The sequence below is a fragment of the Spermophilus citellus genome, assembly GCF_964194105.1.
Source record: "Spermophilus citellus genome assembly, chromosome: 3".
NCBI classification, from domain to species: domain Eukaryota; kingdom Metazoa; phylum Chordata; class Mammalia; order Rodentia; family Sciuridae; genus Spermophilus; species Spermophilus citellus.
The window spans coordinates 151,640,267-151,709,172 of NC_138184.1; the positions used below are offsets into that span (position 1 = coordinate 151,640,267).

Below are 68,906 nucleotides of genomic sequence, written 5' to 3' on the forward strand. Positions count from 1 at the left end.
CCTCGGATATGGAACTTGACAGGTCCTGATAGCCTGGAGTGGACGTTCTTTATAAGCAGGCTTGAGTCTAGCCCATCTGGACAGAGGAGTTCCTCCGTAAGGGTCCTTCGGAGTCTAGTGAAATTAGTGTTGGCTTTTCTCCAGCCCCTGCTCTCTCTGCCTTTCCTGGCTCACTGCTCCCCCGCCCCTTCCCCCGCCACCACCACCCCGCGTATACGCAGAAGAAGAAAGTTTTACACCGAATGAGCCCCGCGTTGACGTAGGCATCGCCTCTTCTCCCTGCTGGATGGAAGCCCAGAAGGGAGTGAATGGGGGAGATGCGGAGGTCGGCATCTCTTGGATTCCTGTGGTTAGGGTCCCCGGGCGGGGCAGATCAAGGGCTAGCCAAGAGAACTGGTCCTAGACCCACAAATACATCAGGCTTTTCCCTCCTCCGTCAACCTCGTAAATTCCTATGAGGTCATAGCAATGAGAGAGAATCGGATCAAGAGAGAGGGGGAGGAAGAGGACGACGACGAGGGAGAAGAAACCCAGATGGAAAGAGGCCATCAGACAAGGTCGCATTTTCTGGCGACACGGAGACTGCGAGGAGCGTGGTGCTGAATCCCATTCGCCGACTCCGCCGGGGGACCTAGAGACTTGCAGAAGCACTTTGCGTTACCACGAAAACAAAGGAGAGGAGGCAAGAGGCAGAGGCAGAGAGAAGCTCTGAGCAGTCCCCCTTGGCTCTCCGGGAAGCTAAGCTCATTCTCCTCCGCAAGGAAAGAAAAGGGACCCTGAAAGGTCCTGGAGGCTGAGGAAGGAATAGGGTTTCCCTGCGGAGATTGGAACACGGCAGAACTCTGGACAGCGCCTCTTGAGCACGGCTCTGGCTCCCAGGTCTCCCCCGTCTCAGGCTCTTTGAAAGCCCTGCTACCGCTGTGATCTCTTCTGGACTCTTATCAAGCCCAGGAAGATCTGTCCAGGATCCCTGTCTGAGCGTGCCAGTGGGTGGAGCAGCTCTTTGCCTCTGACCGGGCCAGGGAGGAGGGTCTCCAGTTCTGGAAATCCAGTCCTTGTGGATAATGTTTCGCTGCTGAAGAAAGAAAAGTTTTAGGATCTGGTAGGGGGTGGAAGGGGTGAGGAGAATCGTGGAAGAAAGAAGGTGGATGGTTGGTTTTCCTCTGTGATCTGAAAGGAATGATGACCCAGGAAGGATGTGCACCAGCGGCCAGATTATTGGGAGCCTCTTGGTGCTTTCCGTGCTGGAGATAGGGTTGGGGGTATCCAGCGTGGCCGTGGGGGCGGTCAGCTTCAGCCTGGCCCTCCGAGAGCACAAGCCGCAGCTCGGAGACTCGTCCCCGGTATGGAGCGGGGTGTGTGTACGTTGAGCCATTTCACTCTCTCTTTACCTCTTTACGGTGATGGTCAGTGTGCGTGCGTTAGTCACCCCCTCCCCGGGAAACAAAATCATAAATCTCCTCTGGCTTGCATGTAGGTTCGAATCGGCAAACTATGCTTCTTTATGTTGTCCTTTTATTTATTTGGGCTTTTTTTTTCTTTTGCCAAGACCAAATTAAATGGATTTGTTTAAAGTTGGGGGGACTGTGTTCAATTCCACTGGCTGATTCTACAAAAGGGCTGGCCAGTGTTAATGATTTGGGAGTCACATCTGTCAAGGGTAGACTCAGTCTTTTGTTCCTTTTATAAGGAAGATCAAAATGAGAGTGTTACATCATTTTCTTGTGTCAGAAAAAAGCAGGGATTGTTATGCATTTATCTCTAGGCAACATTGCCCAGGGTATACAAAAGTCAACAATAATAAGACAATGACAAAAAGAAAGAAAAAAAAAAAAACAATTGTGGTGTGCTTGTGAAAGGAGCATATGAGTGCATTTCATCCCAGAAAACACCACTCTCAATTTTTCTTTGCTATCTTTCTGATACTTTACCTTTGAAAACTCTTTTGTAAGTTGGAGGCAATAAGTTTAGTAAGAATGGTAAGTTTATCAATAGTGGTAAGGAATGCAACAGCATTCTAATTGGAGAATAACCCATCTCTCATAGAAAATGTCATAATTTTTCTAGGTAAGGTGGCAGACCCTACAAGCTTCTTGGTTAGTTACTTGGGTGAATCTTAAAGACAGCTTTAGAGGCCCATTTCTTCCAACAAGAATAAATAAAATAATTTAGCACTATTCTTAGTGTGGACCTAATTGTTTAAAAAAAAAAAAAAACTCTGTTGTCAGGACCTCTGAGTCCCCAGCTTGTTCCCACTAATCTATATAATCTATTAAATAAGTATTCTGTCACTGATAATCCATAATGTATTTAACAACCATGGCTTCATTATTTGAGCTTTAAGACACTAGGAGAAAATGACCAGTTAGGAGTCCATGAAAAATCATTCCAAAGTAATTCATTTTTTAAAAATGCTCTGGCATGCTTAAAACTGATAAAATTGTGCTTTGGGTAATTAGTTTTTGTATTTTAATTTTTTCCAGGTGAGATAAATATACTTATATTACAGAACTTGAAAGAAAAATGGTATTGAAATCTCCTAAGAATACTTGTTCTGAAATCAATAATTAGCTACTATTAACCTCCAAATAGCTATCTTGTTCTTAATTATGTAATTTTTGTGAAGGTATATATTAAATTTGAGTTTGAACAGATAAAAGGAACATCTTAAATCTGATAATTCTACATCTTATATGTGGTTATAAATATTTTGAGAGTTGTGGTTATTATTGTTATTATATAAACAGAAATAAGACTTTAAAACTTCTATTGTACAACTGTCAAAGTGTAATGCCAACATGTAGAGAAAGGGGGAGAAAATGCCGTCTTTTTATGGCTTAAGAATGATAAGACTCAAATACTCTTCAAGTCATTTCCTACCCCCCTAAAATTCAAGAAATTGAATGAATAAGCATAAGTGTCTCTAAATATTAACATATCCACTTTATATTCAAAAATTTTAAATGACTACATTAGCTTGGTATCATGTAAAATATAATACTCATATCCATAAAGTCACTATTACAAAGAATTTCTTCCACTTTTAATTTGTTGTTCAGAGTGAGCCAAATTCACCTAGATTCCGGGAACAATAATTTTTAATAATATAATAATAATTATATAGTCTAGTTCAGTAAAATCAAATAATACATTTGACTGAATTAATGTGTCTGAAACTAAAGAGCCCAATACCATTGCTCACTGCCATAAACCCAACTTAGAAAATTCAAATTTGTGTAGAAGTAAATACTCAATTAGGATCTTTATGCTTATCATTTTATTGGCTGGCTATGTAGACTATTTAAATTATTTGTGGTAAGTCATTTGTGAAACAGTCTGAACTACCTCTTAATTCCTTCACTGGTGAATTCATATAACAAGTAAGAATACAGAGTTGAGCGTGTGAAAACCACTTTACTATTTACTACAGAGGGTAGCAAAATGAATCAGAGCATCATCCTCAAAAGGCTACTGCTGGCAAAGAAAACAATATGTGCACATCACCAACTTGGTTAGTGGTAAAAAGTTAGTGTGACCTCAGAGAGGTACAAAGACAAACAGGGAGAGAAAGGTTGGCATGGTCAATGAAATATCCATGGAAGAAATATTATTTTATTCTTGAACTTGAAAATTTATTGAGACATGGAATCAAGTTATCACAGTGTTCATGTATCACTGTGTAAGGATCTGCAGTCAGACTACTTGGTTAAAAAATCTCAGATCTGTCACTTCTAGATGGGTGACGAGGCAAAGTTTCCTCATGTGTAAAACAGGACTGGTACAAGGCACAGATTAAATAATGCTCTAAGTAAAGAGCCTGGCATGCAGTGAGCATTGAGTTAATAGAAACAGCAAACAATGGACACACAAACTTGCAGTATAGGGGGTGAGAAGTGAGATCCTTTCAGGAAGCATGGATGAAGGCAAAGAACAGGGATAGGGAAGGTTATGTTCCAGGAATTGGCTCTTCATATTTTTCTAGGGTTTAGTTGTGGGAGAGGAAGATAAGGATAGACAGAGGGTTTGTGGCCAGATCATAAGAGGCTGTGTGCCCATTTGAGGCAATAGATTTATTCCCTTATACTTTTAATAATATTAACACCAATTCTTAATTCCCAAAGAGATTTGAAGAAGGTGCAAAGAGAAACTAGATTTAAAAAACTATTCATCTCTTTGGTAATTTATGAATTAAAAACTGTATCATTTATGAATACCAAATGAGATCTTTCAATAATTAACCTGTCAGAATATACACAGTATAAAGCTGACTGTGTTTTGATTGATGTCATGAAGCTTTTTTCAAAACATTAACATCATTATTACAAGGTTTCTGAATTAAATTTAAAGTTAGTGGAAATAAAAGCTACACTATAAAGGATTACTGAAATCATAATCTTTAGTCTAGGACAAGGTTATTAAGGTTTTAGGCAGTTAGTTTGGTTATTTGACCCCAAACGTGAATATTTTTTAAAATGGCTTAAAAATAAAGTAGTATCTAGATAAAGGATCTAAAATAAATGAGAGGGATGCTTACAAAGATAGTTACAGTCACTGTTTCACAATCAGACAAGGTAATTCCTGTGATTAGCCTAAAAAAATGTGGGTAGTTGGAAGGAAAACAAATCATCTAACTATAATTTTATAGATGCCTTTATAGCATTTTTGTTTTTTCTTGATTCTTTGTTATGGTCACTTAAAATGAAACTATAAAATCAGAAAGTATATTCTTTAAGTGACAGTGAATGGACCATTGAGTTGACTGCTTTGGAAAAGATAAAGTCATAGGATATAGAATTGATATGCAAAATTTGACAAGGAGTTAAGTAGACAGAGTTGTGTTTCCAAGTTGCTGTGCAAAAGTCACCCTTAGTGCATCATCTATAATGCAGATGGATGAGGTTTAGTGATATTCATGGATATCCATGAATCCCAAAGAACTTTATATTGTTGCCTTAGGTTGGCAGTTGAAATCCAAAGATTCAGATGTTGATGTCCAGAATAGAGTCTGTTGCTGATTTGTATTTGATAAACATCATAACTATAATCCCACCCATCTATATCTGATAATCTTCTATAAATTTTAATTTATTAAAATAATTTTTCTAAACTTAGGTTTCCCACATGTAAACCAAAATTGCAGTCTTTTAAAATATTCAGAAGTTCCCTTATCCAAATCATTAAAAAATTTGAGTGATTTTATTACTTATTTTTTAGGATTATACTTGATTTATACATCATAATTTTCTGTTTAATAAATATGATGTTTTGGTTGGATGAAATTTATAGCATAATCAGTGCAAATATACCTATTCTGTAGACTCCTGGTTCACCATGGCAACGATTCAGCCAAATTGAAGACTTAGTTAAGATGTTCATCTAAACATTCTGATAACATAGCATCACAAATGAGGTACTATATACAAATGATATGTGTTCAAAAATATTATTTTATATTCAGAGCTTTTAATTTAAATTTTAATTAAAACCAAAACATGAAAGAAGGCCCCCAGTTACTTCAAATGCATACAATCTGAAGCTAGCATATCTCTGTCTAGAGAATATGCCACTTTTCTACACTGTCAGAACACATAAAATAGGAGATTCATTCTCTTTATAATGAGATGTAAACACTGCCTATATCCTCAGGGAAAAAAAATTACAAATGTATGTTTATCTCTCATTCTAAAAGTAATTTAAATTTTATAAGTAATTTATGAAGACATTTCAAAACATTTTTATAAAAATAATTAAAGCTGGCATTCTCTTCCTTACCAGTTTATCAAAAGCAGTCAAAATTATCTTAAAATCTTCAATATTTCTCCGTGCATAAATAGTTTTCTCTGGGATATGAAGCCCAATGTGTGATCAAGATTTTAGATAGAAGAAAAGTCATTCATGAATCCTTTGGAGCCCAAGTGAAGAATCTCATGTATGACTCATCCTCTCATTCTCAAATTTAGATAAGTAGAGCAAACCAAACTACTCAGAAGTGTAATTATTATTGAAGGGACCATATCATATATCTAAGAAGGCATAAATACATGTCCATTTCTGGTGTTGACCAATAATGATGTTATGGAGAAGGTAATGGTTTTGTCATTAGCTGATGAAATTTTCTTGTCTAAATTTTAATCACACTAAAATAGTATGTTTTGAAATTTCTATTCAGTCCAAGACAAAATCGACTTTTTAATTATGGCCCTGACTGGGGAACATAGCTTACCTTGAAGTCTTTGCCCTGGGATCTTTAGGGCATAATTGATAATATATATAACAGTCACCTACTTGTTGACGTTTTACTTGATATAATTATGTTTTGAACCAAATCAAATCTCTGAATTTGGATCCTTTTGCCTAAAATGTTTGAGTTGGCTCTTTGTATGGGCTTAATTATTAGCTAGACTATTCAATTATACTTCCAATGTAACCAAACTATTGTTTTTATATATTCACTTAGTCTTGGATAACAATAAATTCTTTCAATAGACAGAAAGTGTGCCCCAATTATCCAAAGCAAAATGCCCATCTTTCATCTCAGTAAAAACTATAGTGGTTTTTGTTGTGTATGCTCACGCATGTGCATGCATACTCCCACACTCATACACTCCCCATACACATATACAGGCAAAAGGGAAGGAGTCACAACAGCTTCATGTTCAAGGTCACAATCATTTCACCTGTGAAGTACCAAATTTAATTGCGCTGTTGAATAAAATGAATTATCAACACCCCACTGCCCCCACACATATATACATGCACATACAGATAGAAACAGTTGAGTAATCCTTCCCTGAAATGCTTGGAACAACATATGTATCAAATTTCATGATTTCTGGATTTTGAAATAGTTGCATCTAAATAATAAGATGATCTTCCATCAGACCCATATTTAAACATAAAGTTAATTGATGTTTCAAATACACCTTATATATACACGGAGGCTGAAGGTAATTTTATACAATATGCTTAATGTACTTTAATGTACCTGTCATTTAGCTCCAGCCTATTATGTGGGATCAGATGTGAAATTTTCTTTTTGCAGCGATATGTCAGCACTCAAAAATTTGGGGAGTTTGGAGCATTTTAGATTTCAGACTTTCAGATTACAAATGCTAAGGAACTAGACCCAGGGTTGGTGAAAATATTTGATTTTATTGTTTTGGGGGTTTAGTGAAATTACTCTACATTTAGGTGTTTCAAAATGCCAAATGGACAATATGCAGATAAGTAGATGGCAGCATATAAACTCTTATTGAGCATATTTCTAAGAAAGAGAGAAAGAAATTGTGCAATTACTTCCCTCTGTGATGTACCAAGCAATGCAGCCCTTCTCCTTGTATGCAAGTTGAAAGTTATTCAAGTTGAATGACAGACTGAATTTATACAACTCTCTCAATAGAACTACGGCAGTAGATGAGTTATGCTTCTCCACTAATTCATGGTTTCTGAATTTGTAAAAGCAGGAACATCCTAGTTTCACGGAGCTGTTGTGGAACTCAGAAGACAATGTTTATTAACTGTTAATACTGAGCCGGTACAAAGCAGGTGTTCAGTGACAATCAGTGCCTTCCCTCTGCTATCCTTCTGCTGTTTCATGACTGCCTGAACCTAAGGTCCACTGGGGTGTACTGGTTTTCAACATTTCACCAGCATCCCTAATCAACTCTAGTTTGACTCTTTCTTCTTGTTGTTATTCACATATAGTATGTGTCTAGCTAGCTTTTGGTTTAATTCAGGTATATAGACTTTAGCAACTTCGAAAATGTACCAAATATCTGCAATTTAGAGATTATGAAAATGTTTACCTTTTAACTGAATGAGGAAACAGTGGTATCTACAAAGCACCTCTCCCTTTGTTTTCCTTTTTGTTGTTGTTGGTGGTGGTGATGGTGATGCTTCCTTTTTGGAGACAGATTTTCATTATTGTTTCCAAGGCTGGACTCAAATTTCCATGCTCAAGTGAATCCTCCTGCCTCAGCCTCCTGAGTAGCTGAAACTATAGGCACACACCACCATTGCCAAGCTCCTTTGTTTTCCTGTTGGAGTGAGAGATGGCAGCAAAAACTCTATCATAAGATATTAATTAAACAATTATATAAATTATGCTACACAAATGGAGAGATGGTGACTACTATTTATGCTATAAAACAGCCCTCAAAAATACATTTAGAACTATTTCAAGTATTTCTCAGAAAGTCGAAAGAAAAGTACTAGTTACTATCTCCGACAAAAATACTTAATATCTTGGACAATTGTAGTTTTCCTTGGACTGCCCAAGTAGCTCTTGAAGCAATGCTTATTACTCTTTGTATAATTCACAGAAGCATCAATTAAATATCTAGATTTTACATATAACCATTATAATCTTAATTAATGCCCCTGATGTTTTAGCACCAGCATTATGACTCCTGAGAAGCTGAGAAGCAGTTCTAAGTTCCATTAGTTTATGATCCATTGTTAAATAAAGGACAAAATTTTGTGGTCCATGCAAAATAAAAATATTAACAGTTAAATAAATAACCTTAGCAGTCACAGTGCCTTGATCTTTTCATCTTGTAGAAATAATACTATTATTGATTTATTGTTATTAATTATCAACTAATTCCAAGATGCCATCATGTACTTTATTATTTCTAATATTAATCGCTTTGTAAAGAATGTGTTATTTTATAAAGTTTAAGTGAAAATGTAACTTACCTAGAGTCTGTAATTATTTAATCAGAGAGGCAGTAGATGAGTTAGGCAGTATTTAAAGCCAGAGCAGTCAGTCTTATTTCAAAATCTGTACTTTTTCCATCACATTGTGTGGAACATTGGAAATTTTCATTAAAAAATGTTATTGAGGCTTGACCTCATTATTTGCTCCTCAGCACCTGAATATATATGAGTCAGGGAGGATGGCTTAAGGCCAGGTTCTGATCTTTCTCTCTTTCTAACTTTCCAGAAGATACTGGCAGAGTCAATCAATCAACAAGCACAACCCACATGTTATCAGAATTGATATTGGCTTAAGTTTTTCCTGCTCTTCAAGCTTAAACCTTAGCTTTGAATAAAAGCTAAACCAAATTATTCATTTCAAATGATTCTTAAATATTATGAGGGAAAGTCAGAAAGATGAAAGACCACAAATTTAAAGTGTTCAAAGTAAGAAACAACAGTGAAGCGTCAAAATGGTTTTCTCATGCAAGAGGAACTTATCTGGGTTTGGAAGTGAAGCAGATTTCCCATGGGCTAAGGAGAGATTTGCTAAGCAAAGCTGTGCATGTTTAAATTCATGGAGGTGTGGAATGCAATGGAGTGTTCTGGGGGTATTGAGGAGACTAGTCTAGCATGTTCATGGTCTGAACTGCTAAATGAAGATATACCTCATCTAATTAAGATGGGAGTAGCTTTAAAAAGAGTTCTGAAAGAACGACAAGACTACTTGGCAGTAGTCTTGGTTCCCAGCTAGGCTTGAGGAGCTAGAACTTGATTATCACAAGACCAAGTTAGTGTGTTCAGGAATTACTGCCTACTTTCAAGTCAAACAGGAAACCCAGGTCCCAAGATGTGCATCTTGGTTTGAAGGAAAATTTGAGGGAAGTGTAAATTCATCTCCACAAATCTAATCACATATTTTAGTATATTTCTTTTAATGGTGGGTTTGTAAGCACATAAGTACCTTGTATTCAATATTCTCATAGCTGCCTGACATACAAAAATAGGAATTTGTACATTTGAGGATATCAGTATAATACTAAGAAAGGATAAAAGACCTGGAAGTTATTAAGTTTGAGTTCAAATTCTAGCTTATCATTTTCTGATTCAACTTTAAGTGAGTTATATTATCTTGCTGATCAATCAGCTAACTGATCTCAAAAATAGCAATACAGCTTATTGCAAACTTATCCTGAAAATTGAATGTAATATTTATATAAAAGCATTCCATATACCTGTTAGATATTCAATAACCAATGTAAACCCACAACAATGACTGCATGTTTTGCCATTTTTCTGCAAAAATACATATTCTCTATGAGTTTCTGTGTATTACAGAGACATTTTATCATTTTACATTTCTGAAAATGATCTTATTGTAAGACGATTGATGAAGTTGATCTTGGTTGGACTTTAGGTTTTCTAACATTTAAGTTGCATAGCCCCTCTTAGATAAATGTGTTATCTTTATAACCAATTTTAGACATCGGTAAAAATTAGTTGTGATTTAGTGAGCATATTCCAGGTTCCCAGAAATAATTATGTTAGGTAAATGTTGGGCAAAGTGGGCATGCATTTACTTATTTTACCAAATAGTGATGTTTTTATTTTCTCATTATTTTTGACAAGGTTGTTGGAATTCGTTTTATTCTCAACTTGTTTTTTGCCAATTATTTTCCTATTTGGATTATTCAGAGGCATTAAAATAAAGATGACATTAATGACATTTTCAATGGCAGTCTATGCTTGTAATACATTACATAGTCTAAGAATTCCAATGGCTTCATTATGCTTTAAAAAAAATATTTTTAGTTGAAGTTGTCAATCAACCTTTATTTTGTTTATTTATTTTTTAATGCAGTGCTGAGGATTGAACCCAGTACCTCACACATGCTAGACAAGTGCTTTACCACTAAACTATATCTCTGACCCTTCATTATCTTTTATCTCAACAAATTCTTTAACTTAAGGGATGAGAAATTAAAGGATTTAGAATTTAGTGATTAATACCAAAAAGTGAAATCAGTAACAAGAGTAAGATAAAATCTAAAATTTAAGTCACATAAAGAAAAAAATAATGTGTAGATGTAGATGTGCACACTCTGGTACAGGGCAGGTGGAAAGATGAACGATTATAGGAAAAAATTGATAACTGTCACTGATATGCAGTATATTCTGCTTTTATGCCTTTAATGCCTCTGATTTGGGGACAAATTCATAATGTTGGGACCCTCTTTGAAGCTGAAGTTAATTTCTATAACTAACTGGCTTTCAGAAACTGCCACACATATTGCATGGCTGTTGTGTTGAAGATTCTTGGGAAGAGCAAAATTTCAATGCTTTAATCCCCTAGAGTCCCTGGCTATTTTCAACTGTAAGAACAGATCATAAATCAGACTCAAAGCTGGCACATCCCCAGGGGAGTAATTTTTATTCTCTCTCCATCAATAAATCTATCATTTTAACATTTTAAGCTGTTATAGTTTCCATATGTATCAAGTTGTGAGCATTATATATGTATGTTCTTCTACTATATTAAAAAAATCTAAGCTCATCTTACATTCAATAAAATAAATCTTAAATATAGAAATATAGGCAAAAATCATCCAAATTAGGATAGCCTACATGACTAATTAAATTACATGTAAATATAATAATTAAAGTATTATGAATTACATAATACAAGTTTATGTGATTACATATACAAGCTCTATATAATATATATCTAAATTTTAAATTACCTTAGTAAAAAGAATGTTATTGGTAACAATACCTATCCCCAATATTTAATATTGACCATTTTCCCCTTTAATTCCCTCCAGAAATATTCATTATCTTAAATATTTATGTAGATTTAATTTTAAAGTTTATATTATATTTGACTAACATAAAAAAATTTGAATTCAGGAGATAAATTCCTCTGGTTTTGTTTTTACTATCTATGAGATTGGTTTTATATTGTTCTGTTATCAGGACTAATGTGAATAGTGACCATAAAGATTTATTTGAACAATTGATATTTAAGATACTGCAAAATTTAAATTCCCTCTCACACAAAATTCATAAATTTATAACTAATTTTCTGAATATAGTTATAATTTTCCTTGCTACAGCTACAGAAGAAACAGCTCAAAAACCTCATTTATTTAGAATGATCAAAATATTCAATAGATTACTTTTTAAATGAGAAAAGCCACCCCAAAACAGAATTAGAACATAACAATGTATAGTGCATTAAAATCAAGAAAGATCACATTACATGAGCACTGAGGGGGAGATGTGGAAAATGACATTCTGAGAATCAAGCCTGATTTGTTCTTTGCACTGAAAGATTTTTTAAAATATATTTTTTAGATGCTGATGAACCTTTAGTTTATTCATTTATTTATATGTGGTGCTGAGAATCCAACCTATTGCCTCTCACATGCCAGGCAAGTTTCCCACCACTGAGCCACAACTCCCTGCAATGAAAGATTTGAATCCCAGGCCAGTGGGAAGTTTCTGAGATAGTTTTTGGACTTGGATTTATTTAGAATTGTTTGGCATGCCTATTAGCTATATGCTATGTCTGATGATTTCTTTGGAACTTCATTCTTGTGTTCACTATTCACTCAGTTACTCTGTAGTCTCTGAAGAGGTTTTCCCCACTACCTGCTGTGCATCTTCATGTACCGCTGAGAGGTCATTCTTTCCATTTCTCCCTTGAGTGGTTTGTGTTTTCTTTTTCTTTTTAAAATTTCTCCATTTGCTATAATTGCCTCCTATCTCACCTGGTCTGCCAAATCACCAAGATGGCTTGGCAGTACTTGAAGACAGCTTATCACATGAATATATTTGTTGTACATTTTGTCCTCTAGGTATTTTATTATTCTGCATAGTTAATTATATTTATGAGAGGTCATGTCTTTGTTGATAAAGATGTTCATTCACCTTTTTCTGGTAAAACTGTTTGTGCATGTCAGTGGTTAGCAGAAGAAAACTGATATATGCAACTGTCAGCACATCATTCAGTGATGGAAAATAAGAAATTAGTTTAAGCTTTAGGGGGAGAAAGAACACTGCATAATTAGCAAGGTTTTCCATGGACTAAGAAAAGAAAGGAATATAAATAGGAAAGAAGAAAAGTGGCTTCTTTTGAAGATGAACAATATGTTTAAAATGTTGAAGAACTGGAAGAGGGGAAGGCCAAGGCCATCTAAGACAGGCAGAGAAACCCCAGAAACTGGATTGTGAGATAGCATGACTCAGGGCCTGGCACCTTCCAGGGTTAGGCTTACAGAGATGGGGCCAAATCAGTGCTGAGTTTGGTGGCAAGGAGACTCAGTGGGCTTGCACTCCATGATCTGCACTGGGTTGGAATGAGTCATGAAGAGAAATAACAGTGATGTGTGGAAGAAGAGCTCTGTTGGGAGCCAGGAAGGGTGGGCTACTGTTCTGACTCTCACAATACAGCTGCTCCCTCTATCAGTTCCTTCTCCTATTAGATTTAGTCAACAAATATTGATGCCAGAGCTACAAAATTCAATATTTTGAATTAGGTCATCAGGATCTAGCAGTGAATAAAATAAGCATGATCCCTGAACTTCTGAAGCATAATTTAAAAATGAAGGTAGACAATGAATAAATAATGCACAAATTAAAATTATAGATTGTACTTTGTGGACAGGAAAAGATACAGCTTTCTGGAAAATACAAATGAACTTTCTTAGCAATGGAGGAACCAGTAAAAGCATCTCTAAAGAATCAGTATTTTGTGTGTGTGTGTGTGTGTGTGTGTGTGTGTGAATGACTCTATTCATATTTTTCTAATTCTGAAATCTGCTGTCTAGAATGTAACTACTATAACTTTCTATTGATTAGTTTTACCATAATGTAACTTTCTTCTGAAGGATAATAAGGCATTACTCAGAGAAGATGGTGATTAACATTTTTTTAAGTTGACAACAGTGTGGGTAAAGACCCTTACATAAAAAACGTTGGTCTCTTTCAGAAATTGAATAAAGACCTGGGTGACTGGATTGTGGCAATTGAGAATGAGGAGGTAGAAGGCACTGAGTGAGGTAGAGAGGCAAACAGAGGTGAAAATCATTTAAGGCTTCTTTATTCATTTATTCATGTGTGTGTGGCGGTGGGAATTGAACCCAGGGCCTTGTGCATGCTGTGCTCTACCACTGAGCCACATCCCCAGCCCATTTTTTGAAACTTTGTCAAAATGATACAGATTTGGTTTCCTACTAATTTTTAAGAGGAACCAACAAAAAACTTTTAAGCAGAAAAAGGACAAATTTATACTTGTATTGAAAGAAGCTCATTCTGGGCTATAGTTTAGAAAACATTATTGGAATCAAATAAATACTAGGATGTATAATATGATTACTAGGATCATAGTGGAGGTGGTAAAAATAGAGGAAACATATTTAAGGTATAGAATGCCAAGATGTGTTTAATTATATACCATCATAGAGAAAAATATTAAGAATGTTTCCCAGATGTTGAGATCAAACAACTAATTAGATAGAGTTTCCATTTAGTGTTCTGAGAAGTAGATGATTAGAAGAGGGAAATACTCTGTGTCAGGGGGAGGTAAGTGGGGAGAGATCAAGAATCTATTTGAAGAAAGGAGATAATGGAGCAAGTGGATTGGGAGAGAGAGGAAGGTAGGGAAAGGGAAGGTTCTGGGAAATGAAATTAATCCAATTGTGTGCATATATGAATATGGCATAATGAATTCAACTATTAGGTATAATTATAATGCACAAATAAAAAAAGAATTTATTTACTGCCTGTTATATTAGAGTTATATGTGACATATCAAAATGGAGAGAGCCTGTAAATTGTTAAATGGGGAATTAATCTGAAAATACAAGGTATTCAAAGCCATGTAATTTGTTGCAAGCACTCAAACAAAGTCTTCTTTACTATAAAATTCAGTGGTGTGATAGTTGGGAGGAGCAAGGAAAAAAGAGACTGAGAGTCGTGGCCAGACAATATGCTGAAGACCAGAACAGTGTGGTGTCATAAAATCCCCAAAGGAGAGGCCTTCCTTGGGAAAGGAGGACTGAGATGTGGTGGTCATTGTTTACAAAAGTAGTTGAAGTAAAGTAATAGGAATATAAGTCAGTGCAAAGTGTGCAGAAGGGAGAATATGGAAATAGTAAGTATGGAACCCTAGGAAGGGAGATGGGCTGTGTGTAGAGAGGGAGAGAAATAGTTATAAAGGATCTGGAGTCAAGGACTTTTTTATTTTTAATTTATTTTTAAAGGAGATTTTGGAAGACCTTTGCATGCCAATGTGAATAATGAAATAGAAAAGAAAAATATAAGTATATAGAAAAAGTATTTGAGTAAGTAAAGGATGATTGGGTTTAGAGCTGAAGTGGGAAGGTTTTTATTAAGTTTTATTTTTGTATATTACAAAAACAGAGAAAACAACATGAGTCTGAGTGAAGATACAGAGAGTTTGGTACATTTAATGGCCAATAGCGAAGGAAGTCTCAGATGCCTTCTGTTGTGTTGTCGTTGTTGTTGTTTTAATCTAGTCTGAGACTTAAACATTTAATAACTGAGGGTAAAGAAAGGATAGGATTATAGTTTGAAGTAGACTAAAAATATCATAAATGTTTTCTATCCCTGATGGTGAGATTTATAATTAAGTCACACAATGTAAACTGCATAGAGACTTAGAAATAAATTATTCTAAAATCATCATATTACACATAAGTAAACTAGTGCCCAGAAAATTAGTATAGCTGGCTAGCTACAGAACTTGGAAAAGAATGCAAGACACCTAATTCTTAGTCTAACATTATTTCCACAGTTGCCTCAGTATATTAAGAATCCTTAAAATATGTTCTCTACCAAAAGGAAAATGTTGGCTGAACAGGAATGATCTCAAATTATTGCAACAGCTAAACTATCATGAAAATATGATAAGTATTTCAACAGATTTCAGGGGCTTCCATTCACTTCAGGCTCCAAAGAAACAGCTTTCTGCAGAATCTTTGGCAAGTACTCCATGGTGGTTTTCCACACCAACTGGAATGGAAGCTAATTTTTAGAACTTAGCTAATAATTTCAAACCCACAAGAGCTATAGATCAGTTTAGATAAGTAAAATGAATTGCTTTCAAGAGGCTTTAAAAGCAGATTCCAAAGTTCATTTATCAAACTCTGGACATTCAAAGAAGTTGGACTGGAAGTCAAAGTCCTATAGCTATGAATACTGGAAGTCAAAGTATAGCAATGAATATTTGCTGTGTGTTTTCTTTTTAATTCAAATATATAGAAATCAAGATGAAAAAATCTATATGATTCACCTGAGGCATTTAGGGGCAAATATGTGTATTAATATTATGTCTTTACATAGTTTTAAAAATATTTTATACAAACAAATGTCTTACTTTTAATAGTAACACATTAAGAAAGGTGTCCTTTTATTAAATTTATTTTTCATAGCTTTTTTTCTGGTACTGGGGGTAAAACCCAGGGGTACTCTATCATCCATTGACTAAACCCCAGTCTCCTTTTTTATTTTATTTTATTTTATTTTTTTGAGACAGGTCTCTTGCTAAGTTGCTGAGGCTGCTGTTGAACTTGTGATCCTTCTGCCTCAGCCTCCCAAGTAGCTTACATTACTAATTTGCATACAGTATGTATGGCTTAATTAAATTTATTTTTGATCATGGCCATAGTAGTATAGTAGCATACTTACTATTGACATGGTCAGCTGAGTTTTCTTGTATAAAGCTAAGGAATTAAAGTATCATTATGAAAAGCATTTTACACCAACTTGACATGCCAATTACTTATAATTAGAGCAAAAAATAATTTCTCCAAGAAATAGTTACGTTGTAGAAAGAATGATCTTCTCAAGTCTAGACAAAATCCATCAACCATCTTGGGTTCTCAGACCTTCAGAACGTTTATTAAATAGTAAGATGAAAGTATCTTCTCTGTTAAAATATGCAAGTTTGGAGACATTATATTAACAAGTTATCAGGAAACTTGGCAGAAAGAGAGCATGGCCTCTAAAACTCTCACATAAAAATTATATTAGGGAAAGCACTATATCTCCTTGGGTGATAAGATATTTGGAGAAAACATGTTCTCCTTTGACTTGTGATCATTAATAGAAGTTGATGTCATCCATATTTTCATAGTCGAAGAGAGCTGCTACTAGCCACATGTGGCTATTAAGCACTTTAAATGTGGCTAGTCTAAATTAAGATGTGCTATAAATATAATTAATACACACTGGATTTCAAAGGTTAAGTATAAAAAATGTAAAATGTCCCATGTTTTTATGTTGATTTCATAAATTTTTATGTTATTCTATATTATTATATATTATATTATATATTGTATATATTCTATATTATTAGAATTAATTCCACCTTTTTCTTTTAATGTGAGTATGAGAAAATATGTCATTTGTATTTATGGGGTTATATTCTATTTCTATTGCACAGCTTTTGTCTGGATACATTTTTGATGAAAAGAAGTGATTATCTTGTCAGAAAACTTTTCTGTATTGCTTTGCTAAGATATGAACAAAGATGAGGAAATCCTTGAAGACAATTTGAGGTATTAATTAGTTCACTGGGAACGCAAAATTAGTTGGTTGGTATAGACACCAGAGACAGCTGAATGTTACAGCATACAATTCCCCAAAATGGGCACCTAAGTTGCTTACTCCCATGATGCAGGCCTTTCAACCTTTACTTTGATGTTGCAATCAAAGTTTCTGTGTGTCATTTTATTAAAGGGATTTCAAATATTATCTGGCAAGTATCAAAAGTGTGAGGTAAGAAGAGATTATTTTCCACTTCTCCCACAAACCTGAAATCCATTTACTTACCATTTACCAACAAATATCCATTGAAATTTTTGTGTGCCAAATCTTATGATAAAGTTAAAGTTTTAAAGATTAAAAAACACTACTTGATTATAAAGCATTTCAAACCTTTTAGAATGACATATATAGAAAGATGATATATCATGAGCTATGTAATGCTTTAAATAATCAATAAAAAAAGAAAAAAAAAGAATGACATATATAATAAATAATTTTCATAAAATGTGATCTGCACATCAGTGTTATCATCGACATCAATATAATACATTTTATTAGGTTTTGATTAGGACTGTCTATAGGGGTAGAAGACTTGACAAATACATTTAATATTTATACTGATTCTGATATTTAAGAAGGAATTTACCATATAGAGAAAATAAACCTTTATTGACATCTGCCGTGTCCCATACACAAGGTTAAGTGCTCTCACAAGAATTTTCCTTTTAAACTCTATAATCATATGTTATTATAACAGCAGTCTCCTCATTCTTATTAAAAGAATGGAGAATATAATTTCATTATAAATAATATGTTTAATTTCAGAGAGCTATGACTTATGTCATGGTGGATACTAGACAAATATCTACTAAAAATAAGGCAACATAGATGACACATATACTGGCCCCTGGATTCAAGTTGGTGGGAGAAATAAACCTGAAAACACTAAGATATTGAGCAGTTGAATTCTTCTAAGTGATTTAGATTCATGATTTTATTTAATATTTTCATTTTTCCATGAGGTATGCATGATTACACATCTAGCTAAAGAAGAAACTGAAAAAAAAATAATTTAAGTAGTTTTTGCAATGCCACATTACTGGAAAATGGCAGAGCCAGGATTCAACACATTGAATTTTACTCAAAAGCATTCACTCTTAATCACTAAGCTTGATTGCTTTCTATTAAATCCAATAACTATACTTCAGTAAAGAATGAGGTGCATGCAATTCCTGTGGATGCACAAAGGAAGGTGAAGAAGGAGACATATAACTTCATGAAGGATATGCCTTTGGTGGCAAGTAGGGAGAGGTGGAGGAGAAGGAAGAGAGGACACATCAGGCTGGTGAAGCCTGGCCTGTGAAAGCTTAAAAATTGCTTAAGAAAAGGTTGATTTCAGAGCACAGAAAGGAGAGGTCTCCAAAGAAGTAGGCTTGGCCTAGCTGTAAGAAACTAGAGTACCATACAATGGGATTTTAATTATATATTTTGTTGGAAATGAACATGTACCAAAAATGTTTTAAAGGTCTTGAGATTAAGAATGACAGTAGTCAGTCAGAATAATCATCCAGGAAGCAATGTGAAGAATTAGAGTCAAAGAGATTATGCACATCTTTAACATTAAAATTGTCAGAATAAAGGGCTTACCAGTGGAAAGGGTAAAACAACAACAACAAAATTCATGTGAGAAACCTTAGGGAGGCAGATTCAATAAGAAATAAAGGGACACAGGCTATGAAAAACGCAGCTAACAAAAATAGAGCCATGTTGGGGGAAGCAAAAAAATGAATTAATTTTAAACAACTTGTGCCTCTTTTTTTTTTTCCATAAAATATCCATGCATTAGCCGGGTGCTGTGGTGCATACCTGTAATCCCAGCAGCTCAGGAGGCTGAGATGATAGGACCACAAGTTCAAAGCTAGACTCAGCAAAAAGTGAGGTGCTAAGCAATTCAGTGAGACCCTATCTCTAAATAAAATACAAAACAGGACTGAGGACGTGGCTCAGTAGCCGAGTGCCCCTGAGTTCAATCCCTGGTATCTACCACAAAAAATATCCTACATTATATGAGTATCTGACACTCTGACATGCCTTATTGGTCTAGGGATGCAATAAAGAACAAGAATATAAAGTCCCTGACTTTTCCTGACATTCATATTCTATGGAGAGCAGAACATTAAACAAATAATTGTGCAAATAACTATTAAATTACAACATCTCAAAGGAAAAATCTAGGGCGCCATAAAAATTTAACATGGGACTCAATTCAGAAAGTTAACAAGGTCTTCCAGGAAGAAATAAACTTAGGCAAAGAGTTTAATCCTGAATAGGAATTAGCCAGGTAGAAAAGGATAGAAACATTTCAAGAAAAAGAAATAGCATAGGCCTAGTCCTTGAGGTAGAAAGAATTTAATGAGCTTCAAGAAGTTAAGGGAGAAGTCAAGGAAGGCTGAGGCTAGAGAAGAAGGCACATCATGGAACACTTCATAGATCAGTGTTTCCCAGTATTATTCCAAGTATACTTGGAATAATACTGGGAAAGATTTTTAAACATGGAAGAAACAAGTTCAGAAGAAAGTGGCTTTCACAAAGGCAAGGGTGGAAAGAACAACTTAAAAGCTTTTGCTGTGAAACTGAGGACAGATGATAGTGGCAGGGAATTAGCTGAAGTAATGGAAGCAAAGAGATACAGATACGTTTCAGAAACATTCTGGAGACCAAAAGAATAGCGTGTGGTTCACTGAATCTAGTATGCGAGGGTATGAAGGGGATGTCAATGTGTCCAAGATGTCAAGCATGAGAGCAGAATGGATAGTTGTTCTATTTCCAGAAGTGAGAAATATTGGAGGAGGAAACTGTTTCCAGGAGAAGGTAACAGTGATTAGTACACCCTGAGTATAAAAGATTTTTTTGAAGCATCTTGGTGCCTGATTCTTGTGGTTGGCTTTGTTCTTAGTCTTCTCGCTGTTCCCCTTACCATCTTGTCATGTCATCGCCATACCTACAACCAGCAGAAGAGAGAAGCTGCTTCCCTGACTGATAAAACAAAATTTCTATAATTTTTTCTCTTTTCCTCAGACCTTATTTTGTCATGTCTGAAGCAATTACTGAGATCTGTGGTTAAAAGATTCTAATGCATTAGACCTCATCTAGATAAGAAGCCTACAACTGAGAGTGAAGGATAGACTGTTTCCTCAGCAGAAAAATGAAGCCAAAGTGCAAAGAGATGGATAAATAAATTCTGAGAAGCAAAATTACAGCTTTCTACAACCACACATAGTAATTGATATAATAAAAGTAGTTTTTCAAAATGAGAAATGTATAATTTGAAGCATAGGCATTGTTGTAGAAAAGACAGATGGAAGGCTGAGTTCAGATTGAGGTCCATACTCAATGTGTGGATGTGAAAAGTCGTTGGGAGAGAAGTAACAGCTAAAGACATAAAGTGCATGAGTGAGAAGAGGAAAACTTAAATTTTATGAATACCTGCTTAAAGGATAAGTAGGGGTAAAGAATCCATAACAGAGAAGGGGAGTGATGGGAAGAAATTCAGAGTTCATTCAGGAGAGCACCATTGAAGCTAGCAAGGAGAATATTTGAAAAATAAGGGAATGTCATTGATAATTTTTTAAATTAAATTTTATTTTTTTAGTTGTAGCTGGATGCGATACCTTGATTTTATTTACTTATTTTTATGTGGTACTGAGGATCAAACCCACGGCCTTGCACGTTCTAGGTGAGCACTCCAACACTGAACCACAACCCCAGCCCTCAATGATAATTTTTGAAAGGACGATTTAGTGGAATGTGGAAATTAAAACTACTATTTTATTTATTCAACATGTATTGTGAATCCATTGATTGTTAAGTATGATAACCACAGAGCTTACCCTTCCATTACAGCATTTTAGCAAGTGCCTGTTCAAAGCCAGGGACCCTGCTAAGTATTTCTAGTGGGAATAACGTGAAGCAATTACTGAGATCAGTGGTAGTTATAAAGATGAATAAAGAATGCTTTCCTTCTTTAAAGAGCTTAACTTCTACTGATATAAGTAATAAGAACATAAATAATAATAGTAAAAAATGTAAGATGACCCATAAAGAGTACTATGAGGATTAAGAAAAATAGATGCCATCATATCTGATCAGAGAATTTGAAATGGACAATAGAGAATAGGTAATAATAAGAATAAAACTTTTAAGTGGAGAAGTAGGATGATAAAAAATGATAAATTTAGGGTACATGGAATTACATAAATCACTCTGGCCATAGAAGATTAGCAGGGGACCAGTTGTCAAGCTGGGTTGGAACAGTCCATCTGGGTTCTGATGCCAGGCCAAGAAGTTTGGAGAGGCATTGAAAAAAGATTGGACAAAGAGATTAGGTGCAAAAAAGTCATGCTTAGGTAAACTTAAATGCTATTATAGAAATACAAGGGAGGAAGATTTTCTTGAAGGCTTTTAGATAATTGTGGTGAGGGTTGGTGAGCCCTTGAATGAAGTAAGAAGATCATTGTTGAGGTAGAATGCATGGCATACAGTAATTGATTTGATGGAAATTATGAGAAGAGGAGGAAAAACTCATTAGGGTCTCTTAATTTGGGGAGAATGGTAGAAAGATTGATAGGCATAAAAGGGATGGAATAGAAACAGGATTAAGATTCATTTTGTGAGTTTTTGAAGCTGTGAACATCCCTGCTGAATCACTTTCATTGACTGTTTTACATCTGGATGCACACACACTGAATTGCAAAATGATTGCAGACTGAGCTAAAAATAGGCAAAGCTGTCAAGATGACCAGCATCCTGTGCTATTCTTTGGTCTCCTGGAGCATAGACACACTTTAGACCTGGCATTTACTTTGAAATATCACATTCAGAGGCAGGTATTCTTGGCTACTTTTAGAAAACTACTCTTGCATTAAATAGAAATTAATAATTTGATAATTATTTTCTAGAAGGTAGTCTACTTACAAGACACAAAGTCTTCCTAATTGCAGCTCATCATATTAGAGTCAGAGGTTGGAGAAAATGATGGTGCTTAGATCCCAAGTCCATATGATGTGATATAGGAAAACTTATCTCCAAAGAGGAAAGAAAGAATACTTTGAAGCAAATTTACACACATGTTTGATATTAGGCAAGATTGTATAAATAAGAAAAAAAAAGAATGTATAAATTGCATCAGGAATTCGGGCACTGGTCTGACTTATCAGATATTCAAAAATATTATACAATTTTAATGATTATTATTAAATAACTCCATTATTTTGTGGTTTATTATAAACTAGAAATATACCCAAAACATGAGAAACATTATCTCAGTAATTCTTTTAGTGGAGATGTAAGATGAATGTTTGCATACTTGTATTCATTTTAATGATAGAGAAATTGGGATTGTGAGAGTTTAGGTAGATTCTCTAAGTCCTACTGCTATGTGGTACGGTCAAATTTAAGACCCATGTCTCCTTGACTTCAAAGAATGTACTCTTAAGCTCTCCAGTTATTTTTTTAAAGTTCTTTCTCTAAGAGCAGTGTAAATTCTACATCCCTGACCTTTCTGAATACCACCCCAAAATTAACATTTTCTCAGAATGAAAAGTGTTCTGAAGTATCAATATAGCTCCTCTAGTGCTTCAGAAACCAGCAGCTCAACCTGAAAAGTCTTTTTTTTTTTAAAGAGAGAGAGTGGGGGGGGGGAGAGAGAGAGAGAGAGAGAGAGAGAGAGAGAGAGAGAGAGAGAGAGAGAGAGAGAATTTTTAATATTTATTTTTTAGTTCTCAGCGGACACAACATCTTTGTTGGTATGTGGTGCTGAGGATCGAACCCGGGCCGCATGCGTGCCAGGCTTGAGCCACATCCCCAGCCCCAACCTGAAAAGTCTTTATAGACACCTTCCTTTCACCTGTGAGCTCTTCCTTCTAGCCAATGCACAGCCACCACACCACTTATCTTGTCAAGGGAATGGGATTATTTTCCTTTCCAAACTTTTTATTTCTTCTTCGAATGGTCTAGCAGAAAAACCATGGCAGACCACGTCTTCTTAGTTCTATACTAAAAAATAATAATAACTATAATATAATTTTCCTCAAATCAGATACTCTCCCTGCTTTCTCCCTTGGAGACAAGAAAAAAATTTCAAATGCATTACATCTTTATCCATTCCTCTTAACTTGATTTAAGTATTACAGTTAGTCTTCTCAGACACCTTTGGAAACAAAACACTGTTCAAGGAAATGAGCATTGTGAAATTGAAAACTTTAAAGCAGATACTTAAAAGGCATGTGATTGTCCTCTAGTTCAGAGATTTCCAAGCTGTGTTTTTGGTGTAAATTGAATACAATTGTGTTTATAGGAGGATGATGCTATTTTGATTGAGTTGTGTAAAGTATAGGAGTTCCTCTAGAGGAAAATAATTGGATAATGGATGGATAGTGTTTGCTTATACAATTCTAAACATTGGAAACCCATATATTTTAAACTCCATGGTTCTGTTTAAGGAGTAGAAAATGGCCTGGAATAGACAAAGAACACCAGAGATCCACTGCCTTAATCACAGCCTGAAAGCAATTTTCTAACAGTTTAAAACTGATACATATTAGGAGGAGTTTCTGAAATACAGAGCTGTCAGGAGAATGTGGACCAGACAAAAGGATGATTAGAGACATCAGCTATTCGAAAATTTGCTAGAAAAAAAAATCCTGTCCTAACTAAAAGAAGAAACTTTGTCAGTGTATTGATTTGCTTTCCAAGCAATTTCATGGCTGACACTTTTTAATTTTGCTTTTATTTTTTTCTGACAAATAATAATTGTGTTTATTTATAGAGTTCAATATGGTGTTTATATATATTTATATTCTGAAGTGATTAAATCAAGCTAAATAACACTGATCACCTCACAGTCTTATGTTTTTGTGGTGTAAACATTTAAATCTGTACTTTTTGGAGCATGGAAAGAGGCTGCTGATAAGTTTCTTAAAGAGAGAAAAATAAAAACAACTCAGGAAAGAGTGGTTGCAAAAATGGCCAGGAAACTAGAATGTGTTTCTTCTAGAGAAGATACAGGATTAATGGTGGACTCACCTTAACTTGTGGAGAAGGATAAATGCTTTAGGCTTAATGAAAGAAAGCTTATTGACAATCAGAGTTATGCAGGGATTTTTTATAAATGCCTTTGTTCATGGAGGAGGTTGATCTTAAACTGTAAAAATGTGTCAAGCAAGGCATCCCAGAAATATAGTGATGTTGGACAAGTAGCGGGTCTGATTCACTAACACCCTAGTTTCCACTGCATCAGATTGAGCCGAGTCTAAGTAAGTAGGAGAATTGTTGATTGTTGCTTATGCAGAGGTAGCAAGAGAAGTAGGGAAAAGAAAGGAAGACAAATAGAAGAGAAAAATCTAGAGGAACTCTTAATCAGTACAAGACTAACTCAAAGACTTGACCTTCCTTTCATTGAAAGATGGTGAATACATTAACTTGCTTTGCTGAAGTTACTATCTATCTATCTATCTATCTAATATAATGTCATATTATATACTTTAAATATGTACATTAAAATTCATTTAAAAAAGAAAACATAACTCTCCCAGACATTTAGCACAACTCTCGATTATTACAAAGGGTTGCTGACACAGTAATAAACAAGATGGTGTTTTTACCATGTGGTTTCTAATTTTGCATGTGCAAATCTAACCCAAATTATGGATCAGATTTTAAATAGATATCCTTTGAGGATTGTGAAATATTACCTTAGCTTCATAAGTATGAAAATAATAACAATTTTCATATTATAAGAACAAAGTTGCATAAATTTCATGTCCTTACATTGACAATAGTCTTAAATTTTTCTGATATATAAAACGTAAAAATTATATATGTTTATTACCTTGTGATATTTACATACCTTTATGTGTTGCATAATATTTAAATCAGGATAAATATATCTGTCTCATTTATCCTTTCTTTATGGAAAAACATTAAGAAGTAATTTCTTCTAGTTTTTTTGAAATATACAATTGCTATATATAGTCACCTCACTGAGCAATAGCACACCAGAACTTCTTTTTTCCTGCCTAACTGTAATTTAATAACATTGATTAGCATCTCTGGAGCCACTGGTAACCAAAAACTTTCAACTTCTATAAGATCAACCTTTTCAAATTCCACATGAGCGTGCCTGGTTTATTTCACTTAACAAAACAATCTGCAGTTCTAGGATATTGTCACAAATGACAGGATTTCATTCTTTGTGCGGGTGAATAATATTCCATTGTTATGTTTAGCACATTTTCTTCATTCATTTGTTAATGGATACTTAGGTTGTTTTCCCTTCTTGGCCTTTGTGAATAGTGCTGAAATGAAAGTGAGACTGAAGATGTCTCTTCAAATGCTGATTTTATTTCCTTTGGCTATTTAGCCAAGAGTGAGATTGTTGTATTATTTGATGGTACTTGTGATTAAGGGATTTGTTCTAATAGTGTTTTGATGCCTTGCTTATGTTTTTTGGTTTGTCTATTATTGATTTTTCCTTTTTGATTATCATAAAACTTACAAAAAACATCTTTTGACTGTAAGCTATTTGGGAATGATAGCAATATAACATGTTCATAAAGGAAAATAGAAAATGTACTAATAAAAACTCCAACTTGTACTCAATTCCTCCCCACATTTGAACTTTTGCGTCCCATTTTACATTTTTCTATGTTGCCTATCTCCTAATACATTATTGGAATCTTTTTATTTTCAGTTGTTTTTAATCCTCCATAATAACAATATGAATGGTTTCCATACCATGCTTACAATATTACAGCATACTTGAATTTGTATAATTATACTTACCAGTGGATTTTATATTTTCCTTATTCATTTTTTTGTATTTCTTTCATTTTGAAGAAATCACTTTAGCATTTCTTGTAGGACAGGTGTGGTGGAAATATATTCTTTTAGCTCTGGTTTGGGACTGTTTAACTCTCCTTCATTTCTAAATGATAGGCTGCTGAGTAGAATATCCTCGGTTGACAAGGTTTTTTTTTTTTCTTCAGTACAATGAAAAATTCATGCCACTATCTCCTGGCCTGTAAGCTTTCTGCTGTCAGATTAATTGGAATACCCTTATATGTTATTTTTTTCTTTTCTCTTGAAGCCTTGAGAAAATCCACTTTACTGTTCTCCTTGGAGAGCTTGATTATATATATGTGTGTGTTGAAGAAGACTTAGTTGATTCAAATCTTAATGATGATTATTATGATTTGGATATGAGACATGCCCCCAAACTCCTATTAATATAATCAGAGGTAAAGTGATTAAATTAAGAGGGATTTACCTAATAGGTCCATCCTAGCTTTTATGGACTGACTGGGTGGTAACTTTAGGCATGTGGAGCACGGTTGGAGGAGGTGGGTCACTGGGAGTATGCCCTGGAAGGGTGCTTCTGTGCTGTGGTCCCTTCCCCCCTCCCCTCTCCTTCCTGGGCCCACCATGTGCTGAGCTGCTTTGCTCTGCTGGACCCTTTCCCCCATGATGGGCTGCCTCGCCTTGCACTCACAGTAGTGGATTTGTACACCTATGGACTGAGACCTCTGAAACTACGAATTCAAATAAACAATCCCTCCTTTAAGTTGTTCTTGTTGGGTATTTTGGACATAGCAACATTTAATCTTCCTGTACCTGAATATTTGTATCCTTCTCAAGCTTTGGGAACATTTTGTTATTATCTCTTTGCATAAGCTTTCTACATCTTTGTCACTATCAAGTTCCTCTTGGACCCAAATAACCTGATTGTTTTCTCTTTTAATGCTGTCCCAAAGTTCCCCAAAGCTTTCTTCTTTCCTCTTCATTATTTATTTCTTTTTCTCCTCCATCTATGTATTTTCCAGCAGCCTGTCTTCTACCTGCTAATTCTTTCATCTGTTTGATCTACTCTCCTATTGATTTCTTCTATCATGTTTTTTAATTTCACTTACTGTATTTTCAGCTAAAGAATTTGTTCAATTTTCTAATAATCTTCCATCTAAGAGTTCATCGATATTGTTTATTCTGTGTCTAATTTCTAGTACCTTATTTGGACTTTTACAGAGGTCATGGCTCCTCCCAGATTCTTGATACTTGTTCATGCGCAATGTCATCTGAGCATCAAAGAAACAGTTCTTTATTTCAGTTTTTGTGATCTAGGTTTGTGACTATCTTTTTAGAAATTATAAGTAACCTGTTTAGTTTCCCCTAGTATGTAGTCACTAGCATTATTTGAGCACTAGATGGGGCCTTAAGTGCAGGTTTGCCACAAGTTTGCTTTTAGGATGTTGTCACTCTCTCAGCACTAGAAAATGAACCAAGCAAGCCCAGGTCTGTCCCACATCTACATTTAGTGTGTTGTTAAGTTTGAACTGAGAGAGTACCTAAAAAGAGCAGTCTGACCCTGTGAGTCTGTCCCTGGAGCTAAGGTAGGTCCAGTTGCCTCATCCACAGTTACCAACATGTGTTTGTGCACATCAGGATTTTGCCTGACTGTGGGAAGAGTCATCACACAGGGAGATGCCCCAGGTTCCTATGCCACACTTGTGGCCACCAATGCTATAGTGCTGTGTTACATCCTGAGTTCATAGCCTACTGAAATCAGCACAGCACTGTGATGGGAACAAAGCCCACACTGCCATGAGCTTCCTACGACAGAGGGCTTTGTTCCTCGGGGCCCAAGACTGCTGCAGCCAGTCAGAGATGATGCTGGCAGGAATAGGAGTTCTATCAACATACCGTGGCTCCATGTGTCCACCTCGCACTGGGATTTTACCAGTTTCAGAGGTTCTATCTATGGTCACTGGTCTGGGAATGGGGGCCATTAGGATATTCCCAGTGCTGAGTTTCTTTGGGTTCTACAGCAATGTCCTATTCTCACCATCTTGTCCCAACCTTAGCAAATAGAGTCTTACTCCACACTGAATGCTGGAATAGTAGTGAAGTTAGTCTTAGCTACCAAAGCTGACAACCAGCTGGGTAACATGGTAACATCTGAAGCTGATGGTCACAAAAACCTGCACAGTCTTACGGTTACACTCAGAACCACTGCAGCTCCACCAGGGCAGATGTCTCTGTATGGACCCAGAGAAGATCTAAAGAATCTTTCTGTGAGCTCTGGCCTGAGTATAAGGATGTTTGGTTTCTTCCTGGTGCTGGATCTTACCATAATGGGACTGTCATTGAGCTTTCAGGCAAAGTTCTGTGCTAGCTTTCATTCTCTATTCCCCAGAACATGGAATCATGTTCTTCCTCTGGCTGCCCAAGGTAGGGGAAAGGGTTGTGGAGGCAGTCACTTAGCTACCAATACAGTTCTTGTACCTCAGTCTGCTGGTGCCAGTCTGGAGGCACGGTTTTAGGGCTCTTCCCAACATTGAGTTTCACCATGGAGGCCTGGTAACTGGGTTTCATGTCTAAGGCCTGAAATTAATATCTTTGCCCTCTACCAAGTAGGAGGTATCTCTCTATGCTGCTTGGAGTTGAGAGACGGATATGTGGGAATCTCCTTTCCACCTTCTTCAATACATCTTTTATTACTATGATACTATAACCAATCACTGTGTTTTCTCACCTGGCTTCCTTAGCTATAGTGAAGGTAGTTTGATGCATGGGTAACTGTTCAAATTGGTGTATATATGAGGAGACAATTATCGGAGACTCTTACTCAACTGTCATCTTTAAATAGTCTCCAGGTATTAAATTTTGACCTAACGGAGTTCGAGAAAGCCTCATTGTTAGGGCCAAATTTTAGTGATTCAGTAGTCTTATCTTCTACTTTCAGATAGTTCCACATAATTATTTAAGATAGATTATTTATAGCTCCCCCAAAATATTTTTCCTTAGCTAATTTTAGTAGACCACTCCAAAATTCCATCTATCTTTAAAGCTAACCAAAATATAGTCTTTCTATACTCTTTATAAATGTATTTCTACTACCTCTCTCTACATTGGAGAATTTAGATCCTTGACAATTTTATATCCCTGTTTGAAATTGAAAATTAGAAGTCTTGCTTAATTGTGTCTTTCCTTAGGCATGGCAATACCATCATCACAGAGATAGCATGGAGATGTTGGAGAGGGTACATGCTTTGAGTCATACAGTTGTGGATGACTATTTACTAGCTATTTACTAGCTGTGTACATTGTCCAAGTATATCTTAGACAAAAATCCCTGAAGTTCTGAATTTTTTCCTCTTCTGAAAAATGGACTGGTCATATGGATTGAGACAATGTGCTTGAAGTTCCTTGATTAGGTGCAAACCCATAATAATAATAAGTTATTTCTTGAAGATTATAAATTGTTTTCCAGTACTGATTTCATAAGCCCTCATTCTTTCCAAGCTATGTTATCACTCTATTTTGGTCAGCTTATACCTCTGAAGCTATAAGATTAAGTGAAGGAAATTATTCTGTTGTCATTGTTTATGGCTTTTATTATAAAGCGAAACATAGAATCTTAGGAAAGGCAGGAAGACATTGCTGAATGATGTCCAAGATAATCATCATGATCATCATCATTATCATTATCATCATCATGGGAGAAACCCATGGAAATAAATTGATCACATTGAAAGTTTAATTAATTGAGAGGATAGATCTTTATTTAAAAAAAAATACTTCGTCCACTTTACCTAGAGATAAAGACAATATTTTTAGTTATAAATTGGAAAACAGACCTGTTAATTAATTGGTAACTGCTGCCACCAAGTGGTGGCAAAATACTTCCTTGGAAAAGAGAATGCAGTAACTTTTAGGAGCAAAAGCCCCCATTATACTTGGACCCAAATACCAGTTCTTTTGCATCAATAACCATCCAGGATTTGATCTTCATAAAATGATAAGATGAATTTGTTTTCTATATGCACACTATCAAAATATTATCCTGTCCAGGAGCTGGGGCTGTGGCTCAGTGGTAGAGCACTTGCCTAGCATGCGTGAGGCACTGGGTTGAATCCCTGGTACCACATACAACAAACAAATAAAATAAAGGTACTGTGTCCATCTACAACTACAAAAATATTTTTTAAATATTATTCTGTCCAAATATAAAATTTATGGGTTTATTTTAACCTCTGCCTCCGGAGCTTCCTCAAATAACAGAAAATTGCACCAAAACTGAGATGAATGCTAAAAGAGTTGATTTAAAATCATTCTCAGGAAATTATAAACTAGTTCAGCCTCTAGAGATAGAAATTCTGGTGTTCAGATACCAGTTCTACCACTTATCTGCTCTAGAATGTGAACCAAATGTTATCTAGGATGTTTTCTCTGCTGAGATATGGGAACAAATTTAGGTGATATGTGCAAAAGGTTTAGCCCAGAGTCTGGTGCTTGCTCAGTAAATGTTACGCAGTCTTTTTTATTGTAATGACTATTTTCCCTTCCCCAAACCTAAATATTTAATGTCATTACAATTATTACTGATATATCAACTCAACCCTAAAAATGTGCAAGCTAAGTAGGTGAAACCACCATAACAATACATGGATAACCATTATAGGATGTTTTATGATTTCTTTGGTTCTGAAGAGAGTGTAAAGATAGAAATGAAGAAACCCTCTAAGCTCTTCATATAGATCAGACACTCATGGCTTCTCCTTGCTAAGGTGCTGGGCAAGGCAATTAAAGCCTATTTTTAGTTCTCCCAACCCCCACAGTATTATAAAGAATATGAATCAATGAGTGCTTAAGATAAGTGGCCTAAAATGTAAAATTTATATGTGGATGCCAGTTATAATTTCATACAATAATAAATATAAAAAGTCATCTATTATTAATCTTAAGTAAAAGTAAGGGTAAAAATAGTGTGATGATTTCTTCAGTTACACTGAACTATTATCTGATATCCTATAGTCAGTAGTCTCAATGAACCAGCACATCTTTACATTTGTAAATTGACTAATATATTTTCATAATAATAAATAGCTCAGGACACTCACTGAAGGAGCCTAAAATGTCTTTTTTCTCATCAGAGATAAACTCCACAATATCACATGTATGTCACTAAAATTTAATTATTTGAGCATTTAGCCATGTGTTATATTGCTGTCAAATAGAATATCAGTATATTTAATAGGAAATATTCTTCTGCCCCTTGTTAGAATTATTTGATCTCCATCCTATGCACTCCTAACAGGTAGCTATTCATCTACTCCCCAAACATTTCCAGTTAAAGGATCCTCATTGATGTTATGAGGAGGATCAAACTACTTTATGGACAAGTCTATTTGTTAGAAAATTTTTCCTGGTAATGAGTTGAAATCTTCTTCCTCGTAACTCCTTTCCATTCTTGTTGAAAGTGAGAAAATAGTTGACTATATTTTAGACACCTCAGTTCTTAGGCCAAAGGACTGAATTTTGGATCATAGCAGCTTAAACCTATGAATATGCCCATCCTGCAGCACAAAGATAAATGTACCTGTTCTGTATAGCTTATCTTTAAGCAATCATGTAATTTCATACACAGGTATTTTTATAGCTTCAGCACATAAATAAATAAAACATAGGTCCTCTGAGTTGTTTGACTAAAAAACATCTGAATAGAAATCAGAAATACACAATAGAAATATGAAATACACAAAAAAATCCTCTTTTTTATAAAAATGAACCACAGAATGCATCAAAGGATAATTTCAATTATAAGCAAATGAACACAGAAGTGGCCTCTGACCCTTCATTTCCTAAGGTTTGTTATCTTTTCTGGACCCTCAAAAGGACCCTTAGATGGGATGTGAGATGGAGCAGGTCCTGCGAATTAGATGGATTATGTCCCAAGAAGGAGACTTATCTTACAGTTTCTTAGCTCATTTTCTTTTTGAACTCACTTTGTTTTCCAGTTACATCGAAAATATCAGCTTATTTTGTTTATGTTACGGGATAAATGGAAAGGGATTTATTTTTTATGTTAAGTTTTACTCATAACTGGGCAAGAGATACAGCAGAAAGCTAAGGTTAAATATGATTGTGAATATGGAGGAAAAAAATAAAAACTCAATGGGAAGGTCAACACTGAGGTGACAGGCTACTTCCATAGCTGCCCTTCTGGAGAAAGAGAGATTTCCCTCAAAAAAAAAAAAAAAAAGGATATCAATGAACAGATCAGTGTTTAGTATTTTCCTCAAAGCCCATAACTCTAGTGTTTTTTTTTTTAAAATGACCCCAAAGTTTTTTTTGTACCACATTGCTATTTCCTTCTATAACTTTTGTGGGCTTCTTGGTAAACACACACCTTAACTCTAGGAAATAGAAAATCTGTCAGGCTTAATCTTCTTGCTTTTTTATGAGCCAGAACCATTGTCTGGCTCTGTGGGATTACAAGTTAGTTTTGCTTCACTGTACCATCAAGTTATAATATGATAAGTGGAAAGTCGTCTGCTCATCTTTGCTGGAGTAGTAGATTGCTGAATCATGAAGAAATGAACTAGTGAAAGGCTAGAAGAAGGGTTTAAAATGATTTTATGACATTCTTCTTTATCCAGAGGAAGCTGGAAGCTATAAGATTAATAATATAAATCAATGAGGCACAGAAACCACCATTCAGATCTATTCTTAAACAGCTCAGAAATTCAGCGTCTTCTCTGGGTCCTTAAGTTCATAAATCATTTGCACTGTTTTTACACTTCAATTACAATGCTTCCTTCCAAAATCCAGTTCTTAAAAACCTCACCCTCTAGATTCACTTCCCAGAATCTGATAGTTTTAACAGCCTAATTCGCGTTCCTGTAAAGTCTTATTTTAGACTATTTGAAGCAATGAGAAATGTATAATCTCTTTTCAATTGTGTAATTCTCTAACGTCCCCTTTTGAGATTAGATTTTCAAGTCTCCTTATTAACATTATGAGGGTTTGGGGTCTTTCTGGAAGACAAATTGAACTAAGTACTGGAAAGATGCCACACACATTTTCTGCCCTTTAAAACCAGTTTGAAATTAACTGGATATTCACGTGGAGAGAAGAGATGCTCTCCTCTCAGGGAATTTCAAGTGAATTGTAAATAGTGCTCTGCAACTCATTGGTTTTTAATGGAGTTTGGAAGTACTTAATTCTAGTTTACTTTTTCCAGTCCCTTAATTTTCACAGTTCGAGTATGTTTACCGATGAGCTCTGGCATAAATAAATTCAAGAAGAAAATCATAATTTTATGCCTGACACAAAATATGCATTATAGAATTGTAGCAGAGTGATAATAAAAATTCTTCTCTGTGTTTCTTTCACAGACCTCTGATCAACTGCTCCAGACTCCTTTAAAAGAGAGAGGGAGGCAGAAAAAGATAGGGACATAAGTAGTGTAAGAAAACTTTCACTTTGTTAATGCCCCTTAAAAAGGCAATTCCAAGCCAGGCACAAGCGGTTCACTCCTGTAATGCCAGCTACTTGGGAGGGTGAGGTAGGAGGTTCACAAGTTCAAGACCATTCTTGTCAATTTAGATACCTTGTCTCAAAAATAAGATTAAAAATGGCTGTGGATGTAGTTCAGTGGTAGGGCACTTGCCTAGCATGCACCAGGTTGTGGGTTCAATTCCCAGTATAGGAGGAAGGCACAGTTTGGAATATTGATAGCCCCACCTTCCTTTCAATATGGGTGTTCTGATTTCCAGAAATGATTCCTCATTATGGGAAACAGAGACGCAAGTAAAGCTTAAAAGAACTTCAAATTTCAACCATATCACCAATTCCCTCTCCCTAGAATTGGGGATTGAACCACGGATAGTTTATTACTGAGATACTTTCCCAACTTTTTTGCTAAGGCTGGCCTCAGAGTTGCAATCCTCCTGCCTCAGCCTCTGAAATCTCTGGGATTACTGGTATGCACCACCACACCCAACCCAACAATTCTTTGATGGTGTATCAGCCAATAAAAAATAAACCACATAAAACTTGAATCATTTAGAAAGCTGCTTAACACCTAGGAATGGAGAAATGAAGTTTCTACAAAAAGTATAGACCCTTAAAAAAGGACTCATTGGTTCATAATATAAGCCTAGGGAGTCTTTGTGACTTAATATTTGATTACTATTGCTGCTCCCTTCCATGCTGAAAGCTGGTTATCTTCTTTGTAAAGAACATTTCTCAAACAGATATTCCTTCACTTTGAATGAGATCTCATACAAAAGTTCAAGTTAGGTATGTAAAGTCAAAAGTGTTGTTAATATAACAGAAGCCCTAAGATTTGATGAAGTTGTTCTTAGGTAGCCCTAAACACTCTGTAAAGGAACTTTTTTCCCAGAAATATACCCAACAAAGATGGCAAAGGCTTAGATTTAGTCATAGTGCTTTTAAGATGAGCCATTGATCATAATCAGAAAATGTGGTGTACCTCTTTCTGCCTTTAAAAGTCTGCTTTTATACAGGCATGGCTTGCCAGGAATAATATCTGATGGATTAAAAGAACCACAAAGTAGCAAAACAGTTGAACCTATTTTTTTTATTCTGACATTTTCATGTACTGAAGCTTTTTCTGATATCTTTTGATTGCTTTTAAATTATTTGATCTCAAGTAAATTAAAAGTATCTGATTTCTTCCTGAAGCAAATTTTGCAATGGAATTGGGATTGCTTGTGTATTAAGGTTAGAAGAGGGAGTACAGAGAGAGTTGAACTCACAGAAGTGTGCCAGATTATAGTAGATGATAGCAGTCAGATGAGAGTGCTGTGATATTGCCCAACATTTTAGTTCATCAGAGGAGAAAACCTATCCTATGTCAAACTTATTCCGAGAGAAAGTGAATCAACAATACTGGGACATATGCTCGTAGGTAGCTTTCCTGAATCATTTTCTGTCTTATGAGAATACAACCTTTTCCAGTTTGGGAAGTCATTTGCACCACTAAATAAGAATCTTCTGCAATCATCACTCAGTGCCAAGGTAAAATTCTTTCCATTGACTTTGACCTGGAAATGTCTTTTTGTTGACATCTTAACAGCATCTGAGGATTGAGAGGGAAACTTCTGGAACCCATAAAACAAAACTATGATACTTAAAAAGTCAACACCATCCAAATTATTTTCAACTACTTTTCATTGAGAAGAGAATAAATCAATCTAGTTGTGGATATTTCAAAAAAATGAGTTTAATTAAATTTTATTCCACGAAAAAAGGATTGCACCCATTTATAGGTTTTAGAATTGGCTGAAATTGATTAAATTTTGCCTGTCCCCCTGCATACTATAAATACAATCATCCAGTCATGTGCTGTTTCATCCATTCAGTCTGAAGTTACATTATGCCACCTAGAAATTTTATTTCAATATTACAGCTTCATAGGAGAAGCTGTGACAGAGCTAGGTATAACAAACAAAACCTGTCATCTGAACAATACCAGCAATGGCAAATGAAATGATACACCAAATTCTATTTTTATATATGAGGTTCCTATGAACTTCAAGACTGTTTCTTTGCTCCACAATCTATTTTTATCAACTTACACACGATGGAGCAAAACTGCCTTTTCAACCCATTTTTTTCCCCCTAGAGGATTGAGAGACAATCAGAATACTTTTCAAAATAAAAATTATTTCAACTTCTATTGTGAGTAGGTGGAACTAAAAAAAACATTTCTAAATAAAGATGAAATACAGTGGTCATTAAAGGTGAAGTCAGTCCTACTATAATATGTAGTGATTTATGTTTCACTATATTTAACTAAAGAAGAAAACCTCACTCAGCCTTCCACCTCTGTTCTCCATGATAGGTTTCATTTTATTTTAAGGACTGTGCTCACTTCTTGTAACTACTCTTTTGGATTTGTGCCTGAAAGGTCTTACCCTAGGAAATTCTTACCTCAGTTTAATTCAACATGGAAAATCAGCCTTGCAAATAGGAAGGCAAAACGGTGACCTTCAGGTTATGACTGAAGACACAATAGCAGAGCTCTTTGACCCTCAATATTTCTGGCAATTCTTCTTCCTAAGTATACATTCTGATAATGTACAGATTCGGGAGGGTTTTATTGGTTTTTTCTAAATACCCAGAGGAAGCATGAATCTCAGGTGAGTCATTCACTTTGTAAGGATGAATCTTAATGGGCTATTTTTTTTCTGATAGCAACATAATAATTTTGACTTGAGCAAATAGAAGGTTACTTATATAACTTTTCAAATAGGCAACACCTACAAGTGGCTCAGTAATAAATAAAACCAAAAATATTCAATGAAAAATCCAGCCCCCTTTGCAAGTTTCCCATCACTCCTCTCCCCTCACCCCTGTTGGTAACCACAGCCATTTGTTTTTTCTGTGTTTTTGACAGAATTACTTTATATATGTATGTGAAAATTGTATCCATAGTAGTATGGATTTCTTGCCTATCTACACAAAAAGTAATGTATTATATAATACATGATCCTGAGCTCTGCTTTTTTCATTATATTTAGGAGAACTTTCCATATCAATGTGTAGTGTTTTCTCATATTTTTTAAATAGTTACAGAGAATTCCATTGAATTTAGCCAATTCCCTACTGACTGACATTTGGGATTGCCCTTCTTGTGGCACATAAATCACTTTGTATACTTGCAGTTACATGATGTTGGCTACATTCTCAAAAATGGGACTGGTGAGTGTAAATACATGTATTATATAACTTTGATAATTACTGCCAAATTCCTCTTGGTAGGGATTGTATCAATTAATTTTTCTAAAAACTATATATGGCTATCTGGTTATCTTTGCCAAGACTGGCAAACTTCTTATTAAACTTTAAGGCTTCTGCCAATCAGATAGTTAGAAAAAGCATCACCAAGTTAATTTGAAATTGCATTTCTCTCATTACGGATGAAGTTGAGTTTATTCGTGTTTGAAAGTCATTTGTATTTCAAAGAAGTATCTGTTCATATCTTTTGTCTATATTTTTATTGGATTGTTAGTCTTTATTGACTCCTAGGAGTTCATTTTACATTGGGAAGATTAGACTTTTTAATAATTGCAAATACTGTCACCAGTATGTTATTTTAAACTTACTCATAGTTGTTGTTTTGGGCCAGTTTTTGTTTAATATTTTAGCTCTTAGTTTTTTAATATGCCTGTCTTTTTTGGATTATTAGTCATAGATGGAAAGATTCTTACTACTTCAAAGTAATAAAGAACTTCTATTTTCTTCCAGTACTTTCATGGTTTTGTTTGCAAGTGAAATCTTTAGTCCATTGGGCTATTACCCTGAGATGATATAAATTATAGATGTAATTTCATTTTATCCTCCAGATGGATACAGAGATGCTCAAATATCATTTGTGGAAGCTATCTTTTTATAACTGCTTAAAAATACTATTTTATTATAAGATGAATTTCATATACATTTGGCTATTTCTAGACTTTATAATTCTATTACTTCATTCAATTTTCTATTCATTTTCAAATGCCATCTTTTTAAATCACTGAGGTTTTACAATATGTTTTGATATCTGATATTAACGTTTAACAACTTCATAGCTCATCTTTACCAGTTTTCCTCTGGTATTTCTCCTGAAAGATATTTATGCTTTCATATTAATTTTAAAATCAGCCTTCTAATTTAAAAGAATAAATCTTTTTGGCGTTTTATTGAATTGTGTTAAATTAGCAAATTAAATTAAAACTATTAGCATTCTTTACTATTAAACTTTTCTATCTAAGATCACTGTATTAGTCAGTTTAGGTTGCTATAACAGAATGCCTTAGACTGAATAATTGATAAAAAGCATAAATGTATTGCCCACAGCTCTGGAGGCTGGGAAGTACAAGATAGGTCACCATTGGAGTTAGCATCTGGGGAGAACTCACTCTCCTTTAAAGATTGCACCTTCTAGTGTACCATACAGCTAAACGGATGAACAAGTTTCCTCAGGTCTCCTTTAGAGCACTAATCCTATTCAGAAACTTAACATAGATAGCCATCATGTTATATATTTTTCGATTGTACAAATCTATGATTATTTTGGTCATTCATATTTTCAAGTTTTCTACTTATTGATTTACACATAAATTATAAAATAAATTTTTAGGATATCCATCCTTTTGTATTAAAAATGGGATTTCTCCCATTGCACTTTCTAATAGGATGCTTTATACATAAATATTATTAATCTCCATATATTAATTTGTGCTTTGCTACCTTACTAAATTATTTTACTTTTTTGTAGCAAATTCTGGAGTTTATTCTTTTGGGAATTTCATGAATTAATCTTTTGTCTGCAAACAATGATAGTTTGCCTCTACCTTTCCAATTTTAATGTATCAATTTCTTTCTGTTGTCTAATTCAAACGTTAAGCACTTCCATTTCAATGTTTAACATAATTGATTATAGTAGACATCCTTACCATTTTTTTATTGGTTGTTCAAAACATTACAAAGTTCATGACATATCATCTTTCATACATTTGATTCAAGTGGGTTATGAACTCCCATTTTTATCCCAAATACAGATTGCAGAATCACATTGGTTACACATTCACATTTTTACATAATGCCATATTAGTGACTGTTGTATTCTGCTACCTTTCCTATCCCCTACTATCCCCCCTCCCCTCCCCTCCCATCTTCCCTCTCTACCTCATCTGCTGTTGTTCAATTCTCTCCCTTGTTTCCCCAACCCTTTCCCCTCACAACCTCTTATATGTAATTTTGTGTAACATTGAGGGTCTCCTTCCATTTCCATACAACTTCCCTTCTCTCTCCCTTTCCCTCCCCCCACTCGATCTGTTTAATGTTAATCTTTTCCTCATGCTCTTCCTCCCTGCTCTGTTCTTAGTTGCTCTCCTTATATAAAAGAAGACATTTGGCATTTGTTTTTTAAGGATTGGCTAGCTTCACTTAGCATAATCTGCTCTAATGCCATCCATTTCCCTGCAAATTCCATGATTTTGTCATTTTTTAGTGCTGCGTAATACTCCATTGTGTATAAGTGCCACATTTTTTTTATCCATTCATCTATTGAAGGGCATCTAGGTTGGTTCCACAGTCTAGCTATTGTGAATTGTGCTGCTATGATCATTGGATATCCTTACCATTTTTTGTCATATCATATCAAGTACATGTAAGATCAACATGTCATCACTCTTGATATTGACCTTTGTCCCCTGACTTGAGGAAGCTTTTGTTCCATTTCTCTACCTTAAGTTTATTCTTTTTCCCCTTTACACATGATACTTTTAAAAGAAAATCATTATGTGTGACCAACACTTAGGGAGAAGGATTTATGCTTTGTCAACTTAAGAGCCAAGTATCTACATAAGTTATTCAGAATATTTTGCATAGGATATTTTTTTCCCATTTATTGATTTTTTTGGTCATTTGTTTTTATTTTTATGATCTCATGGATATTTATTGTGCATAGACGGTCACAATCCAATATTTATTGCTCAAGTTGTTCCACTTTTGGTCACTGGAAGCTTTTTCAATTGGTTCCTTTTTCCTTTTGACAAACTTCATCACTGTGTTCTGTTTGTTTATTTGTTTTTTAGGTATCTAATTACTTTCTGGTACTATAATATACTCTAAGCTCACCTTGTGTATTTCCTGCCCTAATCTAGAATCAGCCATTTCTTCAGGGAGACACAGCTCCTTTTATGGAGAATGATATTAAAAACCAAGATCTGGGTGACAGGTGTGCTCAATGTTACTGAGATTTTGTTGTATATAGGCCTTATCAGCTGACAAAGCAATGGAATATGAATGAATACTAATGTGAATATGATCATATCTATAAATTTTTCTATATTTAACCATCTGTATCTATGCTGATTATACAATTGGTTAATACTGATATCTTTCATTCTAATCACTTACCATATAGATTATTCTAACCTCTTCCCCTTGATTATCTATAAATTCATATTCCAAAGTAAGAAATCTGGCTTCCCCCACCATCACATATTAACTGAATTGTTCAGTTCCAAGGTACATCTATATTTCTATCAGAACTGCTAACCAATTACCCTGCAGGAAACAATTTTGTCAAATACAGTGCATAGGTACAGATTTTCTTTTTTTTTTTTTTTTTTTTTTTGCTTTAATTTTCTGTTCTACTGTTTCCAAAGTTACCTATGTCAGAGTCTTTCTTTGGCCACTTTCAGTAAAATCATCTTACACATTTGTAATACTTATATTATTTGGTAACATTCTGTATTCTATTCTTTTGAGTCCTGGCTGATTTTTCATTTTTTTTTTAATTCTGCACACACTGAGGTTTTTTGTGCTGTAAAGTTTTAACAAATTCTGGGCTGTGGTTGTGGCTCAGTGGTAGAGTGCTTGCCTAGCATGCATGAAGATCTGGGTTCAATCTTCAGCACCACATATAAATAAAGATATTATGTCCACCTAAAACTAAAAAATAAATATTAGGAAAAAAACTCCCCAGGTAATTCTGTGGTTAAAAAAAGTTTTAACAAATTCAAATAGCATATATCCACTATTACAATATCACACAGAGTAATTTTACTGCTTTGAAAATATCTGTTTCACATATTCTAGCCCCTCTCTCTCACCTAAATGCAAACTACTCATTTTATTGTTGTTGTTGACTATCTCTTTTGTTCACTTTTTTCAAAATGCCCTGTAATCAGACTTGTACTGTCCACAGACTAGCTTTTTTCATTTGTCAACATGCATTTAAATTCTATCTGTGTCTTTGAGTTATTTGACATCACATTTTTTACTCATTGAATTATATTGTTTTGCAAGGTTGTACCACACTTCATCCATTACCTAGTAAAGTACAACTTCACTTCTTCCAATTTTTTGTCAATGATGAATAAAACCATAACATTTCAGATTTGTTGGACAGATACCTAAAGCACAATCAGGGCATAAGGGAAGACTATATTTAGCGTTATAAGAAACTGCCACACTGTTTCCAAAACTGCTGTTTCCTTTTCCATTTATATAAGCAATGAATGAAAATTCCTGTTGCTCCACATCACAATAATTAGTATCATCAGGCTTGTGTTTTGCATTTTACCCATTTTAATAGATGTGTATTGGTGTTTAGTTGTAGTTTAAATATAAATTTCTTAATGACAAATAATGTTGACTATCTTTTCAAATGCTTAGTTGCCAAGTATGTCTTTTTTTGTTCAGGTGTCTGTTCAAATATTTTGCCCGTATTTTAATTCAATTGTTTGTTTTATTATTGTTTCTCTCACTTAATTTTAATCTATTCATTTTCAATACTTTTCTTACAATGATGATTATTTGTATAGGTTTTTTTTTTTCTTATACCCATTTTCTCAACAAATATACTGTGATTCTTCCTGATAATAGTGTACTATGGTTAGCTCTAGATCTAGTAAAGGAAAGCAAAATAGAAAACTTGAAGAAAGTTTAGAAAAGATCAGAAGGTTGGGGGAAAAAACATTAGCAATGATGAAAGGCACTAGGTAGAACAAAACTAAACACTGATGATATAATGTCTCAATTTCTAAGAGCCATTAGGACTAAACAGCTCTGACTCTCTGACCGTATATTATAAACATAGACTTGGTGCTTCTCCCTAAAGTGCACTTTTCGGGTCTTCATGTTTGTCCATAATTCACTAAGGGAATTAAGGACAGTACCAGTGCTTCTGTGGAAAACCCTGAAGTGAGGGTCTGCAGGTAAGATAATGTTGAGCATGTGTGTGATTCTTATGGTCTGTGTGTGGCTCTTGGACCCTGATTACACAATGTAATCACCTGGGAAGATTTAAATTTACAGACACTTTCTTGGAGATTCTAACTGCTTCAAGGCATCAGGAATTTTAAACTGATAAGCAGCCAAATTTGAGATCCAAAGCTTACAGGCAAACTTTCAAAATTGATAAACTTTCCCATATTACAAAAATAATTTTTACAGGAATCACTAGGGAAATGGAATCTCAAATGAAAGGAAGCCCATGAAAGTTGTGGCACACTTCGAGTCCCCCCCGATGTTGATGTGAAATAGTCACAATTACATCAGCTCAATATCAAGAAAAATGTGAATTGCTTTTTTTATGCATTTTTCATGCTACACTCCAAAATAATTTATTTAAGAGATTCCATAGTTGTCATTTTAACTAAGAAATGATTGAAGCAGAATAAAAAATATTCAAGAACTTCTAGTAGCAAAACAAATTATACAACTTTTAATCCAGATACAGAATATATTATTTAAGTTAAATATATAATATTAGATCAATTTTACATGTAATGTTTGTGTGTTTTCCTGATAATTTTTCAATACATTTTTAAACTGACTAATTTTCATAAAAGTATGTAAATCGTGAGTGGTCTTAAAGTATTTTATTCCATCTGCGGTTCAGCTCATGATCTTAAGGGGAAAACAACTAAAACTGTTTCTATTTCTAATGAATGCATCTTCTGTAATAGTTACAGAATTTCTGAGAAAAGCATTTCATCTGAAGTAGTTAAATGTAAGGTGGGAAAAAATGTTACTATGCTGTCTTGAAACAAGATTGGCTCATCATCTTTCACAGTCCCATCATTCCAGTCTCACATGCTCTAAACTGGTTGAAGAACCACTGCTTTTATCTGCTTCCACAGTAATCATTGTTCCAGATCCTTTATTACACAACACAAACCGGGAAATTCCACAATAGCCTGTCTTGGTATGTTTTATTTCTAGAGATAGACAGAAGAGGGACAAGAAAAGGACAGGTTTTCATTCATGTTAACAAAATCCTTTGTTAGGAAAATTGAACATATTCATAATTAGTCCAATTGCTTTCATTATGAGAATTATTCATGCGCATACTTTTCTTATAGTTTCACTTTCTTTCTTTTCACTGTTTTTTTTTAAACTTTCCTGAAATCCGTTGATTATTTTTAACTTTCCTGAAATCTTTGTGATTATTACTTTGTATTTCCTTTTTATATTTCTGGTTCTCTATAATTAAATGCACAAATTTAAAGTTCTTCTTTGCTATCAATATTGACAATGAGTTAGGATTTCTATTATTCTGCTAAATGATACAAGAACAAACAAAACTTTGCTTACAGCTTATCTCATGCCACTATCACCTGGGATATCTATTCTAAATATGTATTAACTTTTTGAATCAATATTTTCCTACTTAAAAGATTTGCTATTTTGTTTTATTCTGTGCTTCCCCACCCCCAGTATATATATAAATATGACAGCAGAAAGCATTACAATTCATATTGCATATATAGAGTGCCATTTTTCATATCTCTGGTTATATATATTCACAGCAATTTGTATCTTCATACATGTACTTTGGATAATTATGTCTATCACATTCCATCATCATTTCTAACCACCTGCCCCCTCCCCTCCCCCCTCCACCCCTCTACCCTATCTAGAGTTCCTCTATTCCTCCCAAACTCCCTCTCCCAACCCCACTATGAATCAGTCTCCTTATATCAAAGAAAGCATTCAGCATTTGTTTTGTTGTTGTTGTTTTGTTTTGGCTAACTTCACTTAGCATTTTCTTCTCCAACTCCATCCATTTACCTGAAAATGCCATGATTTTATTCTCTTTTATTGCTGAGTAATATTCCATTGTATATATATGCCACATTTTTTTATCCATTTATCTACTGAAGGGCATCTAGGTTGGTTCCACGGTTTAGCTATTGTGAATTGTGTTGCCATAAACGTTGATATGGCTGTGTCCCTGTAGTATACTGTTTTTAAGTCCTTTGGGTATAAACCAAGGAGAGGGATAGCTGAGTCAAAGGGTGGTTCCATTCCCAGTTTCCCAAGGAATCTCCATACTTCTTTCCATATGGGCTGTACCAATTTGCAGTCTCCCAGGAATGTATGAGTGTACACTTTCCCCCGCATCCTCACCAACACTTATTGTTGTTTATTTTCATAATAGCTTCCATTCTGACAGGAGTGAGATGAAATATTACAGAAGTTTTGATTTGCATTCTTTCTAATTGCTAGAGATGATGAACATTTTTTTTCATATATTTATTGATTGATTGTATATCCTCTTCTGAGAAGTATCTGTTCAAGCCCATTTGTTGATTGGATTATTTGTTTTTTGTGGTGTTTAGCTTTTTGATTTCTTTATATACCCTAGAGATTAGTGTTGAGATAAGTTTCTGTTATCCCTAATTTTTCTAGTATTTTGAACATGAAGAGGTGCTGTATTTTGTCAAATGCTTTCTCTGCATCTATTAAGATGATCATATATGGGCTGGGGATGTGGCTCAAGCGGTAGCACGCTCGCCTGGCATGCGTGCGGCCCAGGTTCGATCCTCAGCACCACATACCAACAAAGATGTTGTGTCCGCCGAGAATTAAAAAATAAAATAAATATTAAAAATTCTCTCTCTCTCCTCTCTCACTCTCTCTTTAAAAAAAATGGAAAAACATGTTTTTTTTAAAAAGAAAGATGATCATATGATTCTTATCTTTGAGTTTATTGTCATGATAAATTACATTTATTAATTTTCATATGTTGAACCAACCTTGCATCCCTGGGATGAATCCCACTTGACCAAGGTGCGCTATCTTTTTGATATATTTTTTATTCAATTTTCCAGAATTTTATTGAGAAGTTTTGCATCTATATTCATTAGAGATATTGGTCTGAAGTTTTCTTTCTTTGATGTGTCTTTGCCTGGTTTTGGAATCAGGATGATACTGGCCTCATAGAATAAGTTTGGAAGTGCTTTTTCTCTATTTCCTGAAATAAATTGAAGAGTATTGGTATTAGTTCTTCTTTAAATGTCTGTAGAACTTGGCTGTGGATCCATCCGGTCCTGGGCTTTTCTTGGTTGGTAGGCTTCTGATGGCATCTTCTATTTCATAGCTTGATATTGGTCTGTTTAAATTGTGTATATCATCCTGATTCCATTTGGGTAAGTCACATGACTTAAGAAATTTGTCAATTCCTTCAGTATCTTCTATTTTATTGGAGTGCAAGTTTTCAAAATAATTTCTAATTATCCTCTGTATTTCTGTACTGTCTGTTGTGATATTACCTTTTTCATCACATATGTTAGTAATTTCAGTTTTCTGTCTCCTTCTCTTCGTTAGCATAGCTAAGGGTCTGTCAATTTTATTTATTTTTTCAAAGAACCAAATTTTTGTTTTGTCAATTTTTTCAATTCTTTCTTTTGTTTCAATTTTATTGATTTCACCTCAAATTTTAATTATTTCCTGCCTTTTTCTACTTTTGGTGTTGATTTGTTCTTTTTCTAGGGGTTTGAGATGTAATGCTAGGTCATTTATTTACTGACTTTTTCTTCTTTTAAGGAATGAACTCCATGCAATGAACTTTCCTCTTATTTTTTGTCAGTGTTCTCATTTACCTCTAAGAATGTCCTCATTGATGTCTTTTGCAACTCATTGTTCATTCAGTAGCATATTGTTTAGTCTCCAGGTGTTGGAGTAATTTTTATTTTTTATTTTGTCATTGATTTCTAATTTCATTCCATTATGATCTGATAAAATATGGGATAGTATCTCTACTCTTTTGTATTTGCTAAGAGTTGCTTTGTGGCATATTATATGGTCTGTTTTAGAGAAGGATCCATGTGCTGCTGAGAAGAAAGTGTATTTGCTTGTTAAAGAATGAAATATTCTATATATGTCAGTTAAGTCTAAGTTATTGATTGTATTATTGAGTTCTATAGTTTTTTTTATTCAACTTTTGTTTGGGAGATCTACCCAGTGGAGAAAGAGGTGTGTTAAAGTCACCCAAGATTATTGTGCTGTTGTCAATTTGACTCTTAAACTTGAGGAGGATTTGTTTGATGAACACTGATGCTCCATTGTTTGGGGTATATGTATTTATAGTTGTTATGTCTTGTTGGTGTATCATTCTCTTGAGCAGCAGGAAATGACCTTCTTTATCCCTTTTGATTAACTTTAGTTTGAAGTCTATTTGATACAAGGATGGAAACCCCTGCTTGCTTCCACAGTCCATGAGAGTGGTATGATTTTTTTCAACCTTTCACCTTCAGTCTGTGTATGTCTTTTCCTATCAGATGAATCTCCTGGAGGCAGCATATTGTTGGGTCTTTTTTAAAAAAACAAAATCTAATCTGCTAGCCTATGTCTTTTGATTGCTGAGTTTAGGCCATTAACATTCAGGGTTATTATTGAGACATGATTTGTATTTCCAGCCATATTTGTTTATTTTTGTCATTTAACTTGACTTGTTTTCTCCTTTGATTAGTTTTTCCTTTAGGATAATACCTCCCTCTGCTAATTTTCATTGCTCTTTTTTTTGTTTCCTCTTCATGGAAACAAAAACATATTTTGCCGAAGATGTTTTGTAGTGCCAATTTTTTAGCTGTAAATTTTTTTAACTTTTGTTTATCATGGAAGGTTTTTATTTCATCATTGAATCTAAAGCTAAATTTTGCTGGATACAAGATTCTTGGTTGGCATCCATTTTCTTTCAGAGCTTGATGTATGTTTTTCCAGGATCTTCTAGCTGTCTGTGTTGAAAAATCTGCCATTATCCTAATTGGTTTCCCCCTATATGTAATCTGATTCCTTTCTCTCATGGCTTTTAATATTGTCTCCTTATTCTGTATGTTGGGCATTTTCATTATAATGTGCCTCAGTGTGGATCTATTGTGATTTTGAACATTTGGCATCCAATTCATTCTTCATGTCTGGAAAATTTTCTGATATTATTTCACTGAATATATTGTTCATTCCTTTGGTATGGAACTCTATGCCTTCCTCTATCCCAAAAACTCTTAAATTTGGTCTTTGCATGCTATCCCTTATTTCTTGAATGTTCTCATGGTTTATTATCATTTTCACTGTGTGGTCTACATTCTTTTCAATATTATGTATATGTCTTCATTGTCTGATGTCCATACTTCCAAGTGGTCTACTCTGTTGGTGATGCTTTCAATTGAACTTTTAATTTGGTTTATTGTTTATTTCATTTCAAGTATTTCTGGTTTTTTTTTTTAGAACCACTATCTATCTCCCTATTGAAGTAATCTTTTGTAATCTTTTGCTTCCTGTATTTGTTTATGTAGCTCTTTGTTGAAATGATTTTTTGCTTCCTGTATTTGCTCTTATATTATCCTTTAATTCACAGAACATTTCAATCATGTATATCCTGAACTCCTTCTCTGTCATTTCTTCTGCTGTGCTGGCCATGGAGTCTAATAATGTGGTATCTTGATTTGTTTGGGGCACTTTTTCCCTTGTCTTTTCATGTTTTTTGTATGTCTTCCCTTCTAGCATTATGGGTCCAATGTGTTATTGTTTTTACCCTGTAGGCTTATAGTGCTCCTGTAGGGTTCAAATACCTCTCCTTTGGGAGGAAGGACAATGTTAACAGATCCCAATATCAGCAATATAACACCTATAAACAATTCATTACTATTAAGACATTTACAGTTTGGTCACAATGTACACAAATGTTGAATTCAATTATTATCTATAATGTAATCATTAGGTTTATAAAAGGGTTTACAGTTTCTGATGGTGGACAATGAACAGAGGGTGACGCATAGGATGATATGCTGAAAAGGCAGGATGTGAGGGTATAGAGTTAATATATCTTAGGAAGTGTGAAAGAGAAATCTAACGAAGAAGGCTATTAGCAGGAAAATAATCAGGAAGTAATTTGGGGTAGACAAGTATGTGGGAAGACAGTAGAGTACATAAAACAAACATATATGTGTTCAGAAAAATAAAGGATATTAAAATAGTAAAAATTGGTGGTGAAAAAGAAAAAACATAAAAGCATATACAACACACCTCTAATATATTATTCAGACATCCCAGTCATTAAAATCCTAATTCATGAAAAGTACTTGGTTTCACAAAGATTGGGGAGGTAAGGGTGGGAGGATAGAGTGGGAGAAGAAAACGAGAAAAAAGAAAAACAAATTCTCAAAGGAAGAAACCAGAATTGTTGATTGTTTTGGAGATCAGTTTCTTTCTTGCTTCCCTTCTCAACCAATAGGTGAGGTTGCCTGTTGTTAGCTGGTACCTCCACCCTCAGGATAATGAAGGTAACCAGGGTGGGAAGGCTGGTCCTGGAGCAGGGTGCCTGGAAGTAATGTGTGGCACCCGCCAGTCCCTGCAGATAGACTGCACCTCAAAGGTCTCTTTTTGGGTCTGCTCATATGACTTGAGCACCTGGTCCTGTCTCGGTATCTTGCCTAAAGATTTCCCAGTTCCTGGTCTCTCTTAGTCTCAAAACTTTTTCATCGTCTCCCTCTCCCTTAGCTGTTTCCAATTAAGGGACGTCTCTCTGCAGGGCTCCCATAGGCAGCACCCTGGTCTGCGCACCCTATCTCGTTGAAAGATGTTTTGTGTTGGCAGCTACTGTGCCTGGTTACCGCTGCTGGGGAGGGAGGGGGGTTGGAAACCAAGTATCTGGCCAGCTGGAGTTCCAATCTGGGAGCTGCCCCCACCAAATATGGTAAGGAAGATGACCCAAGATGGAGGCCGTCTGCTTCCACCACTGGGGTGTCAGGTGGGGTGGGCGGAGTCCAGTGATGGTGTTGTGCAGTGTGTTCAGAGATGAGCTCTGTGATGTTCAGTACTGCAGCTTTTGTCTGACTTCAGAGCCTATGAGAAGTCCCCTGATGTGGGCAGATTACCATGTAGGGGATTCTGGCTGTAGCTGCTAAATTGAATCACAAGATGGAGGTGACCTGGGGAGCCTCTGTTGGTAGATGGGGGTCCACAGGGGAGTGGCAGTCGGAGTTCCTGTGGGTAGGTAGCAACTCAGTATCCTGCATGGCAGCAGAGCAGCGTCTGGGAGTTCTGCAGCAGTGCTGATGCAGTGATCCTGCTCAGGCTCTCGGGAGCCCTGTGTGGGCTTATAGTCAGGAGTTGCATGACAGGAGTCAGGAGTCTTGCTCTAACACTGAGGCCCAGAGCCCTGAGTAGGGGCACAGTCATGGTGATTTATGCATGAGAGCAGCTGTGTAGGGATCCTCTCTCACTCTCAAAGAAGCAGTATTCCCACTAGTTGAGACCAAGTCGCAGAGATACACAGAATTCTGCCTCCCTCTGGCCACCATCTTGGATTCCTCCTTCTGTTCCTTTTGATGTTGCTCCCCCAGTTAATAGACCCCTGTGGTTATATTTTTAGAGTATCTCTGGAAAATCTATAATAATCTCCCCATATCAAGATCCTTAATTTAATCACATATGCCCCCCCTTTTTTAACCAAATAAGGTGACATTCAAAGGTCTTGGGATTAGGATATGTGGGGCCATAATTCGTTCTTCCACCATGTCCTTAGCCACATGTGCATGGCTTTCTTATAATTTCTTCTTTGAGTAAGAGTTTATATGGATGGTATAGCTCCAATTTCAAAATCTTTTTTTTTCCAGAATATTGTAGTTTATCTATCTTCTTTTAGACTATCAGTGTTAGAGATAGTGTCATTCTAAGGAAGAACTAAATTTTGTTGTTATTATAATTATCTTTGGTGAACAATAGTCTTCAAATTCTTCTAGTGGTGCGCTATGGTCATCTTGTGCTCCAGGAAGGAACTTGAGTGCAAAAACATATTCTCCAGTATTAATGTCCCACCCTCAGTTTGAGTCCCTGCTCACCTCTACCAGAGGGGTCTTTTCCCATGCTCTTGCCTCCCCTTAGTGGAAACCTCCTGTTACTTGTTACTTCCATGTGCTAGGCTCACAGTTTAGGGCAAGTGGGATCCAGGAGAAGGTTCTTCGTTGTTTTAGGCCCATCTCAGCTTGGAAAGGTCCTGTGCACCTGGCCTAGTGGTGGTACTTTCTTGGCATTCGGTACCCTCCTCTTTGTGACAAGCCAAATTCTGCCTTGTATCTGTGATTGGTCTTAAGTAGTGAACGCCTACCTCTTCTCCAGTGGTTGATGATGCTCATTAAGTATAGGCATAGAATATTAGGTCCCCAATGAATCCCTGCCTCTCTTCCTATGTAAACACATTTTCTTCTACTTTTCCTCTAATTATAATGGCCATCTAAGCTTGCATATGCCCTGGAAATAAAAGGCTTTTTTCCTTCCTGCCGAAGTCTTAAGGCTATTATTTGTTTAAAAGGGAAAAACTAAGGAAGGAGCAGGGTTTCACATACATCTCTACTCTCTCTCTCTCTCTCTCTCTCTCTCTCTCACACACACACACACACACACACACACACGACAAGCCATCAGTTTCAGCTAGTTTATTTTATAATTGCTTAATAATTTCCACAATGTGGATAAGTTCTTTCCATCCTGCATAAAGTCATGTTGAGAAAAATAAGAACCTTTAAATTATTATAGCAGGTTCCCCTATAAAATAAGGTACAGGTAATTTTAGACCATAACACCATGACACATTTCCTAATTATTTTCATTTTTTATTTATTTTAATTAATTATGTATGACAGTAGAATGCATTTATGCACTTTGATATATCATACATAGATGGGATTTTTTCTGAGTGTACATGTTGCAGAATCATTGATCATTCAGTCATACACACACACACACACACACACACATATATAATGTTTGTTTCATTCTACTATCTTTCCTATCCCCACATCCCCCCATCACTTCCTTCTACTTAATCTAAGATAACGTTATTCCCTAGTGCCCCCCCCTCTGCCTTATTGTGAATTAGCATCTGCATATTAGAGAAAACATTTGGCCTTTGGTTTTGTGGGATTGGCTTATTTCACTTAGCATGATATTCTCCAACTCCAACCATTTACTAGCAAATGCCATAATTTTACTGTTCTTTAAAGTTGAGTAATATTCCATTAAGCATATATACCACATTTTCTTTACCCATTCATCTATTGAGGGACATCTAGATTGGTTCCATAGTCTAGCTATTGTGAATTGAGCTTCTATAAACACTGATGTGGCTGTGTCACAATAATATGCTGATTTTAAGTCATTTGGGTATAAACCAAGAAGTGGGATAGCTGGGTCAAATGGTGGTTCCATTCCAAATTTTCCGAGGAATCTCCATACTGCTTTCCATAGTGGTTGCACTAATTTGCAGTTCCACCAGCAATGTATGAATGTACCTTTTTCCCCACATCCTCACCAACATTTATTGTTGCCTGTATTCTTGATGGTTGCCATTCTGACAGGAGTGAAATGAAATCTTAGAGTAATTCTGATCTAATTATTTTAATTACAATGAAAATCAACTATGGCAAGAGCAGAGACAGCAGTCATAGGTGGATAGGTGTTCACCAAACACTTCCATTGGATTTACTAGTTTAACGTACACTGTACTCACATTAAAAAAATCATTTTCAAAAGCATTTCCATTATATTAGTACAAACAAATTAATTTAGACATTTAGTAAAACATTAAATTATATGTGTGACCTTTAGCAAGACACTAAACCTGCCTGGACATCTAGTTTCCCAGGTCCCCATGTATAAATTATGAGGTCTACTTAAATCATAACTCAAGCTGTCTTCCAGTGGTATTACTTGGGTAAAAGACAGCCACTGGAATAAAAGGTCAATTTACAGCTTGGTAGATGTGTTGGGGGCGGGAGGTTTTCCTCTTCTCTGTAAATTAAAATGGCTAAATTTAAGTCAAGATCTCCCAGTTCCTTCTCAAAAATTCCATAATTTTATATACTTCCCATTGCATGCATCTATATTTTCTTCTAGGATTACAGGTTTCCTCTAAGGAATGTGGATTTTGGATACAGAAGTAACTATTAGAGACTATTTACACTGCAGAGATGAGAGAGAATGGGAAAACATTGCTTAATTTCCCTCCTCTACCTTCCCCCTCCCCATCCCTGAACTCCCATTTCTTAGCTCCATTCAAGTGAACTGGGACAAATTGCTACCTAGATGTAGCAATTTCACTTCCAACTAGATGTTCCAACAAAGTGGCTGGGGTAGTGACCTCCGCTTATGCTCCTGAGGTCCCATGAGTCTACAGTAGATAAATAATGATGATATTTATAGATTTCAAAACAGATCCAAAGAACATAAAACTACACAGCTTTCAAATTATTTCAAGAATGAATTCCGGGTGAACGGATTTTCAGGTCGAGTTAGAATTAGTTAAGGAGAAAGATGTGCTTGGCTTTGAGGTTTAAAGCATGAAGAGGTACAGGATTGGTCCAAACTGAAATTGCTTCAGCACAGCCTTAAAATATGCTAGATAGAATCAGTTAGAAGGACTCCACACAAGGACAGGAGGTCTAAATTAGGGCACAGAGGGCTGTAAGAAGCAGTTACTCAGAAATCACTTTTTAAGATTTTTGAAAATTATGTAAGTATTCAAGTCTTATAAGGTTCTGAGTTTCTATCTTCTCCTGATTTTATTAGTACTATAAATATTTTGTGAGATTAGAGTGTTTTAACCCTTTGCCCATAATATATTTTGTGAATATGATCCTAAAGTTATTTTTTACCTTTGAGTTTCAATATTTTTGATTCATAAAATCATAATTTTCTCCTGAATTTATAAGTGTTTCCTACCTTGATCTATGGACTTCAGGGTTATATTTAGATATTCCTCCCCACTTCTTTAAAATTACACATTTGTAACTTTATCATATCCTAACACATTTATAAATTTTATGCCTCTAGAACTCAAAGCGCTTTATATTAATTATGGTATATGATGTTAGGGGAAGGTCAACAAATTATTTAATTTCATTTATTGAATAATCCTGATCCTTTCCTTATTAGTTTGAAATGTCATCTAAATTATGTACCCTCATGTCCCCAGATCTGTCCTCCTGTACCACTGCCTACTATAAAGCAGGTGATTATAAAATCATTTTGCTCCATTATGTGGGAAGTTCCCTGGCAACAATTTCCTTTACCCATTATTTTCCAACAAGTTTATTTGTACTTCTTACGTGCATACTATTTCAGATAATCCTTAGGATATTTTGATACATATTTTTAAAATCTATCCAGGTGTGAGATACATCGTTTAAATCAGTTGTGTTTTAGTTTTCATTTGAGAAAGCAAAATTTTAAAAAGTAAAATGGAAACGAGTTTCTTTTTGCAAATCTGAAAGCCTTTAGTGGGCTTGTTCACTTGTTAATGAGTTAATCTATTTATATAATAGTTCCAGTCTGAACTATTTGCCAATTCGGATTGAAATGACCTTAAATGTTTATATCCAAACTTAACTATTTACCATTTCATGATAATCAAAATGTCTAATAATGTTTTGTTGATAGATGATTTAATGTAATTGCTTTTGCAAAGCAATTATGTCACCAGTGTTCTTATTTACATGAAATTATATGCCTCTAGTCACTTCATTCCCTTGTGTTCTTTTGATGTTTCCACAAGGGCAGCATTCTCAATTCTGATGGAATGAGGTAGCTATTGTACCAATTCGACAGGTACAGATAATGTCTTTTTAGAGAAATATGTCCCTGACTGATGCCTTATCTTTTCCTTTGTACTAAACCCCTACCTGAAGTAAAAACCTATTGCTAGTTGTTTAGTATGAATGAATGTATCACACCACTTTTCTTCCTGAGAAAGTAGAAAGGGATAAGATGTAATAGGAAACAAGAGGAACAGAACTCTAAATTCATTTACTTCATAATTTTGCCTGGTGTGAACCTGGTTAATTTGGGCTTAAACCTCACTATTACTCTTATCAACTTTCAAAAAATAAATTTTAATTAGAGTGTACATTTTTAGCCTTCACTATTATCTAATCAGGTATTTTTCTTTCAAGATTTTGATGGGAATTTAAAACTTTTACACTTCCCTGGAGCAAGTGTCGTGAGTGAATTATAATAAGCTAAAAAGCTAGGTGTTCTCCTGTCTTTGAAAATGGAATAATTTTACTTCTTTTCCTTTGCAGTTTCTTCTCTGTGGCATATGTGGGATATTGTGCGCCAAAAAAAAATCAGGACTTGTCGTAAGTTTTTTCCTTGTTTGTACTATGCATTGAAGTGTTTAAAATATAAGAATTCAAAACCAGAAAAGATGACTAGCCAACTTCCATGTACTAAATGTTACTAGCTAGGATAAAAATGAGTCTGACAAATCTGACAAATAAATCCTGACTTTCTTGTTTCAAAGAAAATCATCAAGAGTAGGAGAGACAATGACAAAACACCAGCACAAAAAAGCTTTGATATGCTCTCCTAATACATAAATATGCAAGCGTTAATGTCTGCTAGGGATGACAGCCTCCAGTTTTCCACTTAGAGACTCCTGGGCAATCACCTGAAACCTTCCATGAGCTAAAAACAATAAAGCTTGAGTCTTTGGGAAATTTAGCTGGTTGACTATGGATCTGGGCCTAAGAATTACTGGCTTTATGAAACTAATTTCACAATGCAGCAAGACAGCTGTGTTGTCATGGTTACAGACAATTCTTAAAGATTTATTTTATTTTATTACTATAAATGCACATGTAAGTGTTTTCAGATGTTTAATGGTTCTATCTTAGGTTCTGGGGTAGGGAACATGCTCCTGGTTGACTCTGACATTGGGCTGGAGGAGAACACCACATGCTGAAATGTGAATCCTCCTCTTGCCTTTCATGTCATTTTATGAAAGTTTGAAGAGAAAGAAAAAGCATGTCTTATTTTATTGAATACAAAAGGAAAAATCATAAACCTTTGCCAAATGGCAAAATCAATGCTGCACAACAACTCTAGGAAGTGGCCTTTGAGCCTGCAGTTCTACAAGGAGAGGCCAGGTGTTTGAGAAGGACCAGAAATGTATAGAATTGCAGCTATCTTCATTTTGTCCCTTTTTCTAATTATGCCTTTTTCTATGATAACTTCCATTGTGACAAAAACGATTACATACTCACTGCTGTAGACATGTGAGCTGTAATATTTAAAAATTATATAAAGGGGGAAAAATAAATCTCTGAGAGGAAAAAAGTGTTTTCTTGGATACATGGAATTGGCACCTATGATTCTCCTATCATTCTTTAGACATGGCCTTCATTCTTCTACACCTTTCCTCTACCAAGGGTCTCTATGGCTGTGTAAGAACAACTTATTGGGAGAAAAAAGCAAGGAAGGACAGAAGGGAAAAGCAGATGGAGGGAAGAAGGAAGGAAGAACTTTTTAAAAAGACACTAGTGTCTGTTTCCTGTCTTTAAGTCTCTTATAAAGTATAAAAGAAAAAAATCATAAGATCTGAACATTTTTTTCATTGTGCTTGACCCACCCATGGCTGGGCCTTCTGTTGGCACCTAGATGCACTTAGCTAAGATGGCATGTTATCCTGGAAGCTTCCAACAACCCTCATTGGCTAAACTCTAACCTCCCATTTTTCCTACTCCTAGGGCAACAATTCATCTTTTCCTCTTAATATTTATCACGTCACCTTGAGGAATTGAGTCTTCTCTTTCACGAGATCTCAAGGAGAATAATTATGAGCTATTCTTGGTAGTGCCAGCTGCCTCACTTGGGATCTCACAGGTGCTAGGTATTCCTTAATGCTGCTAAACTTAACTACCTGTGGAAAGCAAATAATACCTGTTCATGTAAAACTAAATGCTAAAGTAAGTTATAAAGCTGCTTGCTCTGGAGAATTATAGCAAAGGAGGAGATCAATAAATTCATGAAGGCATTCTGAAAAGTTAAGACTTGATTTGTGCCTTTCATTTAGGAACACAAGGAAAAAGCAAAAACATTTCCAGGAAACTAAAATTATCCTTGAGATGTAAATGAGCAAGCTCCATTAATGGACAAGAAAATCTGGGCTGGGGTGTAGATCAGTGCTGGACTTGGAGCTTGAGAGGTTGGGTTCCATCCCTAGCCCAGTGGGCGTGGGGGTGGAGTGATTGAATACTATGTTCCAGAGAAGAATGGAAATAAGTTTGGATAATTAAATTAGTATCACATTATCAAATACCAGGAAAGCCCACAGGATAATTTATACCAGATGCAAAAACAAAGTAAAATTATTAAATTTCTTGAAATAGTAAATTAAGTTTCTTAAATATTCAGAAAACATTGCTACAGAAAGCATTGAACTTCATCTTCTGGGATGATATTTAGATTGATTACTGCCCCCTCCTATGAGTAGAGACCCAGATCAAACCAATAATAAGTTTGAAAGCTAAGCCATAATCAAACAGTATTTTTGGAACACCTATTATTTATATTTCACTGTAGTGCCACCAGAGTAAACAAAAGATTTGTAAGGTAGAGGGCCAGTTCATGGGAATTCCTTAATCTACCCGTTGAGGAAAAAGATACACAAGCAATAAAAGACTTACTGAAAGTAAAAAGGATTTAACTAAATTCCCTAAGTTCATATACATAGGAGGCACAAATATTTGAAGTTAAGTGGAAGTAATGAAAATTCAATAGATATTTTGACACTTTGAGAGGACTGACATAGTGAAACTGGATTTAAGCTAGAAAATCTAAGTACCTAAATTTGAGTTTATTCTAATCACTGTTCATTTTTCCAAAATGTGCATTAGTATCTCTTTCAGTGGACTGCTGGCAAGGCTAATTGAGATGGCATCTATTGCTATTCCTAGCATAGTGGCCCACAATAGGTATTAAATAAATGTTGTTTAAATCTGTATCTAGCTGAAAGACAATACTTACTTCAGAATTCTCATCAGATATATCCTTGATTTCTATTTCTGAGACACTGTGGTGTACTTCCTCTCCAATAAGTCAGACCAAGTAGAATCCCTACTGAAAGGCTAGCTTCTGTCCTCTATTAGCACCTTCAAAGTCAGCCATCCTGGACGTGCAATAGCCTGTGTTCCAGGAAGTTTTGTGTCTTCAAGTTTAACCCCTCTTTCTTTTCCTTGTCAGATGATCCTCTTCTCAGCCTGCTGTATCTGTGGGCTCATTGGGGGCATCCTGAATTTTCAGTTCCTTCGGGCAGTCACAAAGAAGACCTCTTCCCTGTATCCTCTGCATCTTGCCTCCATGTCCCTGGCGTGCATTGGGATTGGGGGCTGCACCCTGTCTTCCTGGCTCACTTGCCGACTAGCCAGCTATGAGCAGAGGAGGATGTTCTCAGAAAGGGAGCATTCCCTGCATCACTCTCATGAAATGGCTGAGAAAGTGAGTTTTGTACCTTTGCCTCCTACTGCTGTCATGTGATGAAGACTGCAGTCTGCTCTGGGTGAATCAACAGGCAACCCTAGATGACAATATGAGGGGTCATATTTTATAAGTTTGGCCCTATTGGATTAAGTATGGGAATTTTTAAATTATTTTCTCTCTGCAATTTATGGTTACACCTATTTTCAACATAATTTTGTAGCCTGTGTATTCAAAACACATTTCCTAAAATAGCACTTCATAAAATATTGAATACCTTATAAATATGAATTTTTATGTATTATACTGAGGAAAAACACATAAACTCAAAACAGTCTCCACTCAATAGTGCCAGTTTTAGAAATTGCATGAATTCCCTTTTCTATCTAGCTCATCCCTTGTTCTTGTAAGTAGATGCATTTGATTATGTAAATTAGATCATCAAGCATAAAGGGGCTTTTTAAGAAGGCGACAAAATGCTTCATCTATCAGTGCATATTTTACAATCCATATAAAGCTTCATTTAATTCTCATCTTAATTTGATGCATATTTGGATAGCTTTGCCTGTATTTTAAACAATGGTCCTTGCACAATTGTTTCATGAAACCTATTCAAACAGAAAGTTATATTAATTGCATAAAAGAAGAATTAATATAGAGAGCTGTCTGTGTTTCTGCTACATTTTGCACACATTTCTTAATTCAGTTCCTGCTACTGGATCTATTAAGATAAACATCTGTAAAATAAACTCATTAAGATAATGGCCAAATCATATTTTGTTTTGTGTCATGGAAATGAAATTGTACAACCACAGAAAAAAAGAAATAGTGGCAAGAGTTACTGCATTTTTCTTTATAATGTTCCCTTGAAGTTAAATATTTATTTTACAGTTGATATGTTTTCATTTTGTATATGATCCATACAAACAGAAAGAAGGTGCTCTTAAATTGTCCCAAGAAAGCAATTTTAGACAGATTTCTGCATATCCTTCAAAAAATAATTAATAGTATAAGTAGCAGGACTGATAATTTAAAGAAATATTCAGTCATTAAAAATAGATGATCATTATATATTTGGATAGTGAATTTTTTGTGCTCTATTTCTATTCTAGTGTGCTTTCACCTTTTTTTGTATGTTTGTTCAATATTTATTGTATAATTGTTATATTTACATTAGAGATTGAGGGCTATTGAAATAACCGACTTGCCCAGCTGCCCGGTGGTGCCCCCGACACCAGAGTTACCTACAAGGTACGCTGATTTCCAGGGAGTTGCCATGTTGTAACGTTGCTGCAGGAAGCACTGCTTCTTTCAGGAAGCCGTGATGTCAGCAGATCAGTTTGGACTGATGCTGTAATGTTGTTCCTCAAAGTATCACTTTCATAAGGGCTGCTTCGAGGAGTTGACATAAACCTACATGGCAGTGTCTTGCAGCTTGAAAGTTGGTTGAGTATTTAAAATATTCAGCCTGCCTTTAAGCATCCAAACACGTTTCTGCTTGGATGATTCATAATTCCTTTTATTCTCTGCTACATCATGATTCTGACTCAATATCATCATTCACAGACCAGTTTTGCTTTCAATAATAGATGAGTCTACAAACTGTATCCCCAGCTTGCCAAAATTGCATGAACGGAGAGCCAAAGTTTGACACTAATATAGCACAAATTCTGAAAAAAAGGTTTTCTGGCAAAATTATCCAATACAACATTTTTCCAATTTATTTTACATATTTCCAATTGCTGAAAATAAAGTTCTTGATTTATTTTAACAGTATAATTGGAAATACAGAAAATTATATAGAGACCCATTTGCAGAAAGTATGTCCATTTGCAAATATCCACATTTGGCCCTACCCAAATTTCTAATAGAAACATCTTGTTTAATTGGACATTCCTATTTGCAAATAAGTTGATAAGACTCATCCATTTCAAAACTAATTTTTACTGTTATTTCCTATGAATAATTTAACTGTCCTTATGGGGTGAATTTAATTAAAACAATTATCTTATTTCATAAAATTTTTAAAAACAACTTTCTTTAAATTTGCAATAAAAGACTGATACTTTAGTTTTTTATGATTTTAAAGCAGTTTTATTAATGCAAATACTTTTCTGAAAAAGACAGACAAATAAGATTCTTATTTCTATAAATCCATTAATAAAATTCTTCTACTTCTGGCAGGATGAATAAGAAAAAAATTTTGAATAAATTTTGTTGACTATAATTTTGGGGCATGCTTTCTATTAATCTTGCCATTAATAGTGAATTATTAAATGAAGCCTCAAATCAGATTAATACTAGTACAACAACATGAGTATATTTTCAGACCACTTTCACAATGTGAATCTCTAGCAGATTCACCAAAGAAATCAAGCACTTTCTCAAAACAGAAACTAGATAGAAATTAGATAATTGAGAAAATAATTTAACTTGAAGGTCTTTTTTATTCCTGCTCTTTTGCAAATAGGCTTGTTTGAATATGGATGTCATCAATCTATTTTTAGATAATTTTGCTGATATATTATTTATAATATGGTGCACTAACCATAATAAAAGTAAGTGGGCCTCACATTTCATCATCTTTTCTTTTGTAAGGAAAGGCTTAATATTTAATAAGATATATGAATTCAAAACAACTAAATTTTTCCTAAATTAATAAATTCTATAATTACAAATGGAACTTTTTGTGTGATTCTTTACATCTATATTTTCATTGCCTAACTTCTTAGTAACTAGGCCCTTAAAGACATGTTCAGTAATTTCATTGTTCTGCTTTTCGATGTAAAAGGTGACAGTATCATTTAAAAAAAAAAATCTTTCCTCCTATAATTTTTGTAGTGATCCATAGTTACGAGTGAATGACTGCTTTGTGGGCCTTTTCAGTTTGTAGTCAAAAGGCTGCATTTTTCTATAGAATGAAGGTAATCCAGGCAGTGTGCTAGTATAACAGAGCAGCCTGTAGGAAAACTTGGGCCCTTGATCATTTTCTTTCTAGGTGAGGTCCTTCCAAAATAAAGTTGAGGGAAAACAAGGAAAGTAGGGAGAGTGAACTGATTTTGTGGGTAGAAGACTTTGGTCTACAAGACTGTCCCTTTAGCATTTTTATGTGCTCCAAAATCCCATAAAATTTTATTTCCTCAAATGGAGCAACAATATCAACTCTTGTCCTTCCCCCCAAAAGTTTTTCAATGGCTTGAAATTTCTGTTTTCTACCCTGTTAACCAGATCAATGTCTTACTCTGTAAGTGAATTTTAATTAATTCATGTTATTTTCCTAACAGGAAGTGACAGACAACATGAGCAATGGAGGACCACCACTGATATTTAATGGAAGAGTATAATCAATGTTTTTAGGATGTTCATGAGGCAAGGAGATATCAAGGGACTAGGAGATAAGATTAAAACCGTTCTTGCATTTGCTTTTCTTTCTCCTGAGCATCCACTAAAATTATTCTTCATCAATTTTGTCTCACTTACTCTCCAGCTTTTTTTATGCAGTGAAAACCTTTCCAGAAATGCTCTAGTTTGGTCATTTCAACAGACTTTACAGATTGTTTTGAAGAAGAATTTTCAGGAGAAATAAATAAATAAAACAGAAATAAAATTCATATTCTACACAAACATTTGACTAGCATGAGTATTAGATTTGTAATTACATGTTTCATATTGAGCAATTAAAAAGTGCAAATAACAAAAAATAACAACAACTTATTGATGTCTTTGTTTTGAAAGACCATGGCTTCAAGAATGCCACAAATCAAAACCTCAGCAATGCCTTGTTACAAAAACATTGTAATTATTTTCAATTTGTGAATGAACTATGTTTCATAATTTATTTGTAAATTATAAAAACCCAAAAACATAAAGAAGAGAATTTTTTAGAAAGACAATATTAATCTGTATGATATTTTTGCATTTTTGCACAAGACTGAAAAGTTGTGAGTACCATCTAAGATAAATAAATGTTTTGATCATACTGTGCAGATTAATCTACATGTTCACAAATGAGTTAATAAAGTATGTGTGTGTGTATATACTGTAAATACAGAACATATATACAGCATATATTTATAGCTACATGAATGTAAATAGATAATAGAAAAGAAATTGTGATGCTGTGGGGTATTTCAACAGAAATGGCAAGGCAATTGCTCAAGGTTTTTCTATGCCCACAAAAATCACAAATTTAATTTCTACTAAAATTTTCCATTTTTCTTCTTTATCTGTTATATATACATATCTTTGTGACTGATATTGATGGAGCTGAGTAATCTAAATAGAGTATTATAAAGATAGATTACTTAGTTTTTTTTGGCTATTTTACTATGATTATAGTATTTATGTAATAATAATCATGGAGATTGATTTATAAATATAACTTTGAATCATATACTTCCATATTATAAACAAAGACATTCTGACTTATGATTACTTTGTGATAGATTTTAAACACATTCCAGCCTAATTAAATTATACCAAAAACAGATGATGTACCATATCCCAATCTTCCCTTTAAAAACAAAATCACAATTAGCTTTGCTATACTTCATTAAGGTGTTTGCTTTTTCATTTATTTGTTTGTTTGTTTGTTTGTTTTGCAGTACTGGGGATGGAACCCAGGGTTTCAAGTGTACCAAACAAATATTCTACCACTGACCTACACGCCCGGCCCTTTTCTCTTTTCCTTTACAATTAACATGAAATAATATGGACAGACCATGTTTGGGAAGGCATATATCCAAAGGCACTGAAACAGTTATTGTAGAAGGAAATAAAAATATGAATGACATTCATATAGCTACATTCAATACTCTCTTCCATAATGGAATGGTAAAATAGCAACCAATATTGTATATGGACAAGAAAATATCATGGTCTTTGAGAATATAACCTCTGACAGAAAATGAAGAAATCTAATGTTTTTAAATAATAACACACTGTATTGTAACTTTTTATTACTTCCCAACATGAGTCAATTTTCAAGTCATTTTTTATGAGTTACTTACTAAATCATAGGTAAAATCAAAACCTTTACTATCCATTATGAGAACATGCCATAATTTATAAGGAAGATATGGGTTTTAATTGTGCTAAAAAAACAATAATTTTAATTGATAGAAACCTGAAGGCTTTTAGTTTTATAGCAACATGATTATCATTTAACTTGTTTAAATTAGTTCCTTTAAAAATTCTGATTATCAATTCAACAGTAATAACTGGACTCTTGTTCAATATAGTTTATAAAGTTTCCCAACTCATTCAGGTAATCTCAATATCTAGTAGGTCATACACATCGTCATAAATGCAATCTCAAATAGTGAACCAATATCATCACAGTTCATTTGATGCCACAAACAGTCATGATTTTGTCACTGAAAATCTAAACTATAAAATGCAGAAATTTTGTGTGTATGCAGTTCTACTGAATTTATGCAAAGATATAGTTTTGTACTGAAAGAAATAAACCACCAACTGTAATTTTGGTGGCATTTCTCTCTGTAGACACATTTGTACAATACAGAATTATAATACATAAGTAAGATATTTTAACACCTTTAAACTATTTCATAAAACCACACATTGCTTGACATAGTTAAAAAAATTGCAGTCATCACAATTATCCAAATAGTACAGTGTTATGTTTAACCAAGTATAGCTATATCTTTAAATACAATTATTTCAACCCAATGTTTTCAAGGCTCATTGTAGAGTATTTACTATGGATGTATAATGATTCCTAGGATAAGTGGGGAAGGTTAAAAAGACATTGTTCAAATAATTGAAGACTTCGTTTTGACAATACACTGACTATGAACTAGTTTTTTAAGTAAATATAGTTTTAGTATGAGCTCATTCTTGGGGGAAAGTAATGTGATCCTAAATTAGAAAAAATATGTAAAAATGGTGTGAAGCTGTGGTTTGGAGACAAACTACAAACTGGTGGAGTTATTATTAGCCTAAAAGAATAAAAGTGGACTATCTTTAGAAATTTTAAAACATATTTGTATGCATATATGTGTGTGGATGTATGTGTGTGTGTGCTCACACACAATGGTTTTGAAGTGAAAAGTGGTATAATGATTCCACTGATATGTCTATGTAATAAAATGGTGTTCTTTGAAACATTGTATGGTTTCAGCTTTGTTTTCATTATAATACAAAAAAAATAGTTACCCCCAAAGCCAAATAAATAAATGTGTTATTCTGATTGGCAAGGTAAACACTGTTGTGAATAAGGAGAAAGAAACAGCCACAGTGGATATGGAATTTTAAAAGTACACTGCTTAATATAGGAAAAACTAGAATGCATTCAAATGAAGAGAGAGAGAGAGAGGGTTGAGGACACAAAATACAATGATTATAAGAAAATAAAATCCCTGGGGAAGCAGGGGACATGAGATACAGATCATAGAGGACAGAACTAATTATAGGTAGAACTAAGATTGCAAATCTCACAAGTAAAACAACAACATTTAGAGAATTCTGATGTTCTGCTTATGTTTTTCAAATTGGGTGCCAATGACTTATTGTGGAGACTTTTTTTTATGCATTTCAGGCTATTTGCCATTTCTGGTCCCTACTCATTAAATGCTAGAAGTACATACCCAGTCACCCTAGCAACCAAAGATGCCCTAAAAAATTTTCATCTGTTTGTATGGTAGGGAAGTATTGCCCAATTTAGAACCACTGAGAAAAACCATTGAACATGATTCAGGGCAGCCACTTTTAATGCTACCCAAAAGTGTAAACCTGAATTGCTCAAGGTCATAAACTTACAGTCCAAAACTATTATGATGTAGATCTTAAATATCCCTCAAATCTTCATGTGGTGAAGACTTGGTCTCAACCTGAGAGTGCTGTTGTACGTAGTAGAAGCTTTTAGAAGAGGGGCCTAGTGGAAAGAAGTTGGGTCATTGGGGACATACTCTTGGTGGAGATATTGGGAACCCAGACAATTCGTCTCTCTGCTTCCTGGCTTCCACGATGTGATAGCCTCATCTATCACACAATCCTCATCATGATGTTCTGCCTCATCACAGGCCCAGAACAACAGAGCCAGCTGACCATGGACTGAAAATTGAAACTGTGAGTCAAAATAAAGTTTTCCTTATATTTTTCAAGTATTTTGTCAGAGTAACAGGAACAGACTAATATAAAAAATAGGTACCAAGAAGTAGGGTCATTGCTTTGATTATACCTGATGATGGTAATGAGAACCTTCAGAATTAGTTTGTGGGAGGAGTTTGAAAAAGTGTGGATAAGAGGATTAATAAAAGCCTAAAATAATAAAAGAGGAGGTTAACAAGATATTTTGGTAGGGGGCTCAGAAGACCAGAATATTAATAGGAATACAGAGAGTAAAGTTGCAGGTGGAAATGAGATCTATTTTGGGAACTGTAATGAAGGCCATTCATGTTGCATTCTGGCAAACTGTCTACATTTTGTCCATTCTCTGAGACTTTGTATGAGGCTGAGTTTAAAGGTGACAGGATAATTAACGTGGTGAAGGAAATTTTAAGGCAGCACAGCATTCACAAAATGTCATGGCTATTGCTTGTTGTTTTCAGCTAGATTTACTGTGAGAATAAGGAGCAAAAAGCAGAGCATAAAAAATTTTAAAACCTGATGTTTGGTCAGAAAAGAAGCATGTTTGAAGTTGCAGCCAAGTAGGTGCATGCAGTTGCTGAAAAGTTGGTTCCATTATAAGGAAACCAAGTATTTTGCACAAGAAAAATAGGCAAGATACCTTCAGGGCATCCCAAGAGTCAGCAAGGCTCAAAGATTTTTGTTTGAAAGGGAGTCCCAGGATGTAGTGCTGGCACAGGGCCTAATAGGGAATTGTTTCCCCAGGATTCACCTCACCCCACTCCAGGTACTCAGAGGCCATTACAACCACGGTTTTACTGGGCCTAGCTGCCGCTCAAGCCAGTGGAAGACCTTGGCATTGTTCTCCTGGTGCTGGTTTTGTATGCACAAAGAATGCAAAAGGTGTAGAGTCATGAAGGCTTCCACCAAGATTTCAAAGGACTGGGAAGCCAGGCAGTATGTGGCAGGGTTAAAATTCTGCAAGCAGTCTCTGAGAGGGTGAGAATAAAGCTGAAGCTGCAGTGGAGAAAGCTAGAGAAGTTGGAGATGCCAAAGATGTGAAACATCTTCCAAGGGAAATGAGAGGCAGTGAGCAGAGCCATGCCGAAAAAGAGGCCATGTGTACTGCAACTGGCAAGGTCACAGAGGTTGTTTTGCCCAAGCCTTTTGGAAGTCACATCACACCACTGTATGGCAGACATGAAGAATTAATGTCGGCCTTCAAGGTTTTGGTCTTGCTTTGTTCCAATTCCTCCTTGCTATTTTCCTATTCTTTCCTTTGGGAATAGGAATTATTACCTCATGCCTACATCTTGGAAGTATGTCATTTGTGTTTTGATTTTTACAGGGGCTCACAGAAAAAGAGTTTTCACTGAGTCTCACAAGACTTTGGACTTGCATTTGGGGGCATTGCTGGAACATTTAATACTTTGGGGACTATTGACGTGTTCTGAATGCATTTTGCATTGTGAGATGGACATGAGACTTTGGGGGCCAGCGACAGAATGTTATGGTTGGGATTTGAAATGTCTCCAAAATGCTTATGTGTTGAAGAATTGGCCTCTAGCTGATGGTGCTATTAAAGGTGGTAGAACCCTTAGGAGGTGGGACTTAGTGGAAGGAAGTTCTGTTTTGAGTGTATGCCTTTGAAGGGGATATTGAGAACCCAGTCCCTTCCTCTTTCTTTCTTTGCTTCTCAGCAACCATCATATAAGTAGCCTTAGGCACCACACATTTCCTACTATGATGCTCTGCCTTGCCACAGGCCCAAAGCAATAGAGCCAGTTGACCATGCACTGAAATGTCTAAATCTGTGAGCCAAAATAAATCTATCCTTCCTATAAGTTGATTGCCTCAGGTATTTTGTCTCTAATGCATAAAGTCTCCCTGTATTATTCAATATGATAGACACTAGTCAACTGTGACTATTTAAAGTTAAATGAACCTTAATTAAAACAAAATTCCATATTCCATCTCCATCAAACTAATCATATTCCAAGAGCTGAAAAACCATGTATGTTTTTTAGGTACAGAATATTTCTATCAATAGAAATATTCTGTAATATTCTACAATAGGACAGAATATTTTTATCACCTCAGAAAATCCTATTGGACAGTATAGGACAAAAGCACACAAAGAACTACCTGCCTTTCTTTCAATCCTTGTGAATGTTCTTCTACAGTCAACCAATCATTAAAATAGGAAGTGTGACAAGAGTTTGTAAACACTCTATGGAACTTGAAAATATATGGACTAGTAATTCCACAGACTGTGCAAAACCAGTAAAAAGTATCAAAAGTAGGTGATTGTAGTTTGCAGTAGGTCAATATATAGTAATGTTGAGAAATGGTTTTAGAGATTTCATGTTAAAAAAAACTGCTCACAGAAAAATTCTACTAAATCATCAAATATTCTATGCTTGACAGGCAAAATGAAATTTTGGGTAACTTCTATTTTGGGAGAAGTTTACTCCACATATTGCCATGTTTCAATGCACAAACCTGCATTTCCTGTGCTTGGGAAGGTGATAATAACAATATACTGCCTTCTACTTTATTCTTTGATTTAGCTCAAAAAAATGGCATGTTGTAAAACCTTATGTCCCAAACTACATTTTCAAAAATTATTTAGCAAACATGTTTCAGAAACTTAGAGGGAGCATCTTAAGTACCGTTTGGTTAGAACACTGTTTCCAAATAAAATTTTGAAACTTGGCATCACTTCACTCTTTTCTTCTTTAAGCCACTTTTTTTCTGGAAACATATGTAATACTTCTTACTCAAAGTGTATGACAGCCAAGAAATTCAATTATTCTAAATCCATAAATCACAAGTTGTCAGTTACTCATAGCAGAGGAAACCAATTCTGATGGGATGCCTAGTAAAACTATATGGAGGGATATTTTTCTCCCTTTGCCAGGAAAACTATGTATTGAATACCAGAGTCTTTACTAGGAATGCATCGTCTAAGAAATATATTGTTAAAATATCAAGCTATAGAGCTAAATCTTTGTTTCAATGGTGTAACAGTTTAATGTTATCTATTATCAACTAATTATAAGGAAGACACTCCTTCATTTTAGGCAGATAGCTTTCATATATTTGGAATTCTTGAAGGTCTACGAACCATCTTTACTTTCCTTCACATCAGCTAAAATCTACTGATTTGGAAGGTTTTTCTTCATTAACAAACAAAGGCTGTACTCCTTTAGCTGTGCAATACATTACAGCCTTTCTCCAAAGCCAACATCTATTATGTTACTAAAAATTGCCAAGAAGGCTCTGGAACTTGGCGGATACATCACAGAAAAGTCTATAATCTTGTCAAAGCAGAACCATGTCCATTATTAACCATGAGGAATCAGGACTTAGGACCAAACCTTGCTATTAATCAGTCAGGGTACCAGTGTTTGCCTAATCATTAGGACAGTGGTTCTCAAATATTATTCCATAACACCTTAAGGGAGAATTAAAAGGAAATCCCTTGGGTTTGCCAAGGTCACTGCCCAATAAAGAAAAGCTCTTCCACTGACAAACTTCCCCTCACCCTGGACCATTGGTCATTCAGAACAAGGAAACTGAAATCTTCTCTAAAACATGTACTCCAAGGCCCCTGTTTAGATAGCTGCCTACATCCCCACTGCCCTCATTCCTATCCCCAAAGTCTATTGAGATACAGTCTTTCTGTCTTCAAAATATGTTCATATTTATTCTTAACTAAATCTGTAAGCAAATAAAACAAAGGTTCCGTCCTCTATAATAAAATGAAACTCCAGAGAAAGTGTCAAATTTCCAAGTTACAGCATGAAGTACTAGTAATTTTTTTTTAATTTTTTTTTTTTTTGTAGTTGTAGATGAACAGAATACCTTTATTTTATTTGCTTGTTTTATGTGGTACTAAGGATCAAACTCAGTGCCTTACATGTGTCACTGAACTACAGCCTGAGCCCTAGTAATTTTAATCTATTGCTATGTCAGCAAAAAAGATAGTCATACAGCAGGTGAAAGGAAACCATTCACCAAGTACATCTCAATATTTCCCCTTGAAAGGTGAGATTATGTCCGGCTATACTTCCAAATCTTCAGCCATTCACACAAGTCATGTAGCATATATATACCCTTAGGTCCATAAAACAAGCCACACAACTCTCTCTCTCTCTCTCTCTCTCTCTCTCTCTCTCTCTCCCTCTCCCTCTCCCTCTCCCTCTCCCTCTCCCTCTCCCTCTCCCTCTCCCTCTCCCTCTCCCTCTCCCTCTCCCTCTCCCTCTCCCTCTCCCTCTCCCTCTCCCTCTCCCTCTCCCTCTCCCTCTCCCTCTCCCTCTCTCTCCTTCATTTGATCTGCTCTTCTGACTTCATATTCAAATTTCTGCTTCGTTTGATCTGCTCTTCTGATTGCCTGATTGCATGTCGAAATTTCTGCTTCTGTAGTGCTGCCTTGATTTCAGTTTTTGTCCACTCCACTTGGACCTCACTTTCCTTTCTCCAATTGTCTAGCTTTACAGCTACCCTTCACTTTAGGCACTCAGGATTGTTTAACAAATCTACCAACTCCTGAAACAGCCAGTGAATACCAACCTGGGTCATTGAGCCAGCACCAGCTAGTGACAGAAGCCATTTGGACAATATTCATGACCTGGCCATCAGGCATTTGT

General features: G+C 35.1%; 1 protein-coding gene across 2 annotated transcripts; it reads left to right on the forward strand.

Annotated features, from left to right (window-relative positions):
• Window positions 1–1,196: 1,196 nt before the first annotated feature.
• TMEM196 (transmembrane protein 196) lies at window positions 1,197–60,509 on the forward strand (the record flags this gene model as incomplete). Of its 2 annotated transcripts, none has more annotated exons than XM_081283384.1 (4): window positions 1,197–1,361; window positions 53,991–54,047; window positions 56,932–57,186; window positions 60,450–60,509. In XM_081283384.1, the coding sequence occupies 4 exons, from the start codon at window positions 1,197–1,199 to the stop codon at window positions 60,507–60,509; spliced, it is 537 nt and encodes a 178-aa protein (XP_081139510.1). The 2 variants fall into 2 exon arrangements, with proteins under 2 accessions (XP_081139510.1, XP_081139511.1); XM_081283385.1 differs by having other exon boundaries at window positions 1,197–1,343.
• Window positions 60,510–68,906: the final 8,397 nt, after the last annotated feature.